Source organism: Vicia villosa, linkage group LG1 (assembly GCF_029867415.1).
Source record: "Vicia villosa cultivar HV-30 ecotype Madison, WI linkage group LG1, Vvil1.0, whole genome shotgun sequence".
NCBI classification, from domain to species: domain Eukaryota; kingdom Viridiplantae; phylum Streptophyta; class Magnoliopsida; order Fabales; family Fabaceae; genus Vicia; species Vicia villosa.
Genome location: NC_081180.1, coordinates 25,003,028 through 25,075,116, shown reverse-complemented (window position 1 = coordinate 25,075,116; position 72,089 = coordinate 25,003,028). Strand labels below are relative to the sequence as shown.

At 36.7% G+C, this 72,089-nt stretch overlaps 3 protein-coding genes, 1 long non-coding RNA gene and 2 pseudogenes across 6 annotated transcripts; all 6 read right to left on the bottom strand.

Annotated features, from left to right (window-relative positions):
- Nucleotides 1–22,200: 22,200 nt before the first annotated feature.
- LOC131631651 (uncharacterized) lies at nucleotides 22,201–23,870 on the bottom strand. The gene has a single exon (XM_058902424.1). It carries the CDS (start codon nucleotides 23,789–23,791, stop codon nucleotides 22,646–22,648), a length of 1,146 nt encoding a protein of 381 aa, XP_058758407.1. The 5' UTR covers nucleotides 23,792–23,870; the 3' UTR covers nucleotides 22,201–22,645.
- Nucleotides 23,871–23,900: 30 nt separating this feature from the next.
- On the bottom strand, nucleotides 23,901–24,532 carry LOC131595019 (ATP synthase subunit alpha, chloroplastic-like; annotated as a pseudogene).
- Nucleotides 24,533–25,087: 555 nt separating this feature from the next.
- Nucleotides 25,088–27,473, bottom strand: LOC131594946 (secreted RxLR effector protein 161-like). Its single transcript, XM_058867182.1, has 2 exons — nucleotides 27,452–27,473; nucleotides 25,088–25,587 (listed from the first exon to the last, which is right to left on the bottom strand). Exons 1-2 carry the CDS (start codon nucleotides 27,471–27,473, stop codon nucleotides 25,088–25,090), a joined length of 522 nt encoding a protein of 173 aa, XP_058723165.1.
- Nucleotides 27,474–28,446: 973 nt separating this feature from the next.
- Nucleotides 28,447–30,106, bottom strand: LOC131631630 (uncharacterized). Of its 3 annotated transcripts, none has more exons than XR_009292762.1 (4): nucleotides 29,234–30,106; nucleotides 29,092–29,148; nucleotides 28,820–28,970; nucleotides 28,447–28,682 (listed from the first exon to the last, which is right to left on the bottom strand). It is a non-coding gene; the product is annotated as an uncharacterized LOC131631630 (long non-coding RNA). The 3 variants fall into 3 exon arrangements; XR_009292767.1 differs by having other exon boundaries at nucleotides 28,447–28,970; nucleotides 29,234–29,401; nucleotides 29,474–30,105; XR_009292756.1 differs by having other exon boundaries at nucleotides 28,447–28,970; nucleotides 29,234–30,105.
- Nucleotides 30,107–36,060: 5,954 nt separating this feature from the next.
- Nucleotides 36,061–37,447, bottom strand: LOC131631621 (uncharacterized). The gene has a single exon (XM_058902406.1). The coding sequence runs from the start codon at nucleotides 37,373–37,375 to the stop codon at nucleotides 36,245–36,247; it is 1,131 nt and encodes a 376-aa protein (XP_058758389.1). The 5' UTR covers nucleotides 37,376–37,447; the 3' UTR covers nucleotides 36,061–36,244.
- Nucleotides 37,448–37,484: 37 nt separating this feature from the next.
- On the bottom strand, nucleotides 37,485–38,189 carry LOC131594860 (ATP synthase subunit alpha, chloroplastic-like; annotated as a pseudogene).
- Between the last annotated feature and the right edge of the window lie 33,900 nt (nucleotides 38,190–72,089).

The following is a 72,089-nucleotide window of genomic DNA, read 5'->3' as shown; positions in this document are numbered from 1 at the left end:
CCGGACCAGTAGCGTCGCGCCTAACAATACCACCGCTACACTGTTCTGTTATAATAAGCTATTGAAAACATAGCCTAGGAGCTCCAGCTGCACATACTATTCAACTCCCTCATAACTTTTATTCATGAAAAGGGAAATCTCATTACAAACAATTACATGATAAGACTATTAGGTAACAATGAGCATAGAGCTGTGACTTGTTATAAGGGGCATTCAATTTTGTTCTAGTAATGTTAGTGTGTAATTTTGTATTATAACACCAAGAGACCACAAATTAATCAGATATTCTAACTTTGAAGATACATAATCCTAATTATGTAATATACTTGTCCATACTATTATTGGCGATGTTCAAGATAAATGCTATATAAGTGAAATCAATAAGACCATAAGCCTGGGAGATAGTATATTACATAATCATCTCATGGAATCATACCTAAAAAAAGATAGCATCTACCAAGCCATACTGTAACACCCTGAAGGATAGAAAAACACTTAGAAAGGGGGGGTTTGAATAAGTGTAGCTTTAAAAACTTGACAGATAAAAATAAATTGCACAGTTATTTTTATCCTGGTTCGTTGTTAACTAAACTACTCCAGTCCACCCCCGCAGAGATGATTTACCTCAACTGAGGATTTAATCCACTAATCGCACGGATTACAATGGTTCTCCACTTAGTCAGCAACTAAGTCTTCCAGAGTCTACTGATCACACACTGATCACTCCAGGAACAACTGCTTAGATACCCTCTAAGACTTTTCTAGAGTATACTGATCCACACGATCACTCTAGTTACAACTGCTTAGTTCACTCCTAAGACTTCCTAGAGTATTCTGATCCACACGATCACTCTAGTTTCTTACAACTTAATGTAATCAATTCTAAGAGTTTACAAATGCTTCTTAAAAGCGATAATCACAACTGTGATATTTCTCTTAACGTTTAAGCTTAATCTCACTAATATATTACAACAGCAATGTAGTGAGCTTTGATGAAGATGAAGATTCTGAGCTTTGAATTTGAAAAGCGTTTCAGCAAGTTAATTTGAGTTGTTTTGTTCAGGATCGTTAACCTTGCTTCACTTCAGAACTTCATATTTATAGGCGTTTGGAGAAGATGACCGTTGAATGCATTTAATGCTTTGCGTGTTCCGTACAGCATCGCATTTAATGTTATACGCTTTTGTCAACTACCTCGAGCCTTGTTCACGCTGTGTCTACTGACGTAGCCTAGAATAGCTTTTAACGTTCCTTTTGTCAGTCAGCGTAGCTTGCCACTTGTACTTTCTTCTGATCTGATGTTTGTGAATACAACGTTTGAATATCATCAGAGTCAAACAGCTTGGTGCATAGCATCTTCTGATCTTCTGACCTTGAAGTGCTTTTGAGCGTGATACCATCAGAACTTCAGTGCTTCTGTTCTCTTGTTCTTCTGATGCTTCCATAGACCCATGTTCTGATTCTGCTTCGACCATCTTCTGATGTCTTGCCAGACCATGTTCTGATGTTGCATGCTGAACCCTTTGAGACAAAGCTTCTGAGCGCTGAATTATGCGTACTCTTTATATATTTCCTGAAAGGAAATTGCATTGGATTAGAGTACCATATTACCTTAAGCAAAATTCATATTATTGTTATCATCAAAACTAAGATAATTGATCAGAACAAATCTTGTTCTAACAATCTCCCCCTTTTTGATGATGACAAAAACATATATAAATAATATGAATTTGCGATCAGAAAGAATAGACGGCAAAAGACAAATTACACAGCTATAGCATAAGCATATGAATATGTCTCCCCCTGAGATTAACAATCTCCCCCTGAGATAAATAATCTCCCCCTGAAATAAATACTCGAAGAACTTTAATAAAAGACTTCCCTGATTATTTCGGTAGAGACGATCATATAAGCTTCTTGTCTTCAGAGAATTCATAGCTTCTGACTTCTGCTTCCATTGGACAGCTTCAGAACTAGAATTTCTTTAGATCCCTAGAACACTCACAGCTTCTGATTCCTGCTTCCATCTAGGACAGCTTCAGAACTTGAATTTCTTTGATCTTCTGAACATTCACAGCTTCTGACTTCTGCTTCCATCTAGGACAGCTTCAGAACTTGAATTTCTTTGATCTTCTGAACATTCACAGCTTCTGATTTCTGCTTCCATTTAGGACAGCTTCAGAACTTGAGTTTTCTGGATCTTTAGAACCTTCGCAGCTTCTGATTTCTGCTTCCCTCGAATAGCTTCAGAGCTTTGAATTTCTACCAACATCACTTCATGCTAGATTTGTATCAGAACATTGTTGAATGTACCAGAGCATCATCTGAGCATCTCTACATCCTGAAATGTTACAGAACAAAAACTAAACGACAAAAGTCAGCATGAACGAGTTAGAACATAAAATGTATATTTGAACACATAATATGTATCAGAGCCATATAGGCTAAAATAATGTATCAGAGCAAATAGAATTTTGTCAGATCAAATAGACAAATATGGATCAAATTCTATCTTCTTTCTTGCTTCTGATTTCTGAAGCTTGACAGCACTCAGCTTGCTTCAGTTTCCATGGTTTTGCTTTTGTGTTTGCTTTGAAGATTTTCTTCACTTCTTTATACCTGCAAAACACTTAAACCATATAGAACTTGCAGTTCTTGTTAGTAAATGCAACTGATTAAATCAAATCATTTATCATTTATCTTTCTCCCCCTTTTTGTCATATCATCAAAAAGCAAAAAAGATTCAGAGATAAACCAACGAAACACACGGAGGAAGAAGATGATTTCATTAAAGTTCAAACAGCAGGTACAGAAGTACATGAAGATAAGAAAGATCAGATGCACAAGGACAAAACAGATGCAATGAAAAGAAAGAAACAACACAGACTCAATCTAAGATGGCCCTAGTCTTGACAAGATCTTGGTCAGCATCTCTTGAACCATATTGTTGTGTCCTTCTTGCCTCACCATGAAAGCGCTATACTCAGCATTGAGTGAGCTTTGCTCATCCTGTCTTTTCTGAATTTCTTCCAGAGTCTTTGCAAGACGAGAAGATTCATCAGAAGAAGCTTCACCGCTTTCAACCACAGGAATAGCATGTTGATCTGCAGCTTCCATAGATAGATCATTTGCAGGGATTTCCTCAACAGGAACAGTTTTAGCAACATGATCTTCAGCATCTGCTTCTTGCATGGAAGCATCTCCATATTCTGCAGCAGGAATTTCCGAGTCTCCATTCTCAAGTACCTGAAGAATGGCAGCTAGATTCCTGGGAGCAGAAGGACCTTCAACTTCTGGTGGGTCAACAACTTCTGGAATGACCAAGCTTGGGTCTTTCTTAGAAGGGTTTTCCCTCAGAAAGTCAAAGAGAGTCTTGAAATCTCCGAGCAGAACAGGATAATCAGGAATAAAGATAACAATATCCCTGCATGGATTTGCTTCCATTTCAGCAGCCAGTCTTAATACATCCAATTCATCCACAAAGGGCTTCTCCTCAGCAGCAACACAATTTCTGAGAGGATGGTAGTATATACCATTATCTTCCTCCAGAAGGTAACCAGGGTAACCAGGGGCAGCAGCCACTAGTCTTTTCTGTACTTCCATTGCTTCTACTTGAAAAACCTTGCGAAATCTTCTCCAGAGATTTCTAGTAGAAACATCATCCAGACCATTTAGAAATGCATCCTTCAGAAGGTCTAGACTGTTAATCACCTCATGTCTGAAAAGTTCCAGATAGGTATAGGGTTCAGGTTCAGGCGGATTGAAAGTGAATTTGTAGTCAGGATAGAGAAGACAGTAAGGTTTGGATTTTCTGGTAGGTAAGGGATGGGATATAGAAGGTAGAGGTGCAGTGGATGAGGAAGAAGGGATATCTGAGAGAATGATTGATGAGGGTGGAATATCAGAAATGATAGATTGAGACGAGGATGGAGTGTTTGTAAAGGGAATTGGTGAGAAGGATTTATCAGAAGGAGTTGGTGGAAGAATACTTAAAGGTGTGGGGTTTAGAATGGGTGAGGAGAAGGATGATGGAGAAGGATTTGGTAAGGTGAAGTTTACTTTTGGTTCAGAAGGAGGTGATTTGGGAGAAGGTTTAGGGACAGAAGGAGGTGGAGTAAAAACCTTTCTGGAGATTTGTACAGAAGAGGAAGATCTTGTTCTGCGAAAGGAATCTCTGATCCTTTTATCTCTTCGTTCTTCAGAGTCCACCTTGTCAGGATCATAGGTGACCCTCAACTTCTTTGCTTTCTCAGCCTCATCTTCTTGGGCTTTTCTTTTTAGCCTAGCCTTTAGTTCCTTCTGATCCTTCTTCAGAAGATCAGCCTTGGACGGAAGTAATCTGCCACGGATCCAAGCAGGATCAATATCTGATTGCTTCCTAACACAATCTTCCAGGTAAGACTTGACAACCTGGTGCAGTTCTTCTTGAAACAGGGAGGCAAAACCTTCAGCAACAACTCTTCTTGAGAGAATGTCAGGAAAACTTTGGCACACAGAAGGTACATTTTTAATGAGTTCTAATCTGAACAGATCCACACCATTAAAAATGGGACCTTGAACTACTCCAAGCAAATGAGATGCATTGAGTTTTCTGATGGAGTCCACCACTTTGCTTTCAATAAGAATGTCTGAAATCATTCTTCCAAACGGAATAGTCGTTCTTGGAAGATGAGGGTACTTCGCCCTTTCCTCTTCTCTTGACTCAAGGATTGAAGTCTTCAGATTCTCAAACAGAATGTGAGAGATGTTGATCTCAGTCTTTTTGCCAATGCAGAAAAGAGTGTGCTTGTGATCTTGACTGATGTAAGAAGAGGAGAGCATCCTTTTTCTGTGGTGAAGAGAACCCAGAATAATCTCAACCCATACTCTATAAAATGGCTTCAAGGTGCCTGTGTTATTAGAGTCAATCCCAGAAGACTTAGAGATTTGTTTTTCAACTATTGACCAATCAACAGATGTATGTCGAAAACCAGACCAACCTTCTTCATCATTCAGATTGTATAGCTTCCTGATCAGTTTTTCAGAGATAACCACTTCATGCCCTAGCACGAATGAAATGATGGCCGTTGGAGTAACCGTTGCATGTACCCAGAAATCCTTCACAAGATCAGGATAAATTGGACCAACCAATCTGTTGAGATACTTGGACCATCCTTGCTCAAGGATTCTTGCATCACACTTAAAGCCATTCGCTTTGAGATTGTTGAAGTCCACAGCAGTTTCACATAAAACCTCCAAGTCCTTCGTGGGTATCAAGCAAGTTTTCAACGGAGCATATTTATAATTTTGTAGAAGGATTTGTGAAGAAGTAAGTCTTTCTTTTGAGGAAGATGAACAGGAGGAAGAGTTCATGATGATAATGCTTTGAGATCAAATCAGAAAAACTAGGGTTTGAAGAGAAATGTAACGAAGTGAATGCACAAAAGAGAGAGAAGGAGAGAAAAAGAGGGAATGAAGATGAAGCAGGTTATTTAAAAGATTTAAAAAGAAATCATTATGCATTTAATGAGAAATGACATTAGGAGAGAGAACACAGTAAATGAAATGATTTAATACAGTTACCTAGGTCGGCGTCTTTTCAACTGCACGCTTTGTACTAACCGTACAGACACGTGTTCACCATCAGATAATAGATGACAGCTGTAAATATCAGAATAGACTTTACACCTTCAGATTCTGATCACTGCTTCTGATCTGATCAAGTTTCTCTTCTGGAAACACTCCTTCTGAAGTGTGCTGATATAAATCTGAATGATCTTCTGATCCATTACTTCTGATATACACATCTTCTGGAGGTTCACTTCTATGTTCTGCAGCTTCTGATACGACAAATTGTATCTGCAGAAATTCTTAAGCGCTTTGCTTCATTAGAAACAAGTTTATCATCAAACCAGATGTTTATTGATTCGTCCACAATCAATGTTTCAATTTTGTATATTCTGTAGCATTTAGAGCATTTAGAATACTCAAGAACAAAACACCATTGCTTGAGAAACAAACAAAACAAATGATTTCAAGACTGATAAACTATCTTTTCTGATCTCCTTCAGACAAAGTTTCTTCAACAGATTTAAGTACCAGAACTTGGAAGACAGTCTTTCTCCCTTCAAGTGTTGAGACCAGCTTGAGTCTGGGAGACATGTCATGTTGACTTTTATCTTCTTTGTCACCAAGAGAATCTGCAAAAGAAATAGTCTTTTTCTTTGGTACCCACATCTTCTTGGGTCCTTTCTTGTTAGTTCTCCTCAAGTTCTGATTGAACTTAGGTTTAACATTGTAAGCAATAGGAGGAACAGCATGATAATTCTTAATGTGAGTTCCATGATATTTCCTAGGTTGTGTCACATGCTTTTTGGTGTGTGTTATGTGAAAGCTTTGAGCATGTGAAGTGTGCCTAATATCATGGGAGTGGCCATACTTGAACTGATCATACAATGGCTTGTATGTGAATTTCATTTCATCAACAGGTTCAAGTTTGTATGGGGTTTCACCCTCAAAACCAATGCCAACTCTTTTGTTTCCAGACACAGCATATATCATAGAAGCTAGCTGACTTCTGCCAATACTTCTAGATAAGAACTTCCTGAAACTTAAATCATATTCTTTCAGAATATGGTTTAGACTAGGAGTGGATTTTTCTGAATCAGAAGGAGATCCAACATTATTGGATAATTTTAAAAGTTTTTCTTTTAATTCAGAATTCTCCAACTCAAGCTTCTTTGTTTCAAATTCAAATAGCTTTTTCAGCTTTTTGTATTTGAGACTGATTTGAGACTTGAGTTCCAGAAGTTCAGTTAGACCGGAAACTAACTCATCTCTAGTAAGTTCAGAAAATACCTCTTCAGAATCTGATTCTGATGTAGATTCTGATTCGTCATCTTCTGTCGCCATCAGCGCACAGTTAGCCTGCTCATCTTCAGAGTCTGAATCATCTTCTGACTCATCCCAGGTTGCCATAAGACTTTTCTTCTTGTGAAATATCTTCTTGGGATTTTCGTTCTGAAGATTTGGACATTCATTCTTGTAGTGTCCAGGCTCATTGCATTCATAGCACATGACCTTCTTCTTGTCAAATCTTCTTTCATCAGAAGATTCCCCACGTTCAAATTTCCTTGAACTTCTGAAGCCTCTGAACTTCCTTTGCTTGGTCTTCCAGAGTTGATTTAGCCTTCTGGAGATCAAGGACAGTTCATCTTCTTCTTCAGATTCTGATTCTTCAGGATCTTCTTCTCTAGCCTGAAAAGCGTTAGTGCATTTCTTGATATTGGATTTTAATGCAATAGACTTACCTTTCTTTTGAGGCTCATTTGCGTCCAGCTCTATTTCATGACTTCTCAAGGCACTGATAAGCTCTTCCAGAGAAACTTCATTCAGATTCTTTGCAATCTTGAATGCAGTCACCATAGGACCCCATCTTCTGGGTAAGCTTCTGATGATCTTCTTTACGTGATCAGCCTTGGTGTATCCCTTGTCAAGAACTCTCAATCCAGCAGTAAGAGTTTGAAATCTTGAAAACATCTTTTCAATGTCTTCATCATCCTCCATCTTGAAGGCTTCATACTTCTGGATTAAAGCTAGAGCTTTAGTCTCCTTGACTTGAGCATTTCCTTCATGAGTCATTTTCAAGGACTCATATATGTCATAGGCCGTTTCCCTGTTAGATATCTTCTCATACTCAGCATGAGAGATAGCATTCAGCAAAACAGTTCTGCATTTATGATGATTCCTGAAAAGTTTCTTCTGATCATCATTCATTTCTTGCCTTGTCAGCTTTACGCCTCTGGCATTTACTGGATGTTTGTAACCATCCATCAGAAGATCCCATAGATCACCATCTAGACCAAGAAAGTAACTTTCCAGTTTATCTTTCCAGTATTCAAAGTTTTCACCATCAAATACCGGCGGTCTAGTATAACCATTGTTACCGTTGTATTGCTCAGCAGAGCCAGATGTAGATGTAGGTGGGTCTGTTGGAATTTCAACAGCCATCTTTTACTGAAGCGTTTTTCTCCTCCTGAATCTTTTCTAAACACGGTTAAGTGCTTGCACCTTAGAACCGGCGCTCTGATGCCAATTGAAGGATAGAAAAACACTTAGAAAGGGGGGGTTTGAATAAGTGTAGCTTTAAAAAATTGACAGATAAAAATAAATTGCACAGTTATTTTTATCCTGGTTCGTTGTTAACTAAACTACTCCAGTCCACCCCCGCAGAGATGATTTACCTCAACTGAGGATTTAATCCACTAATCGCACAGATTATAATGGTTCTCCACTTAGTCAGCAACTAAGTCTTCCAGAGTCTACTGATCACACACTGATCACTCCAGGAACAACTGCTTAGATACCCTCTAAGACTTTTCTAGAGTATACTGATCCACACGATCACTCTAGTTACAACTGCTTAGTTCACTCCTAAGACTTCCTAGAGTATTCTGATCCACACGATCACTCTAGTTCCTTACAACTTAATGTAATCAATTCTAAGAGTTTACAAATGCTTCTTAAAAGCGATAATCACAACTGTGATATTTCTCTTAACGTTTAAGCTTAATCTCACTAATATATTACAACAGCAATGTAGTGAGCTTTGATGAAGATGAAGATTCTGAGCTTTGAATTTGAACAGCGTTTCAGCAAGTTAATTTGAGTTGTTTTGTTCAGGATCGTTAACCTTGCTTCACTTCAGAACTTCATATTTATAGGCGTTTGGAGAAGATGACCGTTGAATGCATTTAATGCTTTGCGTGTTCCGTACAGCATCGCATTTAATGTTATACGCTTTTGTCAACTACCTCGAGCCTTGTTCACGCTGTGTCTACTGACGTAGCCTAGAATAGCTTTTAACGTTCCTTTTGTCAGTCAGCGTAGCTTGCCACTTGTACTTTCTTCTGATCTGATGTTTGTGAATACAACGTTTGAATATCATCAGAGTCAAACAGCTTGGTGCATAGCATCTTCTGATCTTCTGACCTTGAAGTGCTTCTGAGCGTGATACCATCAGAACTTCAGTGCTTCTGTTCTCTTGTTCTTCTGATGCTTCCATAGACCCATGTTCTGATTCTGCTTCGACCATCTTCTGATGTCTTGCCAGACCATGTTCTGATGTTGCATGCTGAACCCTTTGAGACAAAGCTTCTGAGCGCTGAATTATGCGTACTCTTTATATATTTCCTGAAAGGAAATTGCATTGGATTAGAGTACCATATTACCTTAAGCAAAATTCATATTATTGTTATCATCAAAACTAAGATAATTGATCAGAACAAATCTTGTTCTAACACACCCTTCTAAACCCCGCGGCAATTTTTAATAATTAATCAGAGTAAAAACATATGCACAAGGGTGCCACAATTATGCAAAATAATTAAATCAACTAAGGTCAAAGTCATGCTTCATTAGGAAACGGTTCACCAAAACATAATCATGTTTATCACAGCGGAATACTAAACATCATCAAATACAACCAAATGGAATCATAATTCAACACCAAATAAAGTGGATAATTTCATAAAAACTCTATAACTATCGTTCCCCAGTGTTACAGATCAGAGCATGAACAACACGACCCAACATAAACGGATAAACTCTACGAGTCATCCTCACCAAGCACTAATGCCGCTACTCCTCAATCTGAAAATGACAACACGTAAGGGTGAGTCTCATTCTCAATTAGTAAATATTATGCAATTCATAAGCAACAAGCATCATAATATACCGTTCACCCAATTATACATATTCAGATTCACATCCATTATTAACTCACACAATAATAGATTACAACACACACTACAGAAATCCATACAATCATATTATGACAGAATGCATATGACACAACTGACACTATGCATGTGGTACCAATAAACCGTGGAATCAATCCACCTAACCGATCTACGCCTCATCGAGATACGGCCCACCGACACAATTTCCACACAATGGGAAATATGTCCACCAACGATCCAAACATCACCGGGATCCAACATCAATGCATATGAATGAATGAAACACATATAACATACTTAAAACACACCGAATCACGATGAACAACTCATATCATCACCACATCACCGAATAAGTATGTACATGTTTTCAACATCATTCAAATAGTCATGCATTCATCACAATCACAATAATAATCACAACCAATTCATCATCACATCAATTACATTGTTACACCTATCTCATATGCACACAATGTCAATTTTCATCAAGTAATTAAATCAAGCTTTATAGAAATAAAGTCGGCCACTGCCTACATTCATCATTCATCATATAAAACATTTAATTACTTGCACAACGCCCAAAACGGCACTAAAAACGGACCTACAGTTTGAAGTTACGCATTTTTAAAGAAATGTTCTGTCACTAACAGCACGCGGCGCCAACCAGGTTCGCGGCGCGGAACGAGAAAAAGTTACGCCTTCGCGGCGCCAACACATGGACGCGGCGCGACCTGGGCGTATCACAACTTCTTGGAATTCTGCCCAACAGTTCGCGGCGCAAAAAGAGGTTCGCGGCGCGACCTAGCGATTTTGCAGAATTACGGGTCTGCGTTCAGACTCTGCGATTTCGCATCCTTTTCACCCAAAAACGATTCCAGACATCCCATACAGGCATATAATCATCATACAGTCAATTATACACCATAAAACATCATTATTAGCCAAATAGTTCACACCATCATCATCAATTCAATCCAAATGAGAGTACTCTAACCTAACAATCCCAATATAGAATTGAACCAAACTATACATCAATCTACCTATTACCTAAGATCACATAAGAGATACTAAAAGGAAGAGTCCCCCCTTACCTCGATGAATTTCTTGAATGCTCTCCTTCCGGTTTCACGTTCTTGCCTCTTTCTCTTCTCTTGCTCTTTTCACGTGTTCTTCTTTTTCTCCCCAAATGGTTCCTTTTTCTTATTTTATGAAAAATAAAATAAAATAAATTAACCACAACTTAGTAAAAGGCCTAACTAATTAGCACTCCTCTTTTACTATCACCACACCATAAGCCCAATAGCTCTTACTCCCTCATTTTCCAATTAAATCCAATTTAAATTCTCAAATTCCAATTTAAATTCTCAAATTCCAATTATTTAATTTAAATCCAAATTAAATTAATAAACTGAAATTATGGGTGTTACACATAGGGATGTCAACGGGGCAGATATTGTTCGGAGGATGTTTCTCCACTCCCCGCCCCGCCCCCAAATTTAGTCCCCATCCCCATCTCCAATCCCCGCCACGGGGGAATATTTCCCCCCATCCCCATCCCCACAGATCCCCACGGATATCCACGGAGATCAAATCTTAAGAAAATTTCTACACTTTTTGATCAAAAATATGACACTAGTATTTTGTTTTTTTTTTTCCGTATTTTTTAAAACGCATATATTTGCATCTTTATTTTATAAAAAAAATAAAAATACATCTTGCATCAATAATAAATAAAAAAAAGCAAAAGAACTTGATGTTGCTAATATTTTTTATGTTAAAATAAATAAATAAATAGTAACATAACTTGCTATCGTACTTCCACTAATTTACTACAACAATACCGATGTCGTCCAACGCAAGTGGTTGATTATGTGTGACAAATCTATAACTTCTAATGACTCTTCATTTTCTAATACATTGATATTTTTCATGTAAAATTATATAATTATATAATATATAAAATATATAAATTAAAATATATCGTCGGAGTCGGGGAATCCACGGGAACGGATGATACTTTTCCAATCCCCGCCCCAAAGTGTTATCGGGGGAACTTTTCCCTCCACCCCCATCCCCACGGAGAAAAAAAATCCCCAACTTCGGATCTCCGCACAGATATTCCCCACAGGATCCCCATTAACAGATGCAATTGACATCCCTAGTTACACATACCATTCTATGCCAAATCACTCTGCAATTTAGAAACACACTGCACATTGGATTGAATTTGCCAAATCACTCTGCAGCAATATCATAAATGTTCAGCAGAGTTCTATGACACCATGAATAGTTTAGGTGTTTTTGAGTTTTCATAGCAATAAAGCACAATCAAACGATAAACATGTGTACAGGAAAAACCATGTAAGCCCAAATGATTGTGCGAAAAAGTTTTGGTATTTGTAAAATCATTATGGCAGTATAACCATGCAAAGTTTCAGAGATAGGGAACAAATTTTTGTCACGCTCAAACATAATTTACATAATAAGTTTAACTTCAATGATTTTAAGAAATTTCAATTTTTACCAAAAGCAAAGATAGAACTTATATCCTCTTTTTATACATTTAAGTAATCTTTATGAATTGACCATCTGTTCCAGTATGTTTCATAGTGTATAACAATAGTTAAAAAGCTGGTGACGTGACCCATAATATAAATACGTTCACTTAAAAGTAAATAATAGTCTAACAGCAACACATATAATTACCAAGCTCCATTGATGTCATGACTCACAACCAATTCAATCCACAACAGTGTGTCAAATAGTCATCCAAACTAGGCTGAGCTGCTAAGGAAAAGGTACTGGGAACTTAGTTATAATAACAAACAAGATAGTTACTCAAAAACTTGAACCAAAAACTTAATTTATTCTATTATCTGATTTAAAAAAAAAAAAAAAAATAGAGGACAGTATAGGCTTCTTCATAGATTTACGCAAAAATCAAGAACACCATATATAGAATATAACCAAAAAAAATCATTATAATTTATAACTACCTCAATCAGATTTAAATCATTCTATGTGCAGGATAGTTATTTAAACATATTGATTTCCTTCAATAGAATCAGAAAAACAAATAAGAAATGTTATCAAAAAATGCCCACTTATTTCAAAAGCACTCCACAATCTGTTCTTTTGATCTATATAAAAATAAGAATAAGAATTTAGAGGTATGCTAGGACAGTTAGTTTAGAACTATCATAACTGCCAAGACTGACAGGTGTCAGCTTGGACTGTATTTCACCTGCTACACCAGGCCAACTGGTCGCCACTATAAATGCAACCAGTTGCTCACTATTTGTAACTAACAAACTCAATCAATGAAAAGCTAGCTACAACTGAAATGAACAGTGCAATTACAAACTCTATCATGGTATCAGATTGCTAACACAATTCTAGGCCATGGCATCTCCCCCACCGTCTTCGTCGTCTACTTCAGCTCAAGTCTCCACAACTCTGGCGCCGGCAGCAATGTCTGCAAACAATGACTTGCGTTGTCTCAAATTCTCGCTCAAGATTGCGCAGAAAGCAGAAACTGGATGAGAAGAATTTTCATCTTTGGCGTCAACAAGTTAAACCTTACATCAACGCACACAATTGCATTAAATTTGTGGTTTGCACACGAATTCGACCTCAATTCCTTGATGATGTGGCTCACAACTCTGAATTTGTGAATCCTGAGTACTCTATGTGGCTTCAAAAGGATCAAATGTTGTTATCTTGGCTTCAATCTACGCTCTCTAGCAAAATTCTCTCTCACGTGCTAGGATGTTCTCACGCACATCAACTATAGGATTGATTGTTCAGTTACTTTCAAAAGCAAACATGTGCAAGTGCTTGTCAGTTGCGTGTGAAACTCCATGCTATTATGCTTGATTCTTTATCAATTCATGATTATTTGTTCAAGATCAGAACTTTTGTTGATGCCTTAGCTTCCATTGGTGACCCTCTACCAAGTTCACATCACTTATGTTAGAATTTGTTAAACAATTGAAATGGATAAGATGAGAGAAATATTCATAGTATTTCTTAATTAGAGTGATACAGAAAGCTTGCTATATAAAGGCAAGCAAAAGGAACAAATACTGACAAAGGTACTAACAGCTAGGGCCAGCTCAGCAGTAGTAGTGGAACATGTCCTCCACTACTCTGTCCACTATTCTATTGACACACACAATAGAAAATTATTTAACCACTACTCTATTACTACTCTATTAGTCCCCCTTAGAAGCTGTAGGGGGTTGCTTTAAAGTGATTTTGTCTAACACACATAACTTGGAACGTAGAGGTACAAACTTGGCAGCAGATAAGGGCTTGGTAAGGATGTCAGCCCACTGGTCTTGAGCTGGAACATGAGCAACAGAAAGATGTTTACTGAGAACTTTCTCCCTTAGAAAGAATATATCTAGCTCCATATGTTTGGTTCTGTTGTGGAGAATGGGGTTATGAGCAAGTGTGACTGTGCTCAAGTTGTCACATAGAATCTTAGGCACCTGGATAGGACAGTGAAGTTCCTGAAGTAGAGACTGTATCCAGATAAGTTCAGCAGCCAATTGAGCCATACTGCGGTATTCAGCTTCAGCACTAGACCTGGCTACAAGCTGCTGCTTCTTGGACCACCATGATACAACATTAGGACCAAGATAGATGCATGCCCCTGAAGTAGACCTTCTGTCATCAGGATCTGATGCCCAATCTGCATCACAGAATCCTAAAAGCTGCATAGGCTGATGAACAGGAGCAGGCTGAATAAGTAAGCCATGACACAGTGTACCACTCAAATACCTTAAAATCCTTTTGACTGCCTTCCAGTGATCTTCTAAGGGATTTGATAAAAACTGACACACCTTGTTAACAGAGAAAGAAATTTCAGGTCTAGTTAGGGTTGCATATTGCAATGCACCAACAACAGATCTAAAATGAGTGGGATCTTCAACATTTTCTGAGCCAACTTTAGATAGTTTGCTGCTGGAAATCATGGGAGTGGGCATGCCATTGGCATTGAGCATGTTCAGTTTGGTTAGGAGGTCAGAAATGTACTTGGTTTGGGACAGAAGTAAAGAACCATTTTGAAGATGAGAGACTTCAATACCAAGGAAATAGTCAAGCTGTCCCAATTGTTTTAAAGAGAATTTGTTGTTAAGATGGTTGATGAGAGAGTTAATGAAGGGAGCAGAGCTGCCTGTGATGATGATGTCATCAACATAGACCAAGATCATGACTTGAAGCTTGCCTTGATGCAATAGAAAGAGACTTGGGTCGCACTTGCTTGCATGAAAACCAAAATGAACAAGAGCACTCTTCAGTTTGTCAAACCAGGCCCTTGGGGCCTGTTTTAATCCATAAATGGCCTTGTTTAGTTTACACACTAGGGACTTGTCAGCAGCTTCAAAGCCAGGAGGCTGCTGCATAAACACCTCTTCCTCAAGTGTGCCATTGAGGAAAGCATTATTAATATCTATCTGCTGAATAGGCCACTTGTTGCTAACAGCAATGGTTAAAACAATTCTAACAGTCACAGGTTTGATAACAGGGGAGAAAGTCTCCTGGAAATCACTGCCAGCTCTTTGATGAAACCCCTTTGCCACCAATCTGGCCTTGTATTTATTGATAGATCCATCAGGGTTTTCCTTGGTTCTGAAAACCCACTTACAGCCAATAGGTTTCCTGGAAGTAGGAGCTTTTACCAATGTCCAGGTCTGATTTCTCATCAGTGCCTTGTATTCTTCTTGCATTGCCTGAAACCAATGGGGAGATGACAAAGCTTGACTAACAGAAGTTGGTTCCATGTGGGTTAAAAGGAGAGTAGGATTTAATCTAGATTGAATGATACCTCTTTTGGCTCTGGTTTGCATAGGATGGATATTGTCAGGGTGAATGAAAGGTAAAGGTGAACCAGGAGGGCTGGAATTTGAGTGTGAGCTAGACTGTTCAGAAGGATCATTGGAAGAAGTAGGGGAAATGGTACTGGTTTCAGCAGGATCATGGAGGATAAGAGCAGGAGATATAGAGGGAGAGGAGGTAGGAATAGCAGTGAGAGGCTGTGGGATAGGATGTGGCACCTGCTGACTTGCAGAAGTGGAAAGTTCAGGGGAGGGAACAGCCATATGAGGGGAAGAAGAAGAACTAGAAGGAGAGCTGTGAAAGGCATCAGGATTATAGGAAGAGAGAGAGGGAGCATTGGATGAAGAGAGAGGAGGAGAAAATTGGCTAGCAGTAGCAGGAAAGGGAGGAATAGAAGAAGGGCAAGGAGGAATGGATGAGGGAACAGGAGAGGTAGAAGAGACTGAAAATAATGAGGAATAGGGAAACAGAGATTCATGAAAAATAACATCCTTAGAGATGTAGATATGACCATTGGAAGCTAAACATTTGTAACCTTTGTGAGAAGATGAATATCCTAGAAAAATACATTGTTGAGATCTAAAATCAAGCTTATGGGAATTGTAGGGACGCAGAAAAGGATAGCAAGCACAACCAAAAACCTTGAGAGTGGAATAGTCAGGAGGTTTGTTGAGTAGTTTAAAGTAGGGAGAGTTATTGTTAAGGGTAGGGCTGGGAATTCTGTTGATAAGGTAGGCTGCAGTAACAAAAGCATGGTCCCAATATTTTAAAGGAAGAGTGGACTGAGCTAAGAGAGTGAGACCAGTCTCAACAATGTGTCTATGTTTGCGTTCAACAAGACCATTTTGATGGTGGGTATGAGGACATGTGAATCTATGACCAATTCCTAAATCGGTTAGATATTTGGTGAGGGGTCTAAATTCCCCTCCTCCATCAGTTTGAACACACTTGATGGGACAATTAAACTGCAGCTCAACCATTTTCTTAAATTGAATAAACTGAAACATAGTGTCAGACTTCAGTTTAAGGGGAAAGACCCAAACAAACCTAGAGAAAGCATCTACACATGTAAGAAAATAGGTGTAGCCACTTGAGGATATCATAGGAGCTGGACCCCAGAGATCACAGACAACCAGTTCAAAGGGATGGGTATAGACAGTGGTGGATAAAGAGGAAGGCAATCTGTGAGATTTGCCAACACAGCAGGCATGACACATATCTGTAGGAGGTTTTGAAGGGACAGTAAGATTGCAAAGTTTTAGGATTTCAACAAGGGCATGATGATTAGGATGACCTAATATGGTATGCCACAGGACATAAGGATTTGTTGCTATAGCAGTAGGACTATTAGAATGAGATAAAGATAAATTAGTGCTAGCATTTGCAGAATTAAGAGAAGATTTGGAAAAGAGACTTGTAGTTTTATTAATAGAAGGATCATTACAAAGAAGTGTAGCATTAGGCATATAAATTGAAGGATTACAACTGCTTATAGCAGGAGAGCACATAAACCTATTGCTAGTACTACAAGAGTTAAGACTGGGACAAGGCTTTGACACTGGAGATGCAGCAGGATTAGGAAACTTATAGAGGCCATCATCTCCAACATGACCACTGAGCAGAACTTCAGAAGTAACCTGAGATTTAACAACACAGAATTTAGAATGAAACTCAAAAAATACATTATTGTCTTGAGCAAATTTGCTCACACTCATGAGATTTTTGGTAATTTGTGGTACATGTAAGAGGTTCCTAAGGGTGAGAGATAAGTGAGGTTTGTGTGTTAGAGGAAAAGACATGGAACCAACAGAATTGATAGACAAACCTTGGCCATTTCCTATGAAGACTTGCTCGGTTCCAGGCACAGAAGAAGAATCAGACACATTTGAGGCTTCAGGAGTAACATGGTGAGAAGCCCCTGAGTCAGGATACCACCACTGATTGCTGTTGCTTGCTTCATTACCTGCAAAGAAAGCCTGTGGTGCTGTGGATCTAGGAGAAGCAGCTCTGAGAGAACCATGAGCAAATTGAGCAGGAAACATAGCACGGGGAGCCACATGAAATGGATTGAATGGAGCTCTTTGCTGAGGATAACCAGCACCACTTGAGTAACGATGATAACAAACTGAAGCATCATGTCCAGATCTGTGACAAATTTGACAAGATTGTTTGGCAAAACGTCCTCCACCACGACCAAAACGCCCACTGCTGCGACCAAAACGACCTCCACGAGAGCTATAGTTGTGATTATCAGCATTGGCAGTGACGTGACTCGTTCCCTGAGGAAAACCTTCAGTAGAAGTTTGAGCAGTAGTAACAGGTGAAGAAGACGACACTGATTGAGTGAGATTCACAGTCACTGGCTCCGCAACAGCAGCTTTGCGATGTTTCTCAAGGCGCGACTCATGAGCAAGTAAAGACGACTCAAGTTCATCCAAGGAACTTAGCTCATCCTTACTGTTGACGGCGGCGACAATGGAGTCGTATTCCTCAGGAAGGGAATCAAGAACTATTTCGATTAGGTTACGTAGAGGGACAGGATCCCCAATCGAAACAAGAGACTCGCTAATCTCACGAGTACGCTTCAGAAGCTCCTCAATCGTGAGCGAACCTTTGGTGAGGCGACGAAGTTCAAAACGCAGCTGACGAGCTCGGGTGGAAAGAAGGGTGTCGAAGTAGCGGTGCACCTCTGTCCAGACTTGCCACGCGTGTTTACACTCAACAAGTTTAGGAAGAAGAGAATCAGAGATGGTGGAAAGAAGCCAGGTGCATATGAGAGCATCCTGTTGCTCCCACTCCAGAAAGGCACTATGAGATGCGGGATCTGAAGGAGAGGGAGAAGGAATCACCGGAACAGTGACGAACCTTTGGAGACGATGACCACGAACAACTCCATCTATTTGTTGTTTCCATTGTTTGAAGTTTTTGTCATCAAGTTTGACAGATATAAGGTGAGAAAGTTTCACTTGAGAGGAAAGAAAAAGGGACTCCATGGATCGAAAAGAAGCTCAAGATACCATGTTAGAATTTGTTAAACAATTGAAATGGATAAGATGAGAGAAATATTCATAGTATTTCTTAATTAGAGTGATACAGAAAGCTTGCTATATAAAGGCAAGCAAAAGGAACAAATACTGACAAAGGTACTAACAGCTAGGGCCAGCTCAGCAGTAGTAGTGGAACATGTCCTCCACTACTCTGCCCACTATTCTATTGACACACACAATAGAAAATTATTTAACCACTACTCTATTACTACTCTATTAACTTAGATGTTATACTTGAAGGTTTGTCTTCAAAATATGCTCCAGTATTTCCTGATATTAAGAACAAGTTTGACATCATGGACTTGGATGAAGTTGAAATTCTGTTAGTTGTTCATGAGCTTAGACTTGCAAAGTTCAAGGAAACTTCAATTCCAGATCTTGTTCCCTTGAATCTAACTCATATTGTGCCTTCATCACAAATTACTGTTGACTCTCAAACTGCTAGTTCTGAACCTCCTCCTCCTCCCCAAATCACTCAACAAAATCCTGAGTATGATTACCAAGCCTTTAGAGGTGTCAAACCTGGCCGTGGTGGAAAAAATGGCAGAGGTAGAGGAGGTCGACTTTCCAACATACAATGTCAAGTTTTCTCTAGGTTTGAGCATTCTGCTTTGAACTGCTGGCATAGGTTCAACCAACAGTTCCAATCTTTTTTCTTCAGTGGCAATCCTTACAATCAAACTCCCTAGCAGAGTTATACCACTCAATTTGGCAACAATATTTGGACTAGGCCACCTCAACCACCAAGGCATGCCTTTCCACTACTAAGTCCTCCCAGCACCTTTGTGGCCAACACTCTACCTTCCACTCCTACATCTTGGTTCCGTGACTCAGGAGCATCTTATCATGTTACAAGTGATGCAAAAAATCTTCAACAACTCACTCCCATTGAAGGACATGAACAAATTACATAGGCAATGACCAAGATTTGCACATTCACTTTACCGGTTCTAGCTCTTTCCCTTCCCCTATCCAACCTCACACAATTCAGACTTAGTAAACTCCTTCACATAGTCATATACCCTTCACTAAATTCCTAACTGACCTAAGCATCATTCACATAGTCATATACCCTCGTACACACCATCAAAATGGTGTGATTGAGAGAAAACACAAACACATAGTGGACCTTGGCCTCACCCTTCTAATTCAGGCTTCTTTTCCTTAATCTTATTGGAACTATGTCTTTTCCACTCAGTTTGTCTCATAAATAGGTTGCTTTCATCCTCCATTAACTTCCAAGTCCCTTATACCTTATTGTTCAAACTCAAACCTGGCTATCCTTTCTTAAAGATTGTATATCTCTAAAGATGTTTTGTTTAAAGAATTTAGGTTCCCTTATCCTAAGCTTTTTCTCAAGTCTATCACTAGCCTCTCATCCAACAAAGTTATCACTGTATTCCCTATAGCAATGACTTGTTGAAGATCTGGTCAAGACCTTCAAAAGGAATGACTTTTGAAGATTTTTGGCATCACTTGTGACATGATAAGATGTCCTTTAGTCGGGAAACCTAGAAGTGGAGGTTTAGGGCAAGGTATTAGCAACAAATATGCTTGGAGAACTTGTGAGTGAAGGATCATGCAGGTGGAGGAGGTCTTGACCACACATTATTGGAAAACCAACCATAGAAGTTAGGACTACCATGCCATGAACTCTGGTTGTAAGTATTTCCACTAAAAGAAGGTTGAAACTGATGATTAAACCAGTGCCAGTAGTTTAGAGCAAAGTGACCAAAACATGAACACACTTGGCACTAAATGTTGTTATTAGAAAACCTGCCTCCTTTGTCTCTACTATTATGACCACCATGATTGGTCTTACCACCATGAAAATCTTGATCATATTGCTTTAGATTGTAGGAACCATCATGTAATGGTGAGGAATCAGCACTAGCAGGTTGCAAATCTTCAAGAGAGGATGACTGAGGCACAACATGAGAGATTAAGCGAAATTAAGTTTGGAGCTGGTTGCTTTTTGAACTTGGCAAGGTGAAGTTCATGAGCCAAAAGAAGGATCTCAACTTCTTCAAGGTCCATTCCACCAAATTTACTCTCAATAACAGAGAAATTGGTGCATATTCAGCACTCAAACCTTCAAGTATCACATCAATATGATGAGAACATGGAATAAAATCTTCAATGGAAGCTTATTGCTTCAACAATTGTAAAAAATTTCAGAATATAATCATGAATAGACAAACTGTCAAGTGTAATTGCACGTAATTCAACCCTAAGATGATGTGCTCTAGCACGCGTCTACTTTTGAAAGTAATTGAAGAGACAATCACATAGTTGATGTGCAAAAGAGCAACCAAGCACACGTGAGAACCTCACTAAAAAGCGCAAACTGAAGCTAAGACAACAACATTTAATCTTTCTGAATCCAAATAGAATACACAGGGTTGACAAATCTAATGTGACGAACTTCATCATCCAGAAACAGAGACGGAATGCGAGTGCAAACAACTAGGTCTGTGAGATCGTGCGCATTGATGTAGGGGTTCTACTTGTTGGCGCCTAAGGTGAAAATTCTTTTCTTCCAATTTGTACGCAATTTTGAGTGAGAAATGCAGGCGGCGCAATTCATCAGTCGCAGTCGGAGTTGGAGAAGTGGAGATTTGAGCGGAAAAGGGAGGCAACACCGGTAGTGGAGTAAACGCGGCCATAGATTGACTCAGCAATGTGATACCATGAAGAAAGTAAAAATGGGATTTCCATTTTAGTGTAACTAACTTTTTGATTTACTAAAAGTTGGTTACAAGAAATAGCAACTAGTAGCATTTATAGACAGTTGACCTGCTACTGTAGATAGGATACATTCATGCTGATAGGTGTCAGTCCTGACAGATATAACAAACTTAAGTTAAGCCAATCCTATCATATCTTCAATAAATAGTAATAGTATCGAGGCCTCAAATATGTTTTCCATTTCAGACAACATACATACTCTTGAAGAAGCAAAAATGACTTGTAAGTTGAAACAGTTCGAGGCGGAAAAATGGATGCACAGATATGCAAAAAACACAACTCACAAGAGATTATAGCATCAGTGGCCTAAAGGTGTTACACTATTTTGACATATTTGTTCATCTCAATGATATAAAATTGTAATAATTCATACATACCTATATGATGAAGCCTTGCTTATATACAAAAAATAGTCTTTTTTTCTACCAAGTAGAGTCGGCTACTTGAATCAAACCAGATCATAATGTGCTATCCTCAGTTAAGTTTAAGCCTACTAATAGATAGGATTCTTGTTCTTGAGGGTAGAGAGCATAGCAAAAAAAAATTCACGACATAAGTGTTGAAAACAAGTTAATTCAGGTTGCAAACATAGTATATCAGAATTTAAACTGGTTTTGTTGCCAAGTATAGTAACAACCTTATTGTGCTGAGATTGAACTTGGTATTACAAAACAAGAAACTAGAAGTCATGTAGCATTATTATACAATTCTGACAAATCATATTACAACATCTTTGACTTTTAACTTTTTTTTGTTAATAATATAATTACCAAAGCACAGGAAAACAAACAATCTGCTCACAATACAAAATGACTCATTGGTACTATTGTTAGGATGCAAAGTTATATAAACAGGATCAGTTTTCAAAAGACATGAATCACAAACACCGACAAGCTCTTTGAGAGTGCTGAGATACTTAAAATCACTCAAAACAGTAACATTAGAATCTTAGAGAAAAACTAAAGATGAAGAGGATGTGCTAACATCAGTAAATCACCAGAACCTTTCTTCTCAAACTTATACTGAACACTAAATGATTCTCTCAACATCGCATCACCTGACAAAAACAAGAACTGATCCTGTCAAGAACATCCTCGTTTTTTTGTTAGAAATCCAAGCATTGTCCTAATTCCATAATACAGGAGGATATAAGTCCAAACTGTGACCAACAACAAAAAAGGTTCCAACTTACTCAGAAAGTGGAACAACACAGTTAAAGATGAATAAACATAACATGGCTGGTTTATTCAGCTACAACAAAATGTGTTTTGACAACTTATTGAAGCACTATATGCTAGCATCCTTCCCCTGATATAGCCTTAATAGCTTAGACGCTTCTTCTTCTTCATAACAATCCACATACTTTTCCATGAACAACTCTTCAGTCAAACTAAACGGTGTACGCAAGCTAGCACTCTTCTTCATCAAACCTTTGGATAAAAGATACCGGACGACTGAAGCCCTTGGAACAAGCCTTTTCTCTAGACTACATCCGAATAGGTCAGGTGCTGCAAAGAGCACTGAAGGATCCCATTCAAGCTCTTTGACCCAAAATTGCATCACCGCATTGAGTTTATCCGGTGACCGTAGCATAAAGTTAGGCTGTATTTTAAAGGCATAAAAAATGACATCTTCAGAACAACCCCAACTCTTCAAGGCATCAACTTTAGCATCCCATTGTGATTTAGCGACAGTCCTCTTGGCAAGTAACGCCACACAAAATTTGAATTTTGAAGGATCAAACCCTAATTCCTTAATCTCCTCCACAGCCTTTCTCATATCAGTATAACAAAATACAAAAGGTCTAGAACGAAGCAAAAAGTAAATGCCTGAACGATTGACACCGGAAACGAGTAAAAATTGAAGATTTGGTTTCATTCGGAGATCACGAAATAAAGTTGGACAGACAATGATTATAGCAATAGCTTTTTTATTAGACGGACAGAAAGTTCTTACCAATTCAAAAGTTTGAATAATGCGTTTGAGGCTACTTGATGTTAGGAAATAGGGGCTTCTGGTGACGGTGGCGACTATGTCGGTGGGAGAAGCGCCTTTGGAAGCTAAAAATTGAAGCTTAGGGAGAATGGTTTTGATGGGGTTGGAAAGGATGAGCTGATGATTCCTGCGAATAATGGATTGTATCTGGTGATCGGAGAAGCCTTGGGTTTTGAAGAAGGTGATGACGGAATTGGGTTTTTCGGGGGTTTCGAAAGTAAATCGTTTGGATACTTTGAGAGCATCTTGCGGAGATAAACCAAAATTGTTAGTGAGGTAGGATATGGTGAAAGATTTTTTATCTGAATCTGAAGTAGTGGTGGCGGCGGCGGCGGCAATGGAGAAAAAGGTGAAAGAGTGGGGTTTGAGGAGAAGAAGATGACATTTTGGGGTTGAAGAAAGATTGTTGGGGTAAGGAAAACCTCTGAGATGCAACATGAGCTGAGATGAGATGATTCGGCAGAAAAGAAACTAAGAGAGTTTTGAAACTAAGACAACCACTATTCTTTAAGTATAGAATTCAACCACTATTCTTTAAGTATAGAATTCAACCACTATTCTTAAGTATAGAATTCCACAATGATTATTAACCAACACTCGTAATTATCACTACGATCACTTTTGATAAATTAAGATAACCATTCGTTTCAGTATAAATAGTTATTATATGTTCTTTCACAATAAGAGGAGTTGATTTAGATTGTTTAAGCAACTCATGTAATCGTTGACCTCTTGACAATTGATTTTGCGTAGCTTTATCGAGATCTGATGAGAGTTGTGCAAAAGCTTCTAATTCTGCGAATTGTGTCAATTCCAATTGTAATTTATCAGCTACTTGTTTCATGGTTTTTATTTGAACCGTCGATCCAACTCTAGAAACAGAAATACCCTCATTAATTGCAGGTCTGGTCCAAGCATTGAATAAATCAGCAGATAAGAATATTTGGCCATCTGTAATGGAAATTACATTAGTAGGAATATAAGTTGAAACATCTCTTGATTGGGTCTCAAGTATTGGTAAAGCAATCATACTTCCTTCACCTAACTGAGAACTTAATTTAGCGGCTCTTGCCAAAAGACACGGATGTAAATAAAAACATCTCCGGGATAAGCTTCGCGACCCGGTGGTCTTCGTAATAGAAAAGACATTTGGCGATAAGGCTGTGAATTTGCTATCATTTTATCTATTTATCATTTTATCTATCTATAATCTTCCTCAAACTACCATTAGGAATACTACTGACCATGACCAACCATAATCTCAGTCATAATTGATCACCAGTTTGATATTCTGATTATCATTTTATATACTTATATTCTTCGTTATTTCCATTATAATCATCATTTTGAATATCGACAATCACTAATATACTCACTATCAATCCTCACTTGAATAATCTTCAACCGCCACTTAAACCAATTTCAATCACCACTCTGACTGTCACTGATTACCATAATTAACTATCGCTCTAACCACCACTCTAAACATCATAAACAACCACTCTGACCATTATTGGTCATACTTGAATATGAAATTTTTATTATTATGTGGAGAGAATACACATGTATATATAGGTCTAAGCCTCTTAATCAATAAACTAAAACAGGAAAGGTTTGATACAATAATATCCTAATTGATACTAATAATCGTATGATAAAATAATATCTCAACACTCCTCCTTAAGGTGGTGCATATAAATCATATGCATCCATCTTGTCACATATATAAGTAATCTAATGTTTCTGAAGAGATTTTGTAAAGAGGTCAGCAAGTTGATCCCTAGAATTAACAAATGAGGTTTTGATGATCCCAGTGGTAATCTTATCTCTAAGAAAATGACAATCAACTTCAATATATTTTGTCCTCTCGTCAAATACTGAATTGGAGGAGAGGTGCAAAGCTGTATGGTTATCACATACAAGTTCCATAGGGTCGGCTTCACAAAAATGAAGTTCATATAGTAAATGATTAAACCACAAGAGTTCACATGCGGCATGAGCCATGGCTCGATACTCATCTTCTGTACTTGATCGAGCAACAACATTTTTCTTTTTGCTTTTCCATGAGATCAAATTTCCACCAATAAAAGCACAATAACCTGATGTGGAGCGTCTATCACTTGCATCTCTTGCCCACTCAGTATCTAAATATCCAATGATACCGATGTTGCCTCTATCACAGAAAACATGCCCTTTTCCAAATGATTCTTTGATATACTTGAGTATTCGAATAACTACATCCCAATGGTTGTCATAATGAGAGTTTAGGAGTTGACTTACTACACTGACGGGAAAAATTATATCGCGTCTAGTCAAGGTATGATAATTAAATTTTCCTATAAGGCTTTGATATCTAAAGGATCAGTATATGGCTCCCCCTGATTAGGAATAAGCTTTACATTATGTAACTTGTAGACGGTTAGGTTATTGTGCTATAAATATGGGATCCTACCAAAAGCTCTTGGGGTTCATTTGTACTGAAATCACTTAAAAAACTTCATAATCCCAGCGCGAGGAAAAAGAGTTTCAAGAGTGCTAATGTACGTGAATCACCATTTTTACTTCAATGCAATTTACATATTTATCAATCGTTCCTCGTGAACACTTTGTTTTACTTTCATTTACGTTTGAACTATATTTTTACTTCGTTATATATGTTGCCGATTGTGGTTTCGTTATGATAATGGAATTCACCATAGATGCATTTGTAGTGTATCTCTTTTGAGTGTTATCACTTAACTTTCAATTGTTCACGGGTTACCTTTAGTTTATTTTTTGTAGAAAACTTGGCTTACTTAAACTCTTGAGAGGAACCGTTGTCTTCTTAGAGTCAAGCTTCTATCGAATTAAGAAAGCTACACCTTAGTTACATTAACACGTGTCTTAGAATCAACAAGTCGATTCTGCAGGTAACCCTTAGTTTAAAGGTTTTGGGAGGACTAGCGGTTGTTTACAAATTTCACAGTAAACAATAATTTGAGAGCATCTTGTGGAGATAAACCATAATGGTTAGTGAGGTAGGAGGACAACAACTGGCGCAGTAATTTGGGGCGTCTCAAACTACTTCTCCATCCACTTTATCCACTTATATTCTTCGATATTTCCATTATAACCATCACTCTGAACACCGATGATCACTAATATAGCCACTATCAATCATCACTTAACCATATTCAACTGTCACTTAATTTTAATCAAGATGTGCATCTCCCCTCAAGCATGAGGCACCTAGGGACGAGATGTTTAATGTTAAGTTTATTGCCCCCTTGTCTGAGGCTACCACCACTGCAACCAAGGAGCACATCTCAAACCTTGATGAATTTGACTTGGAGTTTGAAGATGATGTAAACGGTGAAAAGGATGGTGGCTAATCTTGCTTGCACTCTTCCTTATTCAAGAATCCACTCACATGCACCAAGGAGGATGATGAAGTTTGACGACCTTCAACTCTCCTTTCTCTTAATTTTGTCGTTGTCGTTGTCTCTCTCTAACCCTCAATTCTCTAAATTATGATTTTGGAAGAAAGAGAATGGAAATGTAAAAGTGAAAAAAATTGATTCTCGTGAGGCATATGTAATGAACTAGAAAAATACATTATTGCCCTTGTTTAACCAAGAATATTAAGCTTATTTATGCCCTTCTCAACACACTAATACATCATTGGTAGAATAATGGCTAGTATTAGGGGTTACTGAGGATTACATCAAGTGGTTTCTTATTTTGGATCAAGCGCTTACCACTATGCTAAAAATAAATGTTAGTGAGAACACGACTATATTTTCTTATTGCAAATAGCCCTCAATGGGATGCGCCTAATAAATTGTAGACGTCGTGGGTTGGAATGTTAAGCTCATCGAATTGCACATGTGACGTGTTGCACCCCAAAATTTGCCCTCTTTCTCCGTGCTATAAGTTATGGATGGCATTTATTTCGTCGTTCGAAAATAAAAAAAATATTAAAGAGTTTCCTGTGGGGCTACAAGTTAAGGACTATGTTTCAAGGTGTCCTTTGGGATCATGAATCCAGTTGTTTACTCTTATGTGTACGTCTATGGGGATATCATGTATGCTTGGCGTTTGAGTTTGAAGATATATTACGGGTAGCACAAGTCATCGTCATCGTGTGAATTAGGGTTGAATTGGAGGATGGTCCACTCTCTTATCATTTGCTTCATGATTAGATGATTCACTGAATTGATTGAAGAGAGGTTATGTTCAAGTTCTTTTGTTCATTGGTTTGTTTCTATTATGAGTGTTGGTACAATTAGAACATCGAACTTAAAAACTCAAATGGAAATGTATTTGGTGGGAAAGAAAATTCAAGTCACTTTGAAAAGAAAACATATGCAATTTTTATTCACCATTAAAATCAAGCTTTGTTCATCCAAACATCATTCCTTATTAGGGGTGGAAATAGGCTAGGATATGCTTTAGAAGGCCTGAGCCTGACCTACGATAAACTTAAAAGGCCTAAGCCTGGCCTAAGGCCTAAGCCTGGCCTAAGGCCTATCATAGGCTCAGTTTTTTGGCCTGACCTGACCTTTTTAAAAGTCTGGCCTGGCCTGAAAGCCTATTTAAAAAGCCTATATCTCATTAAAGTTTTCAATTAATCTATATAACTTAATAAGTCTAGTAGGTCGACCTATATATATATATATATATATATATATATATATATATATATATATATATATATATATATATATATATATATATATATATATATATATATATATATATATATATATATATATATATATATATATATATATATATATATATATATATATATATATATATATATATAGGGTAGCCTATTTTGCTTTTTTTTTTTTCTAATATATATGCATACATGAACCAACTTATTTAACATATTTATAATATATATGAAAATATAGACCGGCCTATAAGGCTTCATAAGCTTTTTTAATAGCCTAAGCCTGGCCTATTAAATAAAATAGGCTTTTAAAAAAGCCTAAGTCTGACCTCTTTATTAAATAGGCCTGGTCTGGCCTAGGCCTATGTAGGCTGGACCGTAGGCCCCTGTAGGCCGGTCTGACCTATTCCCACCCCTATTCCTTATCCAATCCCAATTTCATTACAAAATTCATGTTCATCATTCATTACAAATCCCAATATCCATAATTTCATTTAAGTTCCTATTATATTACAAAAGCACAATTACAGGGTTGAATGGGAATTTAGATGCACAGAGAGGACCAAGTGGTTTCAAGCACTCTAAAGCGGTGCAATATGTCTAACCGCACCAGCCTCATAAATCGGTCCTTGTGCTGCCTGCAAAGAAAAGCCAAGAATAAATCGAACCATCCTGCATAACAAACCGATACAAAGCTCAGCAGAGGGCAAGAATAGAAATGGACATAACAGAATTCAGGGGAGGGAGAGAACGGAATCGGAAAAAAGAAAAAGAAACTGAAAAGCAAAAGGCAAAAACAAGTAACAAACTGATAACTGAATCGTAACAAACTTGGAAGAGGCTCTCTCTTTCTCGATCCGTCTTCTTCAACCTCCGAAAATCTCTTCAGTTTTCTTCAATTCTCCTCTGGACAAAACCAAAAACTCTTCAATCTTTGTTCATCTTCCTCTTCAAGATTACCTGCAAAACCACATCATCACCGATTCAATCTTCTCAATCTTCACCACTAAATCATCCACAGAAACTCCAGTCATTCTTCAATCAACAGAACGATATTCAACACTCTTCATTCATCACCAACCTGTAACAAACTTCTGGATTCTCTCGATTCATTCAACCGAAAATTCCTCTTCAATCTCTAAATAATAATCTTCATCAATTCTCAAACCAATTCATACATCATTCAACAACAGTTCAGAAGAAGAAGAGAAGAAATGACTTACCTCAAAAACCTGTAACAGGATTGCTAAGAGGATTCTCTCGATTCAATCTCCAATTCTTCAATGATAACAGAATCGCTCTTCCAATCTTCACCTTCATTCTCCAAGAAACTCACACAGAAAAAGTTCTTCGGCTAACTCTTTACAATCTTCACAAACAACTTCCCGATTCTGCAAGAAAATCACAAGAAGCAAACTCAGAATCCTTCATTTGTTTCTTCATTTATTCAAGATAAACATCACCTTCGCCTTCATCGTTTTTATTCATCACTCCGACATCACATGATTTTGCGATTCTGCGTCTTAGAGAACTTTGCAACAGCACTACGTTCATCATCATCTCCGAATCATCTTTGCACCACTCGTTATCTTCGTCAATCGTCAAACTTCAATTCACAAACTCTGCAGAAATCAATATCATCTCCAATCTTCACCGGATCTTCAATTCACCATCGCACCATAATCGCGTCACCGCAAGCTTCAACAACTTCAGCATCGATTCTCCATCAACAATTTCAACAACACTTAAAACATTGCAGCGGAGTCGTATTTGTTCCTAATTTTCTCAGATTACTTCGAAGCCGTGGAGCAACAACACTACAACGTGTTCACGATTGCAAAATTGCCGCTGTTTTCTTGGATCCTATTGTTTGAAGCGAAGTCGGAGAGAATGAGAGATTAAGATGAGATGTGAGGCGGAGGAGAAATCTCTCGCGGCGGCGTTAACGAGTTTGATAGGAGAAGAACCTTGGAGAGAGGGCCGCCGTTCACAATTGAAAAAGAGAGTGGAGAAGCCTTCAAAAGACATGTGAATCATCCCAATGGTCCCACTTCTAAACCTAATCCTCTTTCAATTGCTATTATTCTCCTCTTAATTAACATTAATTAATCTTTAATTTGGTGATTACTGAAATCTGAAAAGATGATAAACAAATTGAAATAAATTCTGTGGATCAATAACCTTGGGCCCTTCACGGAACTGCTTATTGCACCCCCATAGGCCCACACACACTTCTCTTTTTTTAGTTTTTGACTTACAAAAATCATTTGGGCCTTCCTGTCTGGGCCTAGCGCCCCTATTACTGTATGCTACAGTTGATTTCACTTTACACCCCTGACTCATGTATTGTTCTAGTTAGAATTAGTTTTAATTTCATATTTTTCTTAGATGATAAAATGACATAAAAACAATAGTTGTTGTTAGATGTTAACATGATAAAAATAAACAAAAACATGTAATATTTTGCTTGTTAGAATTTAATTGATTTGTTACATAGTTTAGTTTTAATTCTTTGATAAAATACCATGAAAAATATTATGTTTGATTAGACTTCTCGCATTGATAAAAAAGATAATATAAAAATATGTAATCTTTTTAGTTAGAATTATATTTTGTTTTCTATGTTTGATTTAGATGATAAAAAAAACATGTTTTCCTTGTTAGAATTTAGATGTTTACTTACATGGTTTTGTTCTAATTTTTTATAAAAATGTCATAAAAAACAATTTTCTCTTTTTAGATTTTGTTTTAGGATTTACTTAGAACTTAATTGCTAGTATTTTCTATAGCGTGCTTCCTTGTTACTACTGATTTGTTTGTTGAGATGTGCGAGGTACTTCGAGAGAGCCTTCAATTGCGATTCGAGTTGCTTCGTGTTCCACTTTATTTGTGGGACACGAATTCGCTTCCGGTGCGGTTGATTTGCGTCGTGTTCCACTTTATTTGTGGGACACGAACCTATTTCCGATGCCAGACACCTGATCTCTCATTCATTGAGATGTATACTCTTGTATTGTCTGGATTGTTTCTCTTGCAGGTTGCTCGTGTGGTTATGCTCGACGTGTACCACATGTCGCTCGTGATTTATTTTCACGACGACGCTTTCTGACTCGCTTTGCTTGATGATGGCTTACGCGAAGTATTCCGGACTTCTCTGCTTACGCTTGCTAGCTCATTGTGGATTTGCTATTCGTTCGGTATTGTCTCCTTGTCCCTTTTACCGCTTTCCGCATCATCCTTTAACATGAGAAGTAGGATTTATACATTCATCTGGCCAAGCCCTCGAAAGAGGCTCTGTTTTTGTTGGTGTGTTTATATTTGTGCTTTGCAGCAGGGAGTCACGGTGTAATAAGTCCTATATGGCACTCCGTTAAGTCCTCTTGGAAGGCACGCGGAAAGGGTTAGCAATCAACCCCCCAGTCTCATCGAGTCCGTTCGGTATGCGCACGCTACGCGTTGCTTGCTTCTAAACCAACACAAGATCTTGTAATTGAGTATGTCAGGAAAATGGTTCATGCAACCGGACCCCCGCATTTCCTATAGCTCGCGTCGCCCGACGTTGATGCTCGGTGTACGTACGCACCGTTTTCCTTTCAGATCCGTGACGACTTGGTTGCTGAGAGGGATCCGCTCCTCTTGTCTATGGCCCGATCATTTTCGCGAGGTCTGATGCTTGGTTGACTCGGGTGATTTGTTCCCCTTGGCTATGGCGGGACCGCTTTTCTACCACTCGGTCAGTACCGTTGGTTTGTTTGCTTTACGAGTGGAGCTCGTTTGTGTGATATTCTTGTTTGCTTTTCGCTTTTTTCTCCATAGGTTGCTAGCTTAGTTTAGACTTATACCCTTTGTATGATAACATTAGGTAGCAAGCTTTCCCCTTTAGCTTAGGTCTTCCTCATGCATTCTTTAAAACACAAACCACACTCTTTGATTTTCTTTTCTTAAGAGCTTGCTATTTCCGCTCCATTCCCAAGCGTAAGTCTCCAAAGGTCGGGCAGCGGAGTGTGAATGTAACTCGTTCACCTAAAAAACACAAAACAAACAGAAACTAGTTAGCCGAGCTACGGTAGCTCTGATTCTGCAAAACAGATACGTAGGCAGCGGGGTAGGGCCCGTGCGAGCACAATCCTTTATTTTCCCTATATTATGCATTCATTTTAGTCCAGATTAGCGTAGATTTGTTACACACCCATAGTTTTAGACACAAGCGTGGATACCATCGAGTACGATGGGCGCGTGGAGTGCTAACACCTTCCCCTCGCGTAACCGACTCCCTTACCCTTTTTTCTCTGGTCGTGAGACCGTTGTTTTGTTTTGTGGTTTGCTGGCATTCCCTTCCTTTTCAGGATAAATATGTTAGTGGAGACTCTGTTAATTTTCGCGGTAGCGAAATGACGCTGAATTTTGGACATTTCACACAACTTCAAAATGTGATTTTTAGGAATTTATTCACACTTATTTAGTTATGGGCGAAAATTACATTTAAGTGTGTGATTTTGGTGATGTGTTTAGATTTAAGGTGATGTGTTTAGATTTAAGAATACAATAAGAATGTTAATTTGGCCTATATTAAGGTTTGTTTGATTTGATTTTGTAAAACTATTTTTTATTTTAAAAAAAATTGAAAATAATAAAATTTGTTTAACCGTATAAATTTACAAAACTATTTTTTATTGAAGAGTTTTAAAAACTAAAAAGCAAAATTAGATTTTAGATGCTTTAGTTTTTAATTTTAGAAGTTGGGAAGAGAAAAAAATGGTAACCTTTTTATATTGACAAATTTGTAATATTGCACAATTTTAAAACAACTAACGTAGTTTTGAAGAAAAAAATGCATGTGCACCATTAGGATATACATCCGTCCCCCGTTTAACAATTAGATACATCACATTAGATTATTCTACGACAATCAAAAACAAAATAACATATAAAAGATAGGAATTTACGTGAAATCCCAATAAAAAGTCATATAAATCGCATCTACATAAGAAAGGTTGCTGCAAGGCAAAGATGATTCTTCCCGTGCTGAGTGAGTCCTGACCACCTTTAGGTATCACTATCATCCTTTAGCAATTTAGACGGCAATTAAGAGTGTTCAAATTAACCAGTTATATAAATTATTTATAACCATATTTAAATCGAGTTATGAAAAATCCGTTAATTTTAATATGATTTATAATCAAATTCAGATTTTGGATATTTTTGAAATATGGTTTTAACCAAATTTATATTTTGAAAGTTCATATCCAAAACAAAAATATTTTATTAAAATTCAATTTTTGCAGAGATACGAATAAATCAATTTTTTTAAAATACAAAAAATCAAAATTTTTAAAAAATGATAAAGTTAGTTTTTTTTCGAAAATATAAAAAAAATGATTTTATTTCTAAAAACATTAAAACACGAAAAAATCGAGTTTTTTCGAAAAAATAAAAATTGATTTTTTTGAAAAAAATAGAACTTTTTTTTCAAAAAAGCAAAAAACCGAGTTTTATTTCTAAAAAACGAAAAAATCAAATTTTTTCGAAATAGTAAATATCAATGTTTTTTGGAAATATGAAAAGTCGATTTTTTTCGGAAATACGGAAAATTGATTTGAAAAAATCATTTTTTTAAATACGAAAAGTTGATTTTTTTGAAAATACGAAAAAAATCGGTTTTATTTCTAAATTCGTAAAAAAATGAGTTCTTTCAGAAATACGGAAAAATTGAGTTTTTAAATAAATACGAAAATCGTATTTTGTCGAAATAAACAAAATCAAATTTTTTGAAAATCGAGTGTGTTTTGAAAAAATGGAAAATCAATTTTTTACTTCTAAAATATAAAAAAAATCGTTTATCAGAAACATGAAAAATTGTTTTTTTCGAAAATATACAAATTTAAAACTAATTGTAAAAAATTATATTCAAATATAAAAAATTTATTTTGATATTCAAAATCATTTATAAATTTTAGAACCAGTTATAAAATATGGTTATGGATTAACCGGTTATAAAATATGGTTATGGATTAACAGGTTTTATAACCGGTTATGTTAAAATATAATTATTTATATGGATTGGTTAATAAATTCGGTTATAGTAAATGGTTATTAATTGGATATAGATTGGTTATTGAATTATCCATCCATGAGCACCCCTAATAGCAATTCCCAATCAAAGGAGTATAAAAGATTCGCAAGAATAAGTTCCAATGATGCAACTCCCATAGACATACCTGGACAAATTCTATGGCCAGCTCCAAAGGGAATTAGTTCAAAGTCTTGCCCGAGAAAATTAATCGAACTTTCTAATAATCTTTCCGGAAAAAACTCTTCCGGATCTTTCAAATATTAGGGTCTCTTTGAATTTCCCAAGCTTTCACATAAACTATCGTCTTTGTAGGAATTTTGTAGCCGCCTATAGTGCATTTATCCCTTGTTACTCTTGGCACATGCAATGGAGCTGGTAGATACAGTCTCAATGTCTCTTTTATCACTGCTTTCAAGTAGGTGAAATTTTGTATATCATCTTCATCTAAAAATTCTTTTTTAGTTCTTTTATCATTGCTTTCAAGTAGGTGAAATTTTGTATATCATCTTCATCTAAAAATTCTTTTTTAGTTCTTGAATTCCAAATCTCTTATTGCACTTTTTTAATTAATCTTGGATTTGTTATTAAGCGGTCATAGCCCAAACAATTGTCGCTGATGTAGTATCTGTCGCAGCTACAAGCATGTCTTGTATAGAATCATAATCATTGACAGTTTGTATAAAAGAGTAACAAAAATTTAAAACATCAAATTCGAAATATGAATCAAGAGAATTTACCATGAGGACTCCTTTGATATGATCAAAAGTGAGATCAATTGAAAACAAACGTTTCTTCATCAATTGGATTAAGACATCAACAATAACCTCTTCATCTGTATGTTTTCTATTCGGCAAGTTCAGCTGAAGAAACAACTATAGCTTGTCTTAAACCAAGTTGAAGAGAAAATAATGGTCCATATTTTTTTGAGAGGTTTGAAAATTGAAGATAAAGATTGGAATTGTCTAGCTGATGAAGGTTCCCTATTATTGACAACCCTCTAGGACCAGGTGGATAAGGTGCATTAATGGTTCTTTTACGTATGTATCGGAAAAAGCAGAAGTAATGGAAAAGTATTTAGGAACAAAGCAAGCAAGTGTAACATATTGTTACTAATTATGAAGAGAAAAAATGCTTTAGTTCTTAATGTTGAAAACAAGTTAATTCAGGTTGCAAACATAGTTTATCAGAATTTAAACTGGTTTTGTTGCCAAGTATAGTAACAACCTTATTGTGCTGAGATTGAACTTGGTATTACAAAACAAGAAACTAGAAGTCATGTAGCATTATTATACAATTCTAACAAATCATATTATAGCATCTTTGACTTTTAACATTTTTTTTTAATAATATGAATATTTAGAATATTAATTACCAAAGCACGGGAAAACAAACAATCTGCTCTCGATACAAAATGACTCATTGGTGATGAATCACAAACACCAACAAGCTTTTTGAGAATGCTGATATACTTAAAATCACTCAAAACACTAACATTAGAATCTTAGAGAAAAACTAAAGATGAAGAGGATGTGCTAACATCAGTAAATCACCAGAACCTTTCTTCTCAAACTTATACTAAACGCTAAATGATTCTCTCAGCATCGCATCACCTGACAAAAACAAGAACTGATCCTGTCAAGAACATCTTTGTTTTTCGAATCAGAATCTGGCAACAAACCTATTTGAATTATGCCAGAAAACGGTTCAGAACTGATCTCAGAAATGGCAGGCGAGGATGCATATAAGAGGCATATTTGATCATTGATAAGGTTATTATTTGAAGAGAAGGAAAGAATGGCATGCAACTAATTGCTCACCATTCCCCTGCTCTCGTTATAATCATCAAGATCCCATTGATATTATGATGAATTCAACCCACACCAGTGCGCTACTAAATGGTCATCCAAACTCGACTTAAATTCTTCTATTAACTGATGCAAGAAAATAAAAATAGAAGGCAATGCCTGCTTACACATATTCTACAAATATGTCTACTTTTATGTCCTAATTCCATAATACATAACATGACTGGTTTATAAGTCAAAACTGTTACCAACAACAAAAAAGGTTCCAACTTACTGAGAAAGTGGAACAACACAGTTAAAGATGAATAAACATAACATGGCTGGTTTATTCAGTTACAACAGAATGTGTTTAAGCACTATATGCTAGCATCCTTCCCCTGATATAGCCTTAATAGCTTAGACGCTTCTTCTTCTTCATAACAATCCACATACTTTTTCATGAACAACACATCAGAGATTTTAAACGGTGTATACAATCTAGCACTCTTCTTAATCAAACCTTTGGATAACAGATACCGGACGACTGAAGCCCTTGGAACAAGCCTTTTCTCTAGACTAAGTCCGAATAGTTCAGGTGCTGCCATGAGCACGGAAGGATCCCATTCAAGCTCTTTGACCCAAAATTGCATCACCGCATTGAGTTTATCCGATGACCGTAGCATAAAGTAAGGCTGTCTTTTAAAGGCATCAAGAATCACATCTTCAGAACAACCCCAACTCTTCAAGGCATCAACTTTAGTATCCCATAGTGATTTAGAGATACCCCTCTTGGCAAGTAACGCCACACAAAAATTGTACTTTAAAGGATGAAACCCTAATTCCTTAATCTCCTCCACAGCCTTTCTCAAATCAGTAGAACAAATTACAGAAGGTCTAGAACGAAGCAAATGATAAATGCCTGAACGATTGACACCGGAAACGAGTAAAAATTGAAGATTTGGTTTCACTCGCATATCACAAACGAAAGATGGATAGGCAATGATTGAAGTAATAGCTTTTTGATCAGAGGGACAGAAAGTTCTTACCAATTCAAAAGTTTGAATAATGCGTTTGAGGCTACTTGATGTTAGGAAATAGGGGCTTCCGGTGACGGTGGCGACTATGTCGGTGGGAGAAGCGCCTTTGGAAGCTAAAAATTGAAGCTTAGGGAGAATGGTTTTGATGGGGTTGGAAAGGATGAGCTGAGGATTCCTGCGAATAATGGATTGTATCTGGTCATCGGAGAAGCCTTGGGTTTTGAAGAAGGTGATGACGGAATTGGGTTTTTCGGGGGTTTCGAAAGTAAATCGTTTGGATACTTTGAGAGCATCTTGTGGAGATAAACCACAATTGTTAGTGAGGTAAGATATGGTGAAAGATTTTTTATCTGAATCTGCAGTGGTTGTGGCGGCGGCGGCGGTGAAAGAGTGGGGTTTGAGGAGAAGAAGATGACATTTTGGGGTTGAAGAAAGATTGTTGGGGTAAGGAAAACCTCTTAGATGCAACATGAGATGAGATGAGATGATTCAGCAGAAAAAAAACTAAGAGTTTTGAAACTAAGACACTATGTCACTAATTCAACCACTATTCTTTAAGTATAGAATTCCACGATGATTATTAACCAACACCCCTAATTATCACTACGATCACTTTTGATAAATTAAGATACCCATTCCTTTTAGTATAAATAGTTATTATATGTTTCTTTCACAATAAGAGGAGTTGATTGAGATTGTTTAAGCAACTCATGTAATCATTGACCTCTTGACAATTGATTTTGCGTAGCTTTATCGAGATCTGAAGAGAGTTGTGCAAAAGTTTGTAATTCTGCGAATTGTGTCAATTCCAAATATATTTTATCAGCTACTTGTTTCATGGCTTTTATTTGAACAGTTGATCCAACTCTAGAAACAGAAATACCCTCACTAATTGCAGGTCTGGTCCAAGCATTGAATAAATCAGCAGATAAGAATATTTGGCCATCTGTAATGAAAATTACATTAGTAGGAATATAAGTTGAAACATCTCTTGATTGGGTCTCAACTATTGGTAAAGCACTCATATTTCCTTCACCTAACTGAGAGCTTAATTTAGTGGCTCTTTCCAAAAGACACGAATGTAAATAAAAACATCTCCGGGATAAGCTTCGCGACCCGGTGATCTTCGTAATGGAAGAGACATTTGGCGATAAGTCTGTGCTTGTTTAGAGGGATCATCATAAATGATTAATGTGTGAAGTTCACAATACATAAAATATTCATCCAGAGTTGCTCCTATATAAGGCACGAAGTATTGTAATGTAGCTGAGGAATTTGCTATCATTTTATCTATCTATCATTTTATCTATCTATAATCTTCCTCAAAGTACCATTAGGAATACTACTGACCATGACCAACCACAACCTCAGTCATAATTGATGACCAGTTTGATACTCTGATTATCATTTTATATACTTATATTCTTCGTTATTTCCATCATAATCATCATTTTGAACATCGACAATCACTAATATACTCACTATCAATCCTCACTTGAACAATCTTCAACCGCCACTTAAACCAATTTAAATCATCACTCTGACTGCCACTGATTATCATAATTAACTATCGCTCTAACCACCACTCTAAACATCATAAACAACCACTTTGACCATTATTGGTCATACTTGAATATGAAATTTTTATTATTATGTGGAGAGAATACACATGTATATATAGGTCTAAGCCTCATAATCAATAAACTAAAACAGGAAAGGTTTGATACAATAATATCCTAATTGATACTACTAATCTTATAATAAAATAATATCTCAACACTCCTCCTTAAGGTGGTGCATATAAATCATATGCATCCATCTTGTCACATATGTAAGTAATCCAATGTTTCCGAAGAGATTTTGTAAAGAGGTCAGCAAGTTGATCCCTAGAATTAACAAATGAGGTTTTGATGATCCTGGTGGTAATCTTATCTCTAAGAAAATGACAATCAACTTTAATATGTTTTGTCCTCTCGTGAAATACTGGATTGGAGGAGAGGTGCAAAGTTGTATGGTTATCACATACAAGTTCCATAGGGTCGGCTTCACAAAAATGAAGTTCAAGTAGTAAATGATTAAACCACAAGACTTCACATGTGGCATGAGTCATGGCTCGATACTCATCTTCTGTACTTTATCAAGCAACAACATTTTTCTTTTTGCTTTTCCATGAGATCAAATTTCCACCAATAAAAGCATAATAACCTGATGTAGAACGTCTATCACTTGCATCTCCTGCCCAGTCAATATCTAAATATCCAATGATATCGATGTTGCCTCTATCACAGAAAACATACCCTTTTCCAAATGATTCTTTGATATACTTAAGTATTCGAATAACTACATCCCAATGGTTGTCATAATGAGAGTTTAGGAATTGACTTACTACATTGACGGGAAAAATTATATCGTGTCTAGTCAAGGTATGATAATTAAATTTTCCTATAAGGCTTTGATATCTGAAGGATCAGTATATGGTTGCCCCTGATTAGGAATAAGCTTTACATTAGGATCCATAGGAGGGAGTATCAATCGGTTTGTAATATGTAAGATGTAACGCCCGTATAATTTTAATATTAATTTAATCAAGAATATTGAATTAATAATTAGAATTATTAAGGATTTTGTGAAAATAATAAATAAATAATGGTTTATGACATTTGGGCCATGTGAGAAATAGTAAAGGGGGGGTGTGATATAGGAAGGCCCTTTACTAATATTATTATTATTTTCATAAAATAATTGGAATTGGGAAGAAAGAAAGAACGTGAAAGAACAGAAGTCTGAGGAACGAGGAACGTGAAGGAGAACGGTAGAGGGAGAGACCAAGAATCAAGAAATTTGTCTAAGGTAAGGGGGGACTTATCTGATTATCATCTATTATCGGGTTAGGGGTTGATAATACTGAATAGATGTGGAATTCGGGTCGATTGAGTCATATGATAGGTTTAGGGATTGAGTCAATTGTATGATGTTTGATCTCTATGTTTGAATCTATGATGTCTGCGTTGTTATGGTCTCAATTGATGTGTAATTGGTGTATTATGAGACGTATTTTGTGTTGTTTGTGCATTCTATTTCTCTAGGTTCGTACTGGTATGAATTGGGTGTGTTTGGAATGCATAGAATGTTGTTTTCTGCAGGTTGGGGTTTCTGAAATCGCCGGTTCGCGCCGCGTACACAGGGTTGGCGCCGCGAACAGGTGGGCAGAATGCCAGGAAGTTGTGATACGCTCAGGTCGCGCCGCGTACCTGTGTTCGCGCCGCGAAGGCGTAACTTTTTCTCGTTTCGCGCCGCGTGTAGATGTTAGCGCCGCGAACAGCTTGGCAGAGAGCCAATGAATTTTTGGGACGCTCAGTTCGCGCCGCGAACTGGTGATGGCGCCGCGTGCTGTTGGTGTTTTGAGATATTTTTAAAAGTTCAAAGATGCATAACTTTTTAACCGTTGGTCTGTTTGATGCGCCGTTTTGAGCTAAACGAACCTTGTAGGATAATCTATATGATGATGATTGATCGGTTTTTAGAATGATGAAAATACATGTATGCTATTCTTATTGAGTATGATGATTGATGCAAATACGTGTATGTTTTGTATATGATGATTATGGAATTGTGATTGAATGATGTTAATATATATGAACATACTTGAATGATGATGATGTTGATGATTGATGATGATGATAGTAGAAGTATGTTGTATATGTTGCATTCATTCATGTTCATTGATGATACTGTATCCATAAGGGTGTGTTGGATCAGTGAAGGGCATGATTCCCATTGTGTGGAATCTGTGCTGGCAGGGCCGTATCTTGGACGATGTTGGATCGGTCATGGGTTATCCCCATTTGATGATGTTGGTACCACATGCATAGTGTCAGTTCATACATATGCATAATTTATAACATGATTGGATGCATTCCAGTGTTGTAAATATTGATGATGTGTTGATTGTTGTTTGATTGTTTTGAATGTCTGTTTATGAAACAATTGGGTGAATGATACAACTGTGATGTGTTATGACTTTATAACCTTATAACATCTGTTAATTATGATGAGACTCACCCTTACATGTTGTCATTTTCAGATTGAGGACAGCGGTTGTTCGACTCGGTGAGGATTAGCTCATGAGTCAGTGTTTTAGTAGCGTCAGGTGTCATGCTCTGATAGTTGTAACACTGGGGACGCGATTGTTTAGAGTTTATGATTATGACTCTAGTTATGTTTTGATGTTTTGAAGGATAAGTTTTAAAGATGTTAAACTTAGTCCGTTTTTGATAAATTTCTGCTGTGTGAACATGAAACGTTTTAATTTATGATGATTACCTCAGTGAATGCATGACATGACTGAATGATGTTTGTTTATTATGAATTGTGGCACCCTTATTTCATGTACTCTGAATAATTGTTTTAAAATTGTCGCGGGGTTAGTAAGGGGTGTTATATAAGATCTGTTTCTTCCAAAATATCAAGGGCATAACTCCCTTGGGAGATAACAATACTTGACTTTGACTGAGCTACCTCAATACCCAATAAGTAACAAAGAGAACCCAAGTCCTTAGTCTGAAAATTCTAAAATAAGTGTTGTTTTAAAGCCTTGATACCCTTATAGTCATCACCAATAATGATGATGTCGTCAACATAAACCTCTAAATAAATATATTTATTTGAAGAGGAGCATTTGGTGAAAATGAAGTGATATGATTCACAACGGGTCATCCCAAATTGTTTCAACGCCTTACTAAATCTTCCAAACCATGCCCGAGGTGATTGTTTCAAGCCATACAAAGACTTGTGTAATTTACATACCCGATTACACTCCCCTTAAGCAACAAACTCGGGCGGTTGCTCCATGTAAATCTCATCTTCCAAGTCACCATGCAAGAATGCATTCTTGATATCCAATTGAAATAAAGATTATTATTTCATGACCTCGATGGCCAGAAAGAGTCGAACAAATGTCATCTTTGCAACCGGAGAAAAGGAATCACTATAACCTTGACTAGGGACCTGAGTATATCCCTTTGCCACTAAGCAAGCTTTCAATCGATCTACCTATCCATCAGGACACACCTTAACATTGAATATCCACCTACAACCAACAACAGATTTCCTAGGAGGGAGAGTAACAAGCTCCTAGGTATGATTAGATTCTAAAGCTGACATTTCGTCAAGTATTGCCTGTCTCCACCCTAAATAGGATAATGCTTCTTGGATAGTTTTTGGAATAGAAACAAATGCAAGTGCAGTAATAAAAGTATAATAGGTAGGAGATAACTGATGCTAAGATACACAACTATAAATAGCATAAGGGTTTACGGGTTTAACGGTTACCTTTACGGATGCCAATGGGAAAAGCAGGAGATGAAGCCGGAGCAGGGGTGGAGGCGCTTGGAATAGGGCACTGAATATCATGGTCTTTACTATCTTCATCCTTCCACTTCTTCTATATGTGTTACTACTGAATCTCCTGATCTTCTACATCGTCTCCTAGGTCATCCAAGTTTATCCAAGTTGAAGAAAATGGTGGCCGGTATTTCTCATTTAGAGTCCTTACAATGTGAAGCTTTTCAGTTAGGAAAAAATGTTAGAGTTTCTTTTTCCAGTCGTATTAGTAACCGAGCCATGTCTCTTTTTGATGTTGTTCATTCTGATGTGTGGGGTCCTAGTTGGATTCCTTGATACAAACTTGAATATGACATTCTTATTATTACGTGGAAAGAATACACATGTATATATAGGTCTAAGCCTCCTAATCAATAAACTAAAACAGGAAAGATTTGATACAATAATATCTTAATTGATACTACTAATCTTATAATAAAATAATATCTCAACAGTCATCACCACAAACTACCGCCAACAACTGCCACTTTTACCATCACCGATCACCACCACCATCTATCATCAATCACCATTACTTACTAGTGTGAGACCCGTGATGTTGAGTTTTAATCTCATTAGCGAGGGCCAATAAGGACCTTATATGGATAACTCCTATTTTAAATGTTCGTCATTTCTCTCAACTGATTGGTGGTTTATATAGGATTATTGGTATAATTTAAGCCCATAAAATCCATTTATAATACATTACAACCTTTGCTCCCTTCTTTGTACAAGACTATTTATTGAAATTTAAGTCACATGTCTCCTAGTTTGAGACCAACCACTTATTTCCATTAAGAAGACTTAAGTCCTCTGAAATTCGAGTATAGACCTGTTCCAAGAAATTATCCAAAATGTACACAGTCACCCAAAAAAGCTCGCGGGGGTGAAATGTTCAAGGAGAAAAATATTGATCTCGCCCAATCTTATTACTTTTACGTCTTAGTAATTAACACGGCCTATTAATTTTAAACGAGATGTGCACATCTGATCTTATTGTTATTTTAGTGATGTGTTTTAGGTATCAATTGTTGTGTAACACTTGTATAAATCTCTTAGAGGCATCCTCATCTTTGATTGATGAAAGTTAATGAAATTTTTTATTCTCACCCTCAATTACTCTCTCTCTCTCTCTCTCTAATTCTCTCTTCTCTCTCACTATCTTCTTCTGCACATACCCTAAACCCCCATTGTTCACCAATTGTGAGATTGTATGTTCAAACAATTTTTGACACAACCAAAGCTTGTTATTCTATGGTGGGATCCCTTTATCATAGCATGAGTTGGTTATAGTCTAACTCTTGCTTAGGTTGTTCTTTCCGAAGTGCAGTTAAGATCTTCCAAAGCGAGATACCGTAATATACATAATCTTTTAGTAGTTATTCTTTACCATGTTTTTCTATTTGTTATGGTTTCTAAGTGTTAATTATTTTCATATTATTTGATTCGCATTCATATCAATACTTATTACTTCTTTGTCTATGTTCATGCATTTAATCATTAAGGTGATTGTGGGTGCAGTGTGTTTTAAGTTATCTCATTTTACCATGTAAATTGGCATTTTAGTATATTTCTACTTATTTAATGTATTTTTATCATATGGTAAATGTTTTCATGCATCATGTTAGTTCTAAACATGTTTAACATGTAATTTTACAACTTTCAATTCATTATTTTTGAATGAATTGAATCTAATGATCTTTTAAATCAATTCAAAATAAAATATTTAAAATAAAATATTCAAGAGGTGATAGCTTGTGTATTCGGTTTCCGGTTTTAATCCGGTTTTTAATCTCATTACTTATTAAAAAAAAAAAAAATTCAAATATTAAAGTAAAATATTTATTTTTCTATGTTCCACTTTTTTCACTCAACTCCACTCTATTTATTTTAAAATATTCAAACATAATTGTTAAATAAATAAATAAAAACCAATAACCGTTACATTTAGAAAAGATGTTAATGTTAGATTCCACTTTGTTTCATTGTTATTTAATGGACTTTGGTTTTATATTATTGCTATTAATTTTATCATGCCTGGGTTTACATGATTACATCTTATATATTTTTTATTTGGAATGGGAATCGATCTCCTAATTTCTCTTCCACAATACAATTTTTATTAATTGACTTCTTTTATTTTTTTAATATTCTTTTACGTACACTCAAGAAATAAACTTATATATATATATATATATATATATATATATATATATATATATATATATATATATATATATATATATATTACTTTTTATGTAAATTTTTTTGTCTAATGAGTATATTAAATTTTAAAAATAAGTATAAAAGGTGAAATATATGTATAGAAAAGATCATTTCATGATAGCACAAAAAAATATTAAGGAAAGAAAAACTTTGGCAAGAAGATCCTCTCGCTCCTTTCTTATTCTTAATCGTTGGAGAAGATCTTACGAGTTTAGTGAAGAAGGCAGCGGAGCTGGACCTTTTTAAAAGCTTCAAAATTCACGACGACTTTGATTTTAATATCCTTCGGTACCCATTTTGCCCAACAAATTTTTTGCTCTTGTTTAATCTCATGTTGTTAAATAAATGGAGATGGTGATCATAACAATGTTTGGTCCAGCGTATAATCAGATATACATATATATATATATATATATATATATATATATATATATATATATATATATATATATATATGTTAGAACAAGATTTGCTCTGATCAATATTCTTAGTTTTGATGATAACAAGGATATGAATTTTGTGTGAGATAATGTGGTACTCTAATACACTGCAATTTCCTTTTCAGGAAATATATAAAGAGTATGCACAAACCAGCACTCAAAAGCTTTGTCTCAGAAGGTTCAGCATGCAACATCAGAACATGGTCTGGCAAGACATCAGAAGATGGTCAAAGCAGAATCAGAACATGGGTCTATGGAAGCATCAGAAGAACTTGAGATCAGAAGCAGAAGCACTGAAGTTCTTATGGTATCACGCTCAGAAGCACTTCAAGGTCTGAAGACAAGAAGATGCTCTGCACCAAGCTGTTTGACTCTGATGATATTCAAACGTTGTATACACAAACATCAGATCAGAAGCAAGTACAAGATGGCAGGCTACGCTGACTGACAAAAGGAACGTTAGAAGCTATTAAAGGCAACGTCAGTAAACACAGCGTGAACAAGGCTCGAGGTAGTTGACAAAAGAGTGAAACATTAAATGCAATGATGTACGGAATACGCAAAGCATTAAATGCTCCCAACGGTCATCTTCTCAAGTGCCTATAAATATGAAGTTCTGATGAGAAGCAAGGTTACCAATTCTGAACGAACTTATTCTGAAAAACTTGCTGAAACGCTGTTCAACTCAAAGCTCAGAAACTTCATCTTCATCAAAGCTCACTACATTGCTGTTGTAATATATTAGTGAGATTAAGCTTAAACTTTAAGAGAAATATCACTGTTGTGATTATAGCTTTTCAGAAGCATTGTAAAACTCTTATTTGATTACATTAATTTGTAAGTAACTAGAGTGATCAAGTGTTGATCAGAATACTCTAGGAAGTCTTAGCTTGTGTCTAAGCAGTTGTAATTAGAGTGATCACGTGGTGGTCAGGATACTCTAAGAAAGTCTTAGCTTGTGTCTAAGCATTTGTTCCTGGAGTGATCAGGTTGTGATCAGGATACTCTAGAAGACTTAGTCGCGGACTAAGTGGAAAACCATTGTAATCTGTTGCGATTAGTGGATTAAATCCTCAGGTGAGGTACATCACTCCGTGGGGATGGACTGGAGTAGTTTAGTTAACAACGAACCAGGATAAAAATAACTGTGAAAATTGTTTTTATCGTTCAAGTTTTTAGACTACACTTATTCAACCCCCCCCCCCTTTCTAAGTGTTTTTCTATCCTTCAATTGGCATCAGAGCGCCGGTTCTAAGGTGCAAGCACTTAACCGTGTTTAGAAAAGATTCAGGAAGAGAAAAACGCTTCAGTAAAAGATGGCTGGTGAAATTCCAACAAATCCACCTGCATCTACATCTGGCTCTGCTGAGCAAAACAATGGTTATACTAGACCACCAGTATTTGATGGTGAAAACTTTGAATACTGGAAAGATAAACTGGAAAGTTACTTTCTTGGTTTAGATGGTGAACTATGGGATCTTCTGATGGATGGTTACAAACATCCAGTGAAAGCTAGTGGCGTAAGGCTTACATGGCAAGAAATGAATGATGATCAGAAGAAGCTTTTCAAGAATCATCATAAATGTAGAACTGTTTTGCTGAATGCTATCTCTCATGCTGAGTATGAGAAGATATCTAACAGGGAAACAACCTATGATATATATGAGTCACTGAAAATGACCCATGAGGGAAATGCTCAAGTCAAGGAGACTAAAGCTCTTGCTCTAATCCAGAAATATGAAGCCTTCAAGATGGAGGATGATGAAAACATTGAGAAGATGTTCTCAAGATTTCAAACGCTAACTGCTGGATTAAGAGTTCTGGATAAAGGCTACACCAAGGCTGATCATGTAAAGAAGATTATCAGAAGCTTACCCAGAAGATGGGGTCCAATGGTAACAGCATTCAAGATTGCAAAGAATCTGAATGAAGTTTCTTTGGAAGAGCTTATCAGTGCCTTGAGAAGCCATGAAATAGAGCTGGATGCAAACGAGCCTCAAAAGAAAGGTAAGTCTATTGCATTAAAATCTAATGTTAAAAAATGCACTAACGCTTTTCAGGCTAGAGAAGAAGATCCTGAAGAATCAGAATCTGAAGAAGAAGATGAATTGTCCATGATCTCCAGAAGGGTAAACCAACTCTGGAAGAGCAAGCAAAGGAAGTTCAGAGGCTTCAGAAGTTCAAAGAGATTTGAACAAGGAGAATCTTCTGGTGACAGAAGATCTGACAAGAAGAAGGCTGTCTGCTATGAGTGCAATGAGCCTGGACATTACAAGAACGAGTGTCCAAAACTTCAGAAGGAGAATCCCAAGAAGAAGTTTCATAAGAAGAAAGGTCTTATGGCAACATGGGATGATTCTGAATCAGAATCAGAATCAGACTCTGAAGGAGAGCAAGCCAACTTCACGCTGATGGCTACAGAAGATGATGGATCAGAATCTACATCAAAATCAGATTCTAAAGAGGTATTTTCTGAACTATCTAGAGAAGAGTTAGTTTCCAGTTTAACAGAACTTCTGGAACTCAAGGCTCATCTTAGTATCAAATACAAAAAGCTGAAAAAGCAGTTTGAATTTGAAACTAAGAAGCTGGAATTGGAAAATTCTGAACTGAAGGAAAAAGTTTTATATCTATCCAGAGATAGTGGATCTCCTTCTGAAACAGAAAAATCCATTCCTAGCATGAATCATTGTTGAAGCAAGCATAGGGCAAGCAACAAAAAAGATTTGGAAATATTGATCCGGGAATTATCGTCCACAGAGATGGAGAGATGCCGTTCAACAGTTTCTACGGTTTCGAGCTTTGGATTGAATGAGCAGAAAGTAAACAAAGATATAGACAGGAAAAGAATAAACACATTCTTAGAAGAGAAATAACTTATCAGGAATGCAAATATATTCACTCTTCACAAACATACACTTACCAACCCGTTATACTCAACCTACAATACTCATCTATGTTATCACGTATCTCTCACATAAGCGTCCATCTCTGGAGCACAAACGAGATCATCTCACAACTAAGGTTATCTCTAACGCAAAGTCACGAGAACATCCATATTCTCGCGTCGGCGATCTCTCGCGCGCCGCTCAAACACGAAAGCATTAAGAACAGATACAAACAGTGAATGCTAGCTCTAAATCTATCTCTAGAGTTCAGAACCAACAGATAATCATCCTAGATAAGGATTCAAGAAGTTTATCTCTAAAGCAACCCAAATCCCCAGCATAGAGCAAAAATCCAGAACAACATCAACACAGATTTGTAAAGCAAGTTAAACATAACATTATAATCGGTAAATATACATAAGATTCAAGTAAATATACAAACAAACCCAACACAAAAGAAATACACAAAGAATAGAGAAGATAAACCAAACATCTCGCGGGTTGTCAGCTCCGGTTGATGAGAAATCCACCTCCGATCTTCCAAGTGCATGACCCAGTGTTGTTTTCTAAGCTAATCTTACTCTAAGAATGAAAATGATGGAGTTGGAACTAAAACTTTCCCAAAACCATACCCTAGAAATGTTACAAATGAAAGAATATAAACACAATTTCTGCTACGGCCGCTTAGCGGCCAAATCTCGCTTAGCGGACTACACGTATTACAAAAATATCAAGAACAGTAAACAGGCCTCCGCTTAGCGGCCAGAGCTGCCGCTTAGCGGCCAGGAAAATTGGTTCGCCCCTGGAAAGCGCGCTTACACGTCGCTCAGCGGCGCTCTCTGCACAAAACTTGCTTATTTGATCCAAAATCGCGCAATCGGAGTCGTGCCTTCGACACTTTATTCCTCGAGGCTCCAATAAGCATGAATACCTATAAAAACAAAGGAAAAACTATTAAACGGTATATAAAACATATAAAAACTAAATAATGTGAATATATACACAAAAGTGGGGATTTTATTACAAAAACGGAATGAATAGAATCGATAAGTGCCACAATTATATACTCAAAATAACAACATTTTGGCACTTATCAAACTCTCCCCAACTTAAAACTTTGTTTGTCCTCAAACAATGTCAAATAAATCAAAGAATCCAAAGTAATAAACCAAAGAATTGTGAATCAACAAGTTTTGAAAACCAAAAACAAATGTATGGCTCAATACAAAAACGTATAAACAAAGTAAATACTTACCACTATCCTACAACGACAACATGTAAATGAAACTAATCCTAAGCACAAAAAACATACAAAACATTCTAACACAATACATGCTCACTTCATGAATCACACCTAGCAAAAATTCATCAATGGATGAATAACACACAAAGGTGAAGGACTTTTAACACTCATCCAACAATCTTGCAAACAAAAGATTAAATTATGCATTCATCCAAAAATCACATTGAAGATACAAAAGCAAGAATCACAAGGGCTTTTCAAGGTTGTAATGTGGCTTGGTTAACAAACAAGGGATATGTCCTAAGGCTAATCGAAACAAAAACTTGCCTAAACCTAAGGGAGTGATCAATCCACCAAAGATTCAAACAACAAAATCTCGATCAAACTTCTTCCATAATCACAAGTTTCTCATACCAATCACAATACTTATTAGCACAATTATTCACTTCTCTTTTCTTTTTCTTTTTTCAAAACTTTTTTTCCTTTTTTTTTTCTTTTTCTTTTCTTTCTTTTCACATTTTCTTTTCTTTTCTTTTTTCTTCCAACCTCATAGCAACAACCAAATAAGTGCAACCATTTCTCTCCCCAACTTGAATTCAACCACACCATCATATGAATACTCCCTACTTTCTAAGGCAAGGTAAAAATTCATAACAAAAATCATGGTTGAGGGTTCAAGAAAACAAAGAATCAATCATCCATGCAAAAATGAGAACTAAACACTCAAAGATAAGCATTTAGTAAAAACAACATGGACATTGACAAAAAGCTCAAAAGGGTTAACAAATGATCACACACTCACAAGGTGAATTGACTATTTGGTTTTGGTAGTTGTGCTCAAAATGAAACAAAATGCCTTGATCCTTTCCATGCTTTCATAAAATCAACATAAACAAAAGATTAAGCATAATAAAATCCAGTTAAAACAAAGATTGTGGCCTCCAGCATATGTAAACAATGGAAAGCTTCCTCACATTTATGGTTTGGGAACTAAAGTGATTCAATCAACAAGCAAGTAATGCAAAAGAATGAATGGTATGGTAATTGTACAAATGAAAAGTTTCCTAAACATGTTATGCTATAGAAAGCGATAAATGAGTACCTTGAATGATATGACTTCAAAAACAATATCATACCATACATCCGCAAGTTGAAACACTCAAGCTTTGGAAAATCACCTCAAAAATCTTCGAATTACCGAACAAAATTTGAATACAAACAACCAACAAAAGAATTAGAAAAATAAAACTAGTATATATTACTAATTAGCCTTGGTGAAAGTGGGAAAAAGAGTGAACCAAGTGGAATGGGAACCCCACTGGTACAGAGCAGAAAAACAGAATTTTACTGTCATCGCTTAGCGGAGCTAGGCTCGCTTAGCGGATGACAGAAAAACCAGAAAAATCAGAACAGAAACAGCTGTTCCAACTCTCTCCACTTCACCTAAATACCTCATAAACATAAAAATAACCAAAACTTTACAACCGTTGGGGTGCCTCCCAACAAGCGCTTGTTTTACGTCGTTAGCTCAACGCCTTTATTGTTTTGGTGTTTGGAAAGTAGCTTCCTCCCGTCATGCCATGGTGACGTCTCACCGCACAAGCCTAAAGAAAGTGTCCTAACCAAAGCACTCAACAAACATTACGGGTACAAATATATATAACAATTATACAAATATAAAAGAAAACGCAAGTATACAATTTTGTGCACAAACCAACACATATGCACAAGTATGGTACACAAACAACTATTATCATACAAAAAGGAAAAATTGGTGAATATAAACAAGTAAACACATATAAGTGAAACTATAAAAATATATGTTATATACAAAAGTATAATTATATGTAATTATAAACAAGTAAGCAAAATTGGTGAACATAAACAAGTAAACATGTACAAGTGGAAATATACAAGTAAACATATACAATATATACGTTATATACAAAGCTCAAAACCACGGAAACTATTGCGATGCAATCATAACCATCCCCGGCAACGGCGCCATTTTGTTGAAGCAAGCATAGGGCAAGCAACAAAAAAGATTTGGAAATATTGATCCGGGAATTATCGTCCACAGAGATGGAGAGATGCCATTCAACAGTTTCTACGGTTTCGAGCTTTGGATTGAATGAGCAGAAAGTAAACAAAGATATAGACAGGAAAAGAATAAACACATTCTTAGAAGAGAAATAACTTATCAGGAATGCAAATATATTCACTCTTCACAAACATACACTTACCAACCCGTTATACTCAACCTACAATACTCATCTATGTTATCACGTATCTCTCACATAAGCGTCCATCTCTGGAGCACAAACGAGATCATCTCACAACTAAGGTTATCTCTAACGCAAAGTCACGAGAACATCCATATTCTCGCGTCGGCGATCTCTCGCGCGCCGCTCAAACACGAAAGCATTAAGAATAAGAACAAATACAAACAGTGAATGCTAGCTCTAAATCTATCTCTAGAGTTCAGAACCAACAGATAATCATCCTAGATAAGGATTCAAGAAGTTTATCTCTAAAGCAACCCAAATCCCCAGCATAGAGCAAAAATCCAGAACAACATCAACACAGATTTGTAAAGCAAGTTAAACATAACATTATAATCGGTAAATATACATAAGATTCAAGTAAATATACAAACAAACCCAACACAAAAGAAATACACAAAGAATAGAGAAGATAAACCAAACATCTCGCGGGTTGTCAGCTCCGGTTGATGAGAAATCCACCTCCGATCTTCCAAGTGCATGACCCAGTGTTGTTTTCTAAGCTAATCTTACTCTAAGAATGAAAATGATGGAGTTGGAACTAAAACTTTCCCAAAACCATACCCTAGAAATGTTACAAATGAAAGAATATAAACACAATTTCTGCTACGGCCGCTTAGCGGCCAAATCTCGCTTAGCGGACTACACGTATTACAAAAATATCAAGAACAGTAAACAGGCCTCCGCTTAGCGGCCAGAGCTGCCGCTTAGCGGCCAGGAAAATTGGTTCGCCCCTGGAAAGCGCGCTTACACGTCGCTCAGCGGCGCTCTCTGCACAAAACTTGCTTATTTGATCCAAAATCGCGCAATCGGAGCCGTGCCTTCGACACTTTATTCCTCGAGGCTCCAATAAGCATGAATACCTATAAAAACAAAGGAAAAACTATTAAACGGTATATAAAACATATAAAAACTAAATAATGTGAATATATACACAAAAGTGGGGATTTTATTACAAAAACGGAATGAATAGAATCGATAAGTGCCACAATTATATACTCAAAATAACAACATTTTGGCACTTATCAATCATATTCTGAAAGAATATGACTCGAGCTTCAGAAAGTTCTTATCTAGAAGTATTGGCAGAAGTCATCTTGCTTCTATGATATATGGTGTTTCTGGAAACAGAATGTTTGGTTTTGGCTATGAGGGTGATACCTCACATAAATTTGAACCTGTTGATGATCTGAAGATCACATACAAGCCATTGTATGATCAGTTCAAATATGGCCATGCTCATGATATTAGGCTCACTTCACATGCACAGAAGTTTAACACTGTTCACACCAAGAAGCATGTGACACATCCTAAGAAATATCATGCTGACAAACCTAAAGAATATCATGTTGTTCCTCCTGTTAAATATTATGCTAAACCCAAGTTCAATCAGAACTTGAGGAGAACTAACAAGAAAGGACCCAAGAAATTGTGGGTACCTAAGGAGAAGATAATTTCTATTGCAGATATCCTTGGCGGCAAAGAGGACAAAAAGCAAAATGTCATGGTACCTGGACTCTGGGTGCTCGCGACACATGACGGGAAGAAGGTCTACATTCCAAGACCTGGTGCTTAAACCAGGTGGAGAAGTCAAGTTTGGAGGAGATCAGAAGGGCAAAATCATTGGCTCTGGAACCATAAGTCTTGGTAACTCTCCTTCCATAACTAATGTACTTCTTGTAGAAGGATTAACGCATAACTTATTGTCCATAAGTCAATTAAGTGACAATGGTTATGATATAATCTTCAATCAAAAGTCTTACAAGGCTGTAAGTCAGAAGGATGGCTCAATCCTATTTATAGGCAAGAGAAAGAACAACATTTATAAGATTGATCTTTCAGATCTTGAGAAGCAGAAGGTGACTTGCCTTATGTCTGTTTCTGAGGAGCAATGGGTCTGGCACAGAAGATTAGGACATGCTAGTTTGAGAAAGATTTCTCAGATTAACAAACTAAATCTGGTCAGAGGACTCCCAAATCTGAAATACAAATCATATGCTCTTTGTGAAGCATGTCAGAAGGGCAAGTTCTCCAAACCTGCATTCAAGTCTAAGAATGTTGTGTCTACCTCAAGGCCGTTAGAACTCTTGCACATTGATCTATTTGGCCCAGTCAAAACAGCATCTGTCAGAGGGAAGAAATATGGATTAGTCATCGTAGATGATTATAGCCGCTGGACATGGGTAAAGTTCTTAAAACACAAGGATGAGTCTCATTCAGTGTTCTTTGAATTCTGCACTCAGATCCAATCTGAGAAAGAGTGCAAAATCATAAAGGTTAGAAGTGATCATGGTGGTGAATTTGAGAACAAATTCTTTGAGGAGTTCTTCAAAGAAAATGGTATTGCCCATGATTTCTCTTGCCCTAGAACTCCACAGCAAAATGGAGTTGTAGAGCGAAAGAATAGGACTCTACAAGAAATGGCCAGAACCATGATCAATGAAACCAATATGGCTAAGCATTTCTGGGCAGAAGCAATAAACACTGCGTGTTATATTCAGAATAGAATCTCTATCAGACCTATTCTAAATAAGACTCCTTATGAATTGTGGAAGAACAGAAAGCCCAACATTTCTTATTTCCATCCTTTTGGATGTGTATGTTTTATTCTGAATACTAAAGATCATCTTGGTAAGTTTGATTCTAAAGCACAAAAGTGTTTCCTTCTTGGATATTCTGAACGCTCTAAAGGCTACAGAGTATACAATACTGAAACATTGATTGTAGAAGAATCAATCAATATCAGGTTTGATTATAAGCTTGGTCTTGAAAAACCAAAGCAGTTTGAGAATTTTGCAGATTTTTATATTGATATATCAGAAGCAGTAGAACCAAGAAGCAAAGCTGCAGAAGCTGATAGTCTCAGAAGCAATGGATCAGAAGATCAAGTTGCTGCATCTTTAGAGAATCTCAGGATTTCTGAAGAGCCAACAGTCAGAAGATCACCTAGACTTGCTTTAGCTCATTCAGAAGATGTGATCCTTGGAAAGAAAGATGATCCTATCAGAACAAGATCATTTCTAAAGAATGACAATCAGAAGCAGTGATCAGAATCAGAAGGCGTAAAGTTCTTTCTGAAAAATACAGCTGTCATCTATTTTCGGATGGTGAACGCGTGTCTGTACGGTTAGTAAAAAGCGTGCAGTTGAAAAGACGCCGATCTAGGTAACTGTGTTAAATCATTTCATTTACCGTGTTCTCTCTCCTAATGTCATTTCTCATTAAATGCATAATGATTTCTTTATTTTCAAATCATTTAAATAACCCGCTTCACCTTCATTCCTTCTTTCTCTCTCTCTCTCTCTCTCTCTCTCTCTCTCTCTCTCTCTCCCTCTCTCTCTCTCTCTCTCTCTCTCTCTCTCTCTCTCTCTCTCTCTCTCTCTCTCTTTTGTGCATCCCTTTCGTTGCATCTGTTTTTCAAACCCTAGTTTTTGATTTGATCTCAAAGCATAATCATCATGAACTCATCTTCAAGTTCATCAAATCCAAAAGAAAGACTCACTTCTACACAGATCCTTCTACGCAAATATGAGTATGCTTCATTGAAAACATGCTTAATTCCCACGGAAGAACTGGAAGTTCTATGTGAATCTGCTGTGGACATCAACAACCTAAAAGCAAATGGCTTTAAGTGTGATGCAAGAATCTTTGAGCAAGGATGGTCTCAATATCTTGATCGATTGGTTGGTCCAATTTATCCTGAACTTGTGAAGGATTTCTGGGTACATGCAACGGTTACCTCAACTGCCATCATTTCATTCGTGCTAGAGCATGAAGTGGTTATCACTGAAAAGCTCATCAGGAAGCTGTACAATCTGAATGATGAAGAAGGTTGGTCTGGTCTTCAACATGCAACAGTTGACTGGTTTAAAGTTGAACAACAAATCTCTCTGGCCTTTGGAATTGATTCTCATAACACGAGCACCTTAAGGCCGTTTTATCAAGTATGGGCTGAGATTATTCTGGGTTCTCTTCACCATAGAAAGAAGATGCTCTCCTCCTCCTACATCAGTCCGGATCACAAGTATACTCTTTTCTGCATTGGCAGAAAGATAGAGATCAACATCTCTCATATTCTGTTTGAGAATCTGAAAAATTCTATTTTTGAGTCAAGAGAAGATGAAAGGGCGAAGTACCCTCATATTTCAAGAAAGACTATTCCCTTCAGAAGAATGATTTCAGACATTCTGATTGAAAGCAAAGTGCTGGACTCCATCAGAAAACTCAATGCGTCCCATTTTCTTGGAGTAGTTCAAGGTCCCATCTTCAATGGTGTGGATTTGTTCAGACTGGAACTCATTCAAAATGTACCTTCTGTGTGCACAAGCTTTCCTGACATCCTGTCAAGAAGAGTTGCTGTTGAAGGTTTTGCCTCTTTGTTTCATAAAGAACTGCATCAGGTTGTCAAGCTTTACCTGGAAGATTGTGTTAGGAAGCAATCAGATATTGATCCAGCTTGGATCCGTGGCAGAGTACTTCCGTCCAAAACTGATCTTTTGAAGAAGGATCAGAAGGAACAAAAGGCTAGGCTAAAAAGAAAGGCCCGAGAAGATGAGGTTAAGAAAGCCAAGAAGTTGAGGGTCACCTATGATCCTGACAAGGTGGACTCTGTTGAACGAAGGGAGAAAAGGATCAGAGACTCCTTTCACAGAACAAGATATTCACATGCTTCTTCTGAACACGTCTCCAGGCAGGTTTTTACTCCACCTCCTTCTGTCCCTAAACCATCTCTCCAATCACCTCCATCTGAACCAAAAGTAAACTTCACTTTACCAAATCCTTCTCCATTATCTTTTTCCTCTCCCATTCTAAACCCCACACCTCTAAGTATTCTTCCCCCAACTCCTTCTGATAAATCTTTCTCACCAATTCCCTTTACAAATACTCCATCCTCTTCTCAATCTATCCTTTCTGATATTCCATCCTCATCAATCATTCTCTCAAATATCCCTTCTTCCTCATCCACCGCACCTCCACCTTCTATATCCCATCCCTTACCTACCAGAAAATCCAAACCCTAATGTCTTCTCTACTCTGACTATAAATTCACCTTCAATCCGCCTGAACCTGAACCCTATACCTACCTGGAACTATTCAGACATGAGGTGATTAGCAGTCTAGACCTTCTGAAGGATGCCTTTCTAAATGGTCTGGATGATGTTTCTACAAGAAATCTCTGGAAAAGCTTTCGCAAGGATTTTCAAGTAGAAGCAATGGGAGTACAGAAAAGACTAGTGGCTGCTGCCCCTGGTTACCCTGGTTACCTTCTGGAGGGTGATAATGGTATATACTACCATCCTCTTAGAAATTGTGTTGCTGCTGAGGAGAAGCAGTTTGTGGATGAATTGGAAGAAGCAAAACTGGCTGCTGCATTGGAAGCTAACCCTTGCAGGGAGATTGTGGTCTGGATACCTCAATATCCTGTTCTGCTCGGAGATTTCAAGACTCTCTTTGACTTTCTGAGGGAAAACCCTTCTAAGAAAGACCCAAGCTTGGTCATTCCGGAAGCTGTTGACCCACCAGAAGTTGAAGGTCCTTCTGCCCCCAAGAATCTAGCTGCCATTCTTCAGGCACTTGAGAATGGAGATTCTGAGGTTCCTGCTGCAGAGTATGGAGATGCTTCTATGCAAGAAGCAGATGTAGAAGATCATGTTGTTGAATCAGTTCCTGTTGAGGAAATCCCTGCAAATGATCTATCAATGGAAGCTACAGATCACAATGCCATCCCGTTGGATAGAAGCTGTGAAGCTTCTTCTGATGAACCTTCCCGTCTTGCAAGGACTCTGGAAGTTATTCAGAAGAACCAGGATGAGCAAAGCTCAGTCAATGCTGAGTTTAGAGCTTTCATAGAGAAGCAGAATGAGCACAACAATAGGGTTCAAGAGATGCTGGCCAAGATCTTGTCGAGGCTAGGGTCATCTTAGATTGAGTCTTAGTTGTTTTGTTTTTGCTTTTGCTGCATCTGTTTTGTGCATCTTCTCTTCCTTATCTTCTTGTACTTCTGTACTTTTGTCTGCTTGAACTTCAATGAAAATTATCTTTTTCTTCCATGTGTTTCTTTTTGTTTTTCATCTGAATCTTTTATGTTTTTGATGTTATGACAAAAAGGGGGAGAAATATGTGATAAATGATTTGATTTAATCAGTTGCTTTACTAACAGAACTTGCAAAGTTCTATGCTTTAAGTTGTGTTGTTGCAGGAATTGAAGATTCAAGATCAACATAAGAAGCAACAAGATGAATCAAGCTCTTGGATTCTTGAAGCAAGCTGAGTGCTATGAAGCTTCAGGATCAGAAGCAAGAAGAAAGAATGTTCAGATATTCTGATGATAGAGTATGATTTGAAACATTATGTCTATTTGTTCTGATACATTTTATATGGATATGATACATTTTATATGGCTCTGATACATATTATGTGTTCTGAAACATATTCTATGTTCTGACTCATTCATGCTGACTTTTGTCGTTTAGTTTTCTTCTGTAACATTTTAGGATGTAGAGATGCTCTGATGATGCTCTGATACATTCAACAATGTTCTGATACAATCTAGCATGAAGTGATGTAAGAAGAAATTCAAGCTATGAAGTTGTCCCAATGGAAGCAAGAATCAGAAGCTGCGAATGTTCTGAAGATCAAAGAAATTCAAGTTCTGAAGCTATCCGATGGAAGCAAGAATCAGAAGCTGTGAATGTTCTGAAGATCAAAGAAATTCAAGTTCTGAAGCTGTCCGATGGAAGCAAGAATCAGAAGCTGTGAATGTTCTGCAGATCAAAGAAATTCAAGTTCTGAAGCTGTCCGATGGAAGCAGGAATTAGAAGCTGTGAATCTTCTGAAGATCAAGCACTGTGAACGTCTCTACTGAAATACTCAGGGAAGTCTTTTATTATTAAAATTCTTCTAGTATTTATTTCAGGGGGAGATTATCTATCTCAGGGGGAGATTATAAATCTCAGGGGGAGACATATTCACATGCTTATGTTTTAGCCGTGTAATTGTCTTTAGCCGTCTGCTCTTTCTGATCGCAAATTCATATCATTTATATATGTTTTTGTCATCATCAAAAAGGGGGAGATTGTTAAAACAAGATTTGTTCTGATCAATATTCTTAGTTTTGATGGTAACAAGGATATGAATTTTGTGTGAGATAATGTGGTACTCTAATACACTGCAATTTCCTTTTCAGGAAATATATAAAGAGTATGCACAAATCAGCGCTCAGAAGCTTTGTCTCAGAAGGTTCAGCATGCAACATCAGAACATGGTCTGGCAAGACATCAGAAGATGGTCAAAGCAGAATCAGAACATGGGTCTATGGAAGCATCAGAAGAACTTGAGATCAGAAGCAGAAGCACTGAAGTTCTCATGGTATCACGCTCAGAAGCACTTCAAGGTCAGAAGACAAGAAGATGCTCTGCACCAAGCTGTTTGACTCTGATGATATTCGAACGTTGTATACACAAACATCAGATCAGAAGTAAGTACAAGATGGCAGGCTACGCTGACTGACAAAAGGAACGTTAGAAGCTATTAAAGGCAACGTCAGTAGACACAGCGTGAACAAGGCTCGAGGTAGTTGACAAAAGAGTGAAACTTTAAATGCAATGCTGTACGGAATACGCAAAGCATTAAATGCTCCCAACGGTCATCTTCTCAAGTGCCTATAAATATGAAGTTCTGATGAGAAGCAAGGTTACCAATTCTGAATGAACTTATTCTGAAAAACTTGCTGAAACGCTGTTCAACTCAAAGCTCAGAAACTTCATCTTCATCAAAGCTCACTACATTGTTGTTGTAATATATTAGTGAGATTAAGCTTAAACTTTAAGAGAAATATCACTGTTGTGATTATAGCTTTTCAGAAGCATTGTAAAACTCTTATTTGATTACATTAATTTGTAAGTAACTAGAGTGATCAAGTGTTGATCAGAATACTCTAGGAAGTCTTAGCTTGTGTCTAAGCAGTTGTAATTAGAGTGATCACGTGGTGGTCAGGATACTCTAAGAAAGTCTTAGCTTGTGTCTAAGCATTTGTTCCTGGAGTGATCAGGTTGTGATCAGGATACTCTAGAAGACTTAGTCGCGGACTAAGTGGAAAACCATTGTAATCTGTTGCGATTAGTGGATTAAATCCTCAGGTGAGGTAAATCACTCCGTGGGGGTGGACTGGAGTAGTTTAGTTAACAACGAACCAGGATTAAAATAACTGTGCAAATTGTTTTTATCGTTCAAGTTTTTAGACTACACTTATTCAAACCCCCCCTTTCTAAGTGTTTTTCTATCCTTCAATATATATAGGGGATTGTTCCTCATAAAGTACTATGTCCGAATGGATTATAATCCAACACTTTGGATTCCTTGTGGTGGAAAGATCTTCTCCTTAACGATTTCGTTGAAAAAAGAGAACTAAACTGGTTCAGAATCCTTTCAAAGTGAGAGTTGGTTAATGGTGAATCAATCTATTTTTGGAATGATGTCTAGTGCAACATCAAGGCGTTAAAAGCGGGATTCTTTGATATGTTTTTGTTGTCACAAGATAGAAATGGTAAGGTCTGCAACATGGGCGAGTGCATTGACAATTTTTAGGCATGGAATTTACGATGGGTCAGGCCCCTCGATGCAGAGGGGATATTGTGAGTCGACGATCTCAAAAGGTGAGTTAGTTTGGTCATTGTTCAGAAGCAGATGCATGAAAGATTATACTAGATATCAAACCAACTTCTAACATATTCTATGAGCTACAAATACGTTGAGCTTTGTAAATTCAGACTGGGTTCGAAGCAAGACAACAACTTCATCACTGTTCTAAGTAAAAAAAATGTTCGGTTGGCGCTTATTGCAAGATAGACTTACAACTCGGTTTTATGACATGGAGGTATTTTTAGAAGTAATCATCAAATTTGTTGTGTACTTTGTTTCAATCAATTTGTAACGCATAAACATTTATTCTTCTCATGTTAGTTTGTCAAATCTATTTGGAATGCAATTTTCACTTAGTTAAATTGGTTTCCAAAATCTTGGGAGGATGATGACGTTCGAAACTTTACTACAATCAACATCTTCAGTGCCTTTAAATACCACAGGCTCTCACTTGTGTTTTTGCTATCTACTTGCTGGAACATATGTCTTGAGAGGAAAACTATTATCTTTAAAGGAAATATAGTCAATTTGTCAGAGATTGTTAACAACATCAAACATACTTCTTAGGTGTGGGTGTATTTTTTAGGCAGGATGGAGAATAAACCTTCCTTATGTGATTGGTTCAATTGCCTCCTTCTTGTATTCATAGATTGTAACCTGACTTTGTTATGAATTTAAGTTCCCTTGTATTCACTTTAATTCAAGTTTCTTGCATAGCAAAAAATGAAATGATAAAAATTATACCAATTGTAGCCTAAACATTAAATCGAATGTGGCCTATTCAAATAGTCAACATAATTTGTTGCCTAATCATTGTCTTTTGTTTTTACAATGGTTTTCTGCCTTTCAGCAACACTTCTCAAACAAATATTATAGTGATATGCTACAAAACATGGTGCATTAGGAAGAATCCTTCCAAATAAGGTCAATGAAGTTTTTAAAAGGTCCCGCAAAAATGCATAAGGAGAATTGAGAATTTCTCTCTTCTTTCTAAGGCTACTTGTGTTCAAGAGGACTTTTAATAAATTCAGGATTGCTACACGTTTAAGGATTAATTTTTCCAAGTCAAAGGCCCTCTTTATGTATACCCCTAAAAAAATATTAAAATATATATTTAATTTTCTCCATCAGTAACACTGATTCCTTATACATGTATTTTCAGGTTCCCCAATGTTAGCTAGAAGAATTAAGGACTTAATTACATTATGGACAATTTAATGTTAGATTGGCTTTGCAGAAGAACAAACCTCTCAACAACTCAGAGAGATTAGCTTTAGATTTTTTTTGCTTATATTTACTCTTAAGTATTACATGTAAATGAGTTGGCTTTCATTAAGCATTTTCTCTAAAGATTGATCAAATGACAAAGAAGTTCTAATAAATGGATTTTAAACAGTTGGCTTTCATTAAGCATTTTCTCCAAAGATTGATCAAATGACAAAGAAGTTCTAATAAATGGATTTTAAACAGTTCCCCCTCTGATTGTGTGATATGTTGTAAGCATGCTTTTGATAAAATGGAAACTCGGTATCCAGCTCTTAACACCGTCCACCTGTAGGAGAGTAATTCAAGGCAAAACACTGTATAGCATAGCATGGCTCATCAAGCGAGCCCTTGAAAAGAGCATACTCTTAATTCCCAAATCTTTACCAACATATCAACCCTTGGGCTCCCAATAGGTGCCATTTTCGAACAACTATCCTTAGTACTGACAGCACAATTGCTGCAATGCCTACTGCTACACTTTCCTGTGGATCAATCATCCATTAAGTAGCAGGTGCATCCAATTACATTTTGCATCGGCTCCACATTGTACCTCTACACCATATAATTTTAATACACCACAACCTGCAGGCTAGCATCACAAAATGGACCTGCTGCGAGGAAGATAGTGATGACGAAGGTACACTGAATATTGGCATGCCCGACACCCTTATATAGTTAAATATCAAATAATTAACTGTCATAGATCTTCCGCTAACCAAACTTGCCTACTTTGCAGACAAAATCAAAACCAACCAAAAAAACTTGTATATTTGAATGCTTAGAAAATATCATAAGTAAATGCCAACAGAGTTAAAAAGCATGAAACGGCAGGCACTAAACCATACAAGTACCTCTTGGAAAAAATGCCTTAATTTGAAGAGGGGGTGTATTTGATATGAGACCTCTAAAAAAATCAAAACTTGGAAAGCAAAAAGATGGTTACAAAAAATCCAAGTCATACATCAGCTCAAAAAACAAAAACCAAAGCAGATCAGTGACTCTCAGCTTCAGGGATCATTTAACAATAGTCCATAAAATACACAATGAATTATACAAATAAAATAATTAAATCTAAGTTTTCAGGTAATGTCCTCTTATTAATTTAAGCTAACGGAAAACTCAAACTCAACCTTCAAGTTCTCTGTATCGATTAAAGAGAGTACTTTGTGTTTGTGACAAATTCAAGACTAGAGCTGATCGACAAATGTTGCAGAAAGAAAAAAAATGGAATTGTAGAAGTGTCTAACATGCCAAATTTTTACATCCTCAAAATCTATAACACCAACAGACCACAGAATAATCAGATATATTAACTTTGAAGATACATAATCCTAATTATGTGACAATTTTCAAGAACAATGCTATATAAGCGAAAACCCAAAGCCTGCAAGATAGTATATTACATAATCATCTCATGGAATAGAATCATACCTAAAAAAATATTATTTTCGCCAAGTCATGCCATTCTATGCCAAATCACTTTCCAAATTCAAAACACATTGCATATTGTTAGAACCAATAATTACTAAGAAAACTCTAGATTCTGATATGACCTCTGATCTCAAGGCACTCTGCAGCAATATCATACATTTTCAGTTCTATAAGACCGTGAGTAGTTTAGATATTTTTGAGTTTTCATAGCATTGAAGCACAATCAAACGATAAGCATGTGTACGGAAAAAATCATGTAAGCCCAAATGATTGTGCAAAAAAGTTTTTGTATTTGTAAAATCATTATGGCATTATAACAATTCAAAGTTACTGAGACATGGCACAATTTTTATGTCACACTCAAACATAATTTACATAATAACTTTAAATTCAATGGTTTTAAGATATTTCAATTTTTACCAAAAACAAGAATAGAACTTATATAACCAAAAATCATTATAACTGGCCTGAATCAAATTTAAACCATTCTATGTGGAGGATGATTATTTAAACATATTGATTTCCTTCAATAGAATTAGAAATGGTACGCACAAATAACACAACTCTCCAGACAATTTAAACGGTGTATACAAGCTAGCACTCTTCTTAATCAAATCTTTGGATAATAGATACTGGACGACTGAAGCCCTTGGAATAAGCCTTTTCTCTAGACTATATCCGAATAGCTCAGGGTGTGTTTGGTTTGAGGTAGAGCGAAGGGAGGGGAGGTGAGGGGAGGGGAGGGAATATTTAAAATGAAATGTGTTTGGTTCAATTTTTAGGAGGGGAGGGGAGGGGAGGGGAGCAAAATCCCTCCAAATGACACTTTTTGCGTTCCCCCCGAATCGGGAGATTCAGAGGGGAAGGGAGGGGATCTGAGTTTTAATATTAATTTAGTTAATATATTTACTAAAATATCCTCAGTTTTATTTTATTATTTTAAAAATATTATTTTCTTTCATGTTCCTATTTTACTTTTTGTGATTTTTTCTCTATTGCTTCCATCAACTTATTATAATTATTCTTCACCTTCAAATTATTTTTTTATTTTTTTATTTAATAAAAATTATAATTACTATAATTTTTTTGTTTTTTATTATAATTTATTTTATATATTCAAAAGTTGTTATCAACGCATAGTTTATTTTGTGTCGAGAGTTAATAATACGAATTAAGTGTACTCAATTTTTTTAATATTATGAGATAAGTTATGACTTTTTAATCACTTAGTTATACAAATATTATTTCCAAGAAAATATTTATGAAATTTTTACAATTGAATATCATATCACTTATATAAAATTACAATGATAAAATTGTAAATTATTATTAAAATCCCTCCCCTCACATATTTTTAAACGAAATCCCTTCCCTCCCATCCCCTCCCCTTGTTTGAACCAAAAATATATATACTTACAAAAAATCACTCCCCTCCCCTTCTCTCCATTAAAATCTCTCCCCTTCCCTCCCCCTCATTTGAACCAAAGAGACCCTCGGGTGCTGCCAAGAGCACTGAAGGATCCCACTCAAGTTGTTTGATCCAAAAACTCATCACCGCGTTGAGTTTATCCGTAGACTGTAGCATAATCTTTGGGTTCCTTTTAAATGCATTAAAAATTGCATCTTCATAGCAACCTCAGCCCTTCAATGCATCAACTTTGGCATCCCACTTGGATTTGGTGATAGCCCTTTTGGCCAATAATGCCACACCAAAATTGATTTTGGGAAGTGTGAAACCCTAATTCCTTAACTTCTTCCACACCTTTTCTCAAATCATTATAACATATTATAGAAGGTCTAGTCTTAAGCAAATGGTAAATACAAGAAGGAGTTACACCAAAATCAATTAAAAATTGAAGATTTGGTTTCATGCGAATATCAGAAATGGAAGATGGACAAAAAATTATTGAAGTAATGGCTTTTTGATCAGAGGGACAGAAAGTTCTTACCAATTCAAAAGCAGGGATAATGTGTTGGTGAAGACTTGCACGAAGGAAGAAAGGGCTTCTTGTGACGGTGGAGAAGAAGGTGAAAGAGTGGGGTTTGAGAAGAAGATGACATTTTGGGGTTGAATATACTTTGTTGAGGTTTAGAAGAGCTCTGAGATGAAACATGAGATGATTACAACAATTGGCGCAGTAATATGGGGCGTCTCACAAGCTTCTCTTTTGAGACGCTGACAGAGAAACATGAGATGATTTAATATTTTTTATGTTTTTTAAAAAAAGGAAAAGATTATACTCTATTTATTTATAAATAGATAAGTAGCATTAAAAGCTTGTATTGAGCTAAACCATTTGGATGCTATTTGCTATCACTTATGGCTCTTTGCACTAGATTATGGGCGTGACACATGAGTGTTGAGGATTTGGTTTATATGCTTTATGTGGCTCAAATCAAAAGATTCTAAGGTTTTTTGTAATGTTGTTGATGATGTACCTTTTGACTGTGCTTTCACCTTTTAAATATCCATCATCTTTGCGATCTTGAGAGTATTAAGTACGGCTTGAGCTTCCATCACCATCCAATTCGAGCAGCCTTTTTCTTCCTGTGGCTGTCGTTTTCTTTACCTCCCCGTTTCACTTGGGAGGACGAAACGCTAGACCCTTCACGCGAAATTTGAAAGGAGAATGCGCCCAGGACAGGATGAATTTTGTTTCAGTTCTTCCTACGATATCACACGAACTTTTTAATTATCCTACGAGTAGGAAAGGGGGAAAAGATCTCAAATAAACCCTAGGAGTTTGCTAAGTGTGGGGATTCACCTAGACTAGAAATTCTGGAGTCCGGGGGGTCGATTATACATAGGGAAGAGTTTAAGCATCCTACATATCCGTAGTACTCTACGGGAACCTTCTCTGTGTCTGTGTTTGTAATTGTTGCTTATGATTGGGAAAGTTTTTCCTTTGTGTTAGGAGAGAGAATTGAATTGAATTGAAAAGAAGACAGACAAACTGACTATTTTTGATATTTTATTAGCTCGTTGAGATTCCTTGTGAACCTCATGCCTACATATCCCTAATGGAAGTCAGAGCTTTTTGTAGTTCGGAGAACTATTTAGGGATTTTAATGATTTTTTGGTGCCTTGCTTGAAGCTCAAGGTTGAAGCTTAAATTAAATCTCTGTTTACAGTAAAGAGACATGAAATCATCTCTACAGAGAGGTATTTCTGCTATTCCACCGCAAACATTTTTAAAGTGACAGAAAAGCTAAAATGTTTCATTAAGAGAGGGAGCCTACTTGGTTGATCAAGTATGACAGCCAACATGCCTCTTAAATGAAAGATTTTAAACCAAATTAGGGAAAGGTTGTACAAGTCTGGGATGTGGCCAGATCATGCCTTTCACGAGTCCTAAATGGGAGAATGTTTGAAATGATTGTTTGTTTGAAATGATTGTTTGTTTGTGGTGAGATAGGAGAAATACCTACCTATGAAGATGAGCTACGTCTATCTATTGTTTGAAAGATTTGATTTTTTAGCTGGCTTGAATTAGGCCCAAGCTTGAGGCTTTTGGTTGATTTATTGTTTTATTGACCCTGAGAGATAACTCTACTGGGGATGGATTTAAACTAAAGAGTTTTTGTGTTATGTACAAAGCCCAAAATTGAGGCTGACTCTAGTTGGAGAGTATTTATTTGATGGATTTTATTTGGTATTCTATACAAAGCCCAAAATTGTGGCTGAATCTACTTAGGGAGACTCTATTTTGTGCCTTGTATGAAGCCCAAGATTGTGGCTGACTCTTGACTGGGGAAGTTATTGTTTCATGCCTTGTATGAAGCCCAAGGTTGAGGCTGACACTGACCAAGGATAGACAAATATAAATCCTAGACTCTGCTAAGGAAAATTGATGAAGATAAGGGTGACAGAGACTGTCCATGTCTCTCATTCCAAAAGGTGTACTCAATGTGAGATTGAGACAATCTTAGCTTGTTTAAGGTCTGGTTTAAAGAATGGAAGAAACTCACCAAGATAGGCTAAAAGGTGACTAAAGACCTGTTCCTATGTTTATCAGAAACCTGATGGGTCCTTGTACAAAGCCCAAGAGGAAGCTAGGAATGCTTTTAAGAAGCATGTGGGTCCTTGTACAAAGCCCAAGAGGAGGCTAATCGAGGGTCCTTGTTATAGCACAAGAGAAAGCTATGCGGTTTTTGAACTTATTTTGGATCTAAGCAAATGCGTAAGAGGTTTCACCGGGAATAATTCCTCTTGGGTGGATGTATCCTATTTTGGGTTCTAAGGCTTTTTCAAGATGTTTCACTGGGAATAATTCATCTTGAGGGTTTGAACTACAGATCTCTAATTAGGAAAGAACCTTCATCGGGAAGACATTCTCAATCCTAGGCCATATTCCTGTAATTATATATATATATATATATATATATATATATATATAGTTTAACTATCCTAGGGTTTACACTCAGACGTAGTTTTAAACAAAATATATACAGTTTATATTTGACAATAATTTAAATAAAGACTGTAAATTGAAAGCTATAAAGCCTAACCTGGATGGAGTGGATGCCTTTGAGGATGTATGTACAAAGCCTTACCAGCAATTTTATTGATGACAGTTGATTTTTTATTATAAACAGTTAAAGGTTTTTGAAAATAGAAGAAGTGAAGATGGACAAAGGTCACATAGGTATCTGAAGAGTTTCAACGGGAATAATGCCCTTCAAATACCAGAAGAATGTTTTGAAAACAGAAAGAAGATTTTGAAAATACAGTTTTGGAAAACAAACTATGAAAAGAAAAAGATACTGGGACTTACACTCTATTAGAGGCCCAGTACTTTATAGTCTTCAACCATCATCGTCTTCAACCTCAAGCTTTCTCATTTTTGAATTTCTGAACTCTCTCAATTCTCAACCATTTGCAAAGATGTAAAGAGCAAACTTGCTCTAAATTCTCTCACGGTTTCAAATATGTAACTAACATAAATTTATATTAACTATATCTACTGAATTAAACAAAATACGTGAAGAACCCTAAAATTCAAAAATAAAATTAAATGATGATGATGATGAATAAATGCATAGAGTAGAGGGCTTTTGATCCTCTAGTGATGCTGAACAAACTGGTATCGAGATATATGAGAAAGAGCACTTGAATAAATGGGTTAGAGTTTTAAAAAATACCTCTAAAAATGGAGGTCGTGAGGATGATGAGGAACACATGGGCTTGTGTGAGTGATCCTAAAAGCTTCATGGGGACTCAGTGATGCTAACTGAATACTTATTATGACTTGAATCCCTCTGAATCGTCCAACTCGACTCCTTCAAATTGGGCTTCAAGTGAACATGGAGGTTGATGAATTTGCAGTTACAGATGTGCTTCAGGCATCTGAATAGCTTCACTATACCTCTAGGAACATGTTGATGTGCTTAGATTGGCTTGACACCTTCTGAATTCTTCTACAGACCTCCAATTGCTTAAGCTCCAAAGTGAGAGTGACTATGGTGTTACTGCACTTACATAAGTGATCCAGGTGCATGGATCACCTCTTATGAACCCCTTTGAGATGTTAGAATGATTACTTCTCAAAGAAGAGCTCTGGTTTGAAGAAATCGATTCTTCTTGCCAAAGAACTTTGAAAAACCATAAGCATGAGGGAGAGAAAGAGAAATCAAGAATTGGAGTTGCTTTAGTGTGAGTTGTATGGAGGATAGAACTTATATTTATATGCAAAGATTTCTGTACAGATTGAGGGAGTGAGCTTGCTTAATGAGAGAGTTTTGGTTTCTTAAGCATGAAGAAAGTTTGAAAATATCACATATGCAATGATGGATTTTCGAGCTAGCTTCCCCAACCATTGATCTTGTATGATCCTAGGGGACAACTCTGATGCAGAGGAGAGTTCTAATTTTCCTAGAAGAAGATTCCTTGATGATTCACCAATATTCCATTTTGTAATGATTACTTAATCACATGGCATTGAATTTTTGAATATTCTTCAATCTCTTTGCAAAGATGCATTTGATCCTCTCTTATTCTCTATGATGTTTCTGAATTTTAGAGGCATCAATTAGTGTAGGAAATTGCATAAAATTGCAAGTTTCAAAATTTGGCATGACCTATAATTTCACTTCATGAGGCCAACTTTGAACAAGCATAACTCTTAGCTCAAAATGAATTTGGAGAAGGTTGAGCACAATTGGGAAATCCCTAAACATCTACTTCAATTCATTAGTTTGAGGTTTCTTCAGAATCATTTGGGAAATTTGTGAAAAATAGACCTAAAGTTGGAAGAAAACTAGGTTAAAAACACTTAGAATTTTTCTAAGTTTTTATGACCTAAAACTTCAAAATTCACAAATCTCTTAAATGATTGATTCCTTGAAAAAAGTTGTCTTGTAAGATGTTGTTTTATTTTCCAAGATCTACAACTTTCATTTTGGGAGATTTTTGAGGGTGTAAGCAAAATTTTGAGTTCCCAAAATACCTTCAAAAACCCTAATTCTTGACTTTTTGCTCCATGGTGAATTTTCTTGAATTTCTTTTGCCAAATGACTTTAATAATCATATATTGATGATATTGATCTTAAAAAGTAATGTTTTGGCCAAAAATCCTAAAAGTCAAAGGTTATCTTGTACAGTTAACTTTTTCCAAATGAAGTGAAATCTTGGACTTTTGTGATGAATCAAACTCTCCTCCTCAAATGAATGATGTGAATGGATTATATTGAGGTAATAGAAGTTCTTGAGTCATGATTTAAGTTTTGGATCCATGTCCTGATAAAAAGTCAACTATCTTGGTGAATTAGGTCAAAAACCCTAATTGTCGACCAAATAAAATTTATGACTGTAGACCTTGAATTGAAGTGTAATGCCTTATGGATATTGTCATATGAACTAATTGAATATGATTGAAGCCTTTGAGTGATGCCCTGGGGCTTTCTAGGGTTTCCCAAATGTGATCCCTAATTTTAGTCCTTGATGGGCTCAAAACCCTAGACTGGTGAACTAAGCAAACCTGAGTCCAGGTGATGGGTGTCTTATCAATCATAGGTGAATAGAATGAAGCTTTTGAGTCCTATGGTTGTGTTAGAGACCATCCATTTTATTGATTGATCCTTTTCCTGAGCTCTTTTGTTCCTGAACATCCTCGACTAAGTACCAGATGAATAAGTGACTGCTCTGAGTATCTGTTTTGAATTTGGTGAAAAGTTTGGAGGTGTGACATCTCAGGGGGGGTCCAAATTAGGGTATGACACTTCCATGTCATCAGTGTTGAGACTTCAGCGTTATCCTTTCGAATAAAGGGAGCTTCTATGGTGAAGTTGCCAAAATGACAAATTTGAAAAAGTCATTGGAAAAGAGATATAGTGTTATAATAGAGATGTGTAACTTTTATTCTTTAGATTGTACTATTTTTACGAAGTAGTAATAAAAGGTTAAAAACCCGGTATCGATCTCGAGGACTGCATCGTAATATAAGTTTTATAATTATTCAATTAAATAAAAAGTCAACTGGTGTTTTTGGTTGAGTTATAATTTCTAAATAAAAATAGAAGAAAGTAAATTTAAGCCTTTTTCACTAATATGAGTAAATGCCAAGGCAAGGTGTGTAATTTGCTCTGTAATAACCCTGAATTCTTATTTGAGATCTTTTCAACAAGTTCATGATATTCAATTACTAAATCTTTAGAGTGTTTGCCCCTAAATCCTTATTGGGCAAACCTTTGGTTTTTCATCTATAAACCTAAGTCCTTAGAGATAACAGATAAAACCAAGCTTGTTTTCTATCAAGAGTTCTTAGTGACCATAGGGTATCCCTAGTCTTAGGTGATATCTACTATGGTTCAATTTAATACAAACCTTAACAATCGCGAGCCGACAAATTGTTAATCATAGAAAAATCTTTATTGGTCCGATAAAGAAGGCATTAAAAACAGTATAAAATCGAATTGAATAACATAAACATGAGGTCGATCAAATCAGAATATCAAAGTCATTACAAACCAAATCAGGGACACCCCCCTAGCATTGGGGGGTTTAGCTACTCATATTGTTCAAAAGAAATTCAAAAGTATCAAAGTTAAACATTACAGATAATTGGGGAATTTGTGATCTTCAATTGCTCTTGCTCATGAATGATCTCTTTTCTCCAATAATCTCATACGTTGCTCTGCTTCAGATTCAATTCCTTTGGTTCTGTAAAAGATACCCTTTCTCTTCTCAATCCTCCACTATATATTGCAAACCCTTCTTTTTAAGTCGGAAAGTACCAAAACGCCCTTCTGGATCACTTTTTGAGTGAAAATCATAAAAACGTGAAAATCTGCGTAACAAGCCAGCACGGGTCGTGTTGGGCAACACGGGTGCCCGTGTTGGTCCTCTGGATCTCTTAACAAAACAAACTTGCGCTCAGTAGAAGCAACACGGGACGTGTTAGGCAACACGGGTGCCTGTGTTGCACCACTGCTTTCCACTTTTCCTTCTTCCTTGCATGCCCAGCAACACGGGTCGTGTTACTCAACACGGGCTCCCGTGTTGCACCACTGACTTTATCTTTTCTTCTTTATCTTGCTCTTTACCTCCGATATTTCTTGCACTGGGTCGCGTGAAGAATCTCCTAGATCTGAAATACCATTAAACAACCAAACCAACGCATAAAATGGGAAAATAAACTCGAAAACTAACAAACGGATAAAACTTGCAAAAACAAACAAAGCTACTTAAACAGCTTAAAAAGACTATACTATGACATTAAGCAGTGCAAAATACCTGGATTATCATCAGGAAAGTGACAAAGACATAGTGAGATTCGTGACCGATCACAACCCAAAACTTATTTCATTGCTTGTCCTCAAGCGATGCTCGAGAAACAAGTAAGGTCCCCCCCAAATTATTCACAGATATCTTACCACAGTACTGCTGAGATATTTCGCACTTCCCTTCTCTTGAACTTTCAATGATTTCCTTCTTCCCCGAATATAGTGACTCCGTTATACTTCCACATTGCGGTGTCTCTTTACCTGTAAGCTTATTCACACTCTCACCAAAACTCTTAGGTTAAAGTGTTTGCACTCAATGATCAAGGCATGCACAGTCAACTCATAGATTTGTATAACATTTATCTTCATCTCATGCGCACACGACACACTTTTTGAGGTCTTTTAAGGTTGTAACGGGGCTAAGGGACAAGGTGGGATGAACAAACAAACGGGAGAACTAGAGGCTTTTGGCTTAGAATCAGAGTTATTATCTCGCTCACTGTGTTAGTACGAAGTTCACAATCACAAATGTCGGACACCGTTTCTTAAGATCTTTGACTAAATACTCATATCTTTCTTTGAATATCTCTTTTCTTGCGCATCAATATTCTCAGATTAATTTCTTCTATAGGTAAGTGCTCCCTTTTTGTATTTTTCATTTCTTTT

What these genes read in the sequence shown, in the direction of transcription:
- LOC131594946 (XM_058867182.1), bottom strand. Translation starts at nt 27,473, where the DNA reads ATGACGATGACTTGTGCTACCC. An exon ending in GACGATGACTTGTGCTACCC is followed by an intron (nt 25,588 to 27,451) that starts GTAATATATCTT and finishes ATTGGGATGTAG; the next exon opens with TTATTCGAATACTCAAGTAT.
- LOC131631651 (XM_058902424.1), bottom strand. Translation starts at nt 23,791, where the DNA reads ATGTTGCATCTCAGAGGTTTTCCTTACCCCAACAATCTTTCTTCAACC.
- LOC131631621 (XM_058902406.1), bottom strand. Translation starts at nt 37,375, where the DNA reads ATGTTGCATCTAAGAGGTTTTCCTTACCCCAACAATCTTTCTTCAACC.